Raw genomic sequence first — 72,089 nt, 5'->3', positions numbered from 1 at the left:
AAATAGAGCTTATCTTTAAGTCCCTATCTCTTGTTTATGCAGTTCTAATCTTGCTCTCTCGAGTCTAGAATCTAACCTAGCTCTCTCGAGTCTTAGGTTCTTTCTTTAGACTCTCTTTCGAGTAGCTCTAAAGGGGTATTTGGCACAGCATAACACAAGATAATCGCAAGCAATGAACTTCCTAGGTTATGTTAGCTTAGTTCTTCTCAACCCATTCGACTAGTTTAGCTACTCATGCGTACTAGAAGAGTGAATAGATATAGAATAAGAACTTCCATTTTATAAATGTAGAGATGAAGTACAAAACAACAATGCAATAATAGAATAAAGAGCTTGGTAGCAAATTCTTGTTGCCTAGGCTTTTACACTGTCTTTCTGCTCGTGTTCAAAACATAATCTCGCTCTCGCGAGAGTCGGCCTACTCTCTACTTCTACGCCTGAAGGTTCTCTCTCAAGTTTCCTTGAGCGATCTCCAACATTACCACTCTTCTCTTGCTCCGCCTTAAAATGAAAGGAAAACTATGAACAAAGACGAGCGATCCGAATGTATGAATTTTCAAACTAGTGGAACGGTGAACCCCTTTTCTGAAGGATGCCCTTGGTATTTATAGAACATCCAGGGTGAACGATGGCTTCTCTCTCATGATTGTACAGATGGGATGACTTTAATTTCTTGACTAATGCACCGAATATTTGTCACCGAAAAGCTTAATGTACTTGTTATCGTTAGCGGTTATCAACTTAATTCGGATTCGACTGTCATCAGTTTTCTGTCCCATCGAGATTAATTAGCCTTTCACCCAGATGCGCCCACCATGTTGCGCCGCAACTGCCGACCAAGTTGCGAAAATCCTTCTTGAGCAAATATTTGTGAACACCATCACCACAATTGTGGTGATGCTGCGCTCAACCAATGATTACCTATGATCGCAATTTTCGCTTTGCGTCATCGCATATTCTACACAAAAATACAAAAAATCAATTGTTCTAATGCGATGAACGCATGCAACCGCAATATTATGAATCTGCTGCTTTTTGGACGCAATTTAACATGTTTTATCAATGTAATCCAGCATTGTTTAAGAACTTAGCACTATGATAACGTGCATTTCTGCCCTTTATCAAATGCCAAACAAGGTAAATATAATTTACTAGCTTTGGAAACCTGTTTAGTAGAGAATGATGATTTGACCTCGATGATTGATTCAGAGGCCACTAGTCATGTTTGTTCTTTTTTTCAGGGAATTAGTTCCTGACAACAGCTCAAGACTGGTGAGATGACGACATGAGTTGGAATTGGGTAAATTGTCTCAACAGTAGCAGTGGGAGGCGTTAGATTACTTTTACAGAAATCATTTTCATTCTTCAACAATATTTATGTAGTTCTTGGTCTAAAGAGGAACTTGATTTCTGTAAAGTGTTTGCTTGAACTGTTAGAGTTAGATAACGTGCAACAGAAGTATCAAGGATCCATAAGTATTCAAATTCACTAATTTTGGCAAAAACTAAAGCATGCACTTCATACTTTTGAAGAACTCTCCAAGAATTTGATTGTACAGCAACAGTCTTCACCAAAGATCACCATGAACCACCTCAAGATCTTCTCCACTATCCTCTTGGAGCTTTAGACCGAGTTGTGGGACTCAAGAACAGCTTGAAACGATGAAGAACAGTGATACACTCACAACAGCTCACTTTGAAGAACACTTTCTTCTCACTAAAATTTTCTCTCAAAATTTCTGTGTTATGCATGCCCTCAACTCACTCCAATCTTCTTTATTTATTGTAGATGAACATGCAAAGAAGAGAAATGCATGGCTTTCAATTCATGCTTGGAGTATTAGTGAAGAGAGGGAAATGGGATTTGTGTGAGCATGAAGAAGATGATAATGGAAAATCAACATTTTCCATTTTAACCATGCAAACCGATTTTCCAATTTTCTTTTAAAATCAAAATTTGATTTCAAAAACCATTCTGATTTATAAAACTGAAAAATAATTTTTTAAAATTAATTTAATATCAAATATTAAATTAATTTTTTGCTCAATAATCATCTTCATATATTTAAATCATATTTAAATATATATTTTCCTATTCCGTTTAATTTGAACGTTTCAAATTAATTTCTCAAGCTACTCTAAAGTTTAACCATTTACGAGCTAGTAGGGGGACCTCGTGGACCTACAGATCATGGGCTTCAACGATTCGAGATTAATCGACTAAACTCATTAGTCTGATCTAACCCCCATTCGTTAGCTAAGGGGACACTCCACTATAGCCCATAGTTGAACTCCCCTCACTATAGATATATTATGTCCACTTTATAACCATAATCAGTAAGTTGATTCTTCAGAGGTTGTTCGTAATCACAGCTAGGTCAAAATTATCGTTTTACCCCTGTGAATACATCTTGTTTCTTAAGTTCCTACTGACCCTCTAATGAACAATTCTGATTCATAATCTTTATGAATCAAATCCTTTCTCTATCATAAGAAGGCAGGGCCCCGATTGTTCAAGACCTGGAATCAGTACTTAAGAGAACAACCTATCTGCTAACCCTAAATAGGGTAGGTGTGAATTCCATCTTACAAGGCTATGTCCCCAGCTATTCATCCGGTCTTATCTCCAAAATGGGAAGCGTATTGAGCAGTGCTGTTGGACTACTCTCACTGTTTGCAGATCAAAGGATAATCCCGAACAAGCAGAAGTTCATAGCTAGCTCAGGATTAAGATCGAGTTAACCTAGGTTATTTAATGAATGAAATAGTCAGTTGTAACAGTAAACGGTCGTTATAAAGAAAAGTGACTACTTTCGTGGTCCAGTCTATATGCAAACTCATTGCATAAGATGCCCCCACTCACATGACTCAACATGAATGATTTGTGGATCACATCGTTTGTAGCACCGTACAACTTCTTGTAATAACTACAAAGTGAACCGCATCCAATACTGTTACCAGGATGAGATACCCAATTTCATCCAAATACTTATTAGACCATTTAGGCTATTGTCAACTTGATCCTGTTTATGTTAGTACATAAAGTTACAATATTCAGACTATAACCAAGGATGCATTTATTGGATTTTCATAATAAGATGAAAAATCAACAAGTCATTATTATTAATAAATAGAATGTTTAACACGAACTGTGAGTTCTAGGACATTCCTAACATGAACAACATTATTCTATTATCTTTAATGTAGATAAAGTGTACATTTACAAGAATGGTGTTCAAATTTGTTCTACAAACTTAGTAAGTAATTTATTTGTGCTAAGCTCGTTAGCATAAAAAACGATATTAAATACTTAGATGTTCAAAGTTGCAACAACTCAGCATAAAAGAAAATGTTCAACTTTGGCACCTATGATTAGGTCACATGAATCTCAATAAGATTGAGAGGTTAGTTATGAGTGGACTTCTAAGTGAGTTATAAGAAGACTCTTTACCAATATATAAGTCATGCGTTGAAGGAAAAATGACAAAAAGATATTTTACTAAATAAGGTCATAGAGCCAAAGAACCCTTGGAACTTGTACATTCAGGCCTCTTGGTCTGATGAATGTTAAGGCAAGAGGAGAGTTTGAATATTTCCTCTCTTTTATAGATTATTATCAAGATATGGGTATGTTTACCTAATGCAACATAAGTCTGAAACTCTTGAAAAGTTCAAAGAGTATAAGGCTAAAGTTAAGAATTCAATAGATAAAACCATTAAAACACTTCAATCAGATCAAGGTAGAGAGTATATGGATTTAAGATTCCATGACTATATGATAGAACATGGAATCAAATCCCAACTCTCGGCACCTAGTATACCTCAGCATAATGGTTTATTAGAAAGAATAAATAGAACCTTGTTGGACATGGTTCGATCTATGATAAGTTATGCTCATTTACCTTATTTATTTTAGGGTTATGCAGTAATGACTGCTGGTCGGAGTGGATTTTGTCTCCCAAATCCGGACCAAATAATCTAACTGTATGCACCATAACAAACTACTAGTCTTAGTGGCAAGACTAAGTCGAGCACAGAGAGCTCCAGAATTTTTCAATTAAACGATAAAAAGCCCGAAGGTAACCAAAAGGGGGTGGTTTTGTGAATTGTTTTGTTGCAAAAGAAATTTAAATGCATAAAATAAAATAAAGTGTTGAAATTCAATTTGAGAAATCCTAGCTTGGGTTATTATGGAATTCTCCTATTTGATGCATTCGATCATAGAATTCTCATTACTAAAGTAAAATAATCGTCTATCCCTAGCAAAATTAATTGGAATAGTCAGTTAATTTGACCTAATCAACTAATTATCCCAATTTAAATCGATGAACAACATAAAAATTCAAGTTGGCCTAATTATATTAAAATCTAGAGTAAAGTTAGGTTGAATATCTAACAAAAATCCCCTTAATTAAATATTTGGTTGATTCGATTCTAGGTTGGTTAGAACAATACTTATCTAAATGATTTGCAAGTTAACCTAACCCATTGCTTCTAGTTCATTAACACAAGATTAAATGTCAATCAAAAGCAATAATTATAAAATTCCTAAGTATCCAATAATATAATCCTAAACATTTAAGAATAGAATCGAATCTGACAATTACAATAAACTAGTTCGCACAAATGCATCAAATAGGAAAAAAAAAATTTGAACCCAAGTTATAAACGAATACCTTAGCCTATAATATTCATGATAACTGCCTAGGAATTATTTTGATACATCGTACTGACCAAAAATAGCAGAAAAGATGAGAGGAATCGTGTGGAAGTTGTCTAGGTGGTAGAACTTTTGGCCTAATTCAGCAAAAATCCTATTTACAAAAGTGGCAGAGCATTGCAACGCTATGTTTTTCTTATCGTAGCGTAAGGCGTAGCATAACTACTCTAATGTGTTATGTTATTCATCGATCATGCGCTATTTTCTCCATCAAAATCTGTAGCATAATTACGCTATGATTAGCATTGTTACGCTCCAAGAAGTGGTGCTCTCGAGTCTTCAGCATAAAGCACGAGCATAAAGGTGGTGTCGTTATGTTGGATTGATCAGATGCAGTCTGCCTTTCAGTGTAGAGTTACGCTCGGTGGAGGGTAATGATGTTGGCTTTAGAGGCATTTTGGTAATTTATCTCCTTTGAAGCATGGATGCTCAAATTAACTCTAAATTGCTTTGAATTAACATCAAATGACTCCAACTGGATGATTCTACCTCTTTAGTGCTCAATACCTACAAAATAGCATAATAAACATATAAGATCCATAAACGAACCTAAATTAAGCTAAGGAAAATAGCACTTTTATGGTGCTATCAAACCCCAACTTAATTCTTGCTTGTCCCGAGCAAGGTAGAAATAAGCATAGAGTCACACAACAGATATGCTCACTCAAACTGCATGGTTCATTACTCGAGCCTCAATAGTCTCCTACGATTTAATTTGCAATAAAAAATGAAATTAATTCATAACCAGTCAATTAAGCACAATTTAAAACTGATTCTAGACTTATTCATGTAAGAGTGAGTTCAAATCCCTTTTAATTAAGTCCTAATACCCTAGAATTGTTTTAAATGGCCCTCAATTTGTTTTCCCCTGTGCTCATGCACCAACTATCAAGCACCTAAACAATCAAGACAGTAATATTTTAACTAAGGTGCCTGAAATTTAACTCTAGGGATCCCTAAACTTGCATTTATTATAGGAGCATTAGCTTTCACACAAGATTGCTGTGAACTATACTCATTCTTTTCTCACGAGTGTCCTAACTAATCACAACAAGGTAGCTCTTTCTACCCCTAGTTATGCATAACATTACAAGTTCATTTTTTTTCTCTTTTTCATGATATTTTCCTTTCAATGCAAACATATATCGGTTGATTTTTTAGCAGACATATAAATAATTTTTCTCCCTTAATATTACATTATAACCCATCATGCAAGACACTCTCTAATCAGTGGGGCCTATTGGAGTGAAAAGAAAAGTACAAACTAAGTAATACGATTCTATGCATGGAAGGCCTAATTTAGGTAGACAAAGAACTTAAGCGTGCATGAGAAGTAAGAATTTTTTAAGAAAAAAAAGGCTAAAAATCATGATTATTCATATCAAACATCATATCAAAAGAATTGAAAACTCAAGGGAGTGTGTCATAGATTAGTCATCATAACGAACCACTTAACATGAACAAACATATATATAAGCACAGAAACAAAATAGCCCAAGCTCAAATGCTTAAGGGTACCCCACCTTCAACTTAAAATCTAACATTATCCCCAATGTGAAAAAGAATAAAAACAATGACAAAATGAAAAGGGAAACAAAAAAAACTTCCCTAAAATTTGGCATACCGAATGGCAGTGATATCTGGCTCACAAAAAGTATAATTCTCTCTATCTTCTCAAAGACAACTAAAACCTAAATATCAAGAAACATAGAAAGAATTAAGCTCAACAAAAATAAAAATAAACAGAAAAGAAACCTAAACTAAGAAAGCAATAAATGTAAATCCTGGTTGCCTTAAAGTAGTGCAATTATTTAAGGTCATTATGCTTGACCCCACTTGACTTCCTCATCCAATTCCATAAAAAACCATAGACTCACCATCTTCCATCCCCAACTTGGGGGTTGGCAGTTGTCTTGAAAAATAATAGAACTAAAAAATGCAGGATAAGTAGCAAAAAGAGAATCAATCACACAAAAAAAAAAAAAAAAAAAAAAGCAACTTTATCTTCATGTCTAAGAGTTAAGGACCTCATATCAAGATCAATATAAGTCTTAGCAGTCTTCAAGAAGGGTTAACCTAACAACACAGATAACATAGAAGAATCATAATCAACATTCATATTTATGACATAAAAATTAGAATGGAAGGTAAGACCATTAACTCTGAAAAGCATATCTTTTGCCATACCAACTGGCCTAACAAGGGATTGATCAACTAACAGCATCAAAATATCTGTAGGGTGCAAGATGTGGGACTGAAAATCAGCTTACACATGAGCAAGTGTAATATTAATTATAGACCCTAGATCTAACATGGCCCATTCAAACTTCCTAGTACCTATCTGACAAGATACAGAAAACATACTCGGGTCTTCCTGCTTAAGAGTTAGATTACCTAGAAGGACTACATCTTGTTTGTTCTCTTCCTCTTGTTTCTTTCCTTCTGAAGAAACTTCCACTTCATTTTCCTTTGGGATCTCTACCCAAACCTTCTTCACCTTTCCAGATGGGCTCTAACCACCAGAGGACTGTACAAAATGTATATTCTCCTTGTGCCCAACTTCCTTTGCAATAGCTATCCTGCTAGGGAAAGAAGCAACATGCTTTTAAGAATTAAAATTCAGAAGTGGACTGAAACTTATACCTCGTCTCCTGGATGGGCTGGCAATCTGATTTTCAGCATCCTCAACGTCTACAACTTCAATTGGCTCAATCATTGGCTCTAATTAGGAGTCAAGGAGCTCTCCATGCAGCTCACAACAGAAATGGCATTAACAATATGCACATTGGACATAGGTTGGGAAAGTAGCTTCCCATACTGAGCGTCCAGTCGACTAACCGCATCGGCCAGCTGAGATATTTAAGTATCCATACTCTGGATGTGACTGGAAGTGGTCTACTAGAACTGCTCTTGGCTCTTTTGAATTTGCATGGTGGATTCAGCTAGGCTCTTCACCATGTCCTTCAATGGCATACTGGAACTCCTCGAACCCTGGTATCCCTGATTTCCCTAATGGGTGTTGTTGTACATCCAACCGCCTTGTTGATTTCTCATGTAGTTCACCTCAGCAACAGGCTGTTTAGCAGAGAAAGCTTGTTTCATAAGAGTAGAAAGATTAGCGAGTTCAGCTCTAAGTTCACTTACCTCTTGTGAAGATGTAGAAGAATAAGAAACGTAATCTCGCATCCAAGCTGCTGGTCTTTGGCTACCATGGTGGAGATGAGTGCTCTGGCCTTTAAAGGGGTCTTACTGAAAAAAGCTCCTTTTGCAGCTGCATCAATGGTACTTCTATCTTTAGAGACAAGCCCTTCATAGAAGTATTTTATTAGGAGCACATCAGAAATCTAATGATGTGAAAGCTGCCACACAGGCGCTTGAAGCGCCCCTAATACTCGTACAAGGACTCCCTTCCAAATTAGGTGATGCCATAAATCTCTTTCATGTTCCTTGCAACTCTGGAGGCAGGAAAGAATTTCTCCAAAAACTGCTTCTTCATTTCAGTCAGAAGGTCACTGGTCCAGCAAGAAGATAGAAAGGTCAATCCTAAGCTTCGTCCTTGATGGAGAATGGAAAAGCTCTCTGATTCATCTGCTCATCCGTAACACCATGAGGTCTCATACCATCGCACACAAATATGGAACTCTTTTAAGTGTTGTGTGGGTCCTCTCCTACCAAACCATAGAAAACAGGTAGTAAGTGAATTAATCCAGACTTCAGCTCAAAGTTACTTGTAGTCTCAAGATATGTGTTGCAGAGAGGATGTTGGGTCAAGTCTGGGTCTGAGAGGTCCTTAATTGTGCATTCAACAGGCTATGCCATTATCTCTCATTGATCAACTTCCTCTTCTGAATGCTCTTCTTCTATAGTGCTTTTGCACAAATTTGTCTTCCAATAGCTCTTCATTCTCTAACTTCTCTCATTCATCTCATTTCCTCCCTGCCAAGCTCTGGAAAATTATAACAAAGATCTATCCTAGAAGGATCATATCACACAAAGAAAGAGAAATAAATAAGAATAAACAAGAACTGTAAACCTTTTAAAGGAGAAATATCACGACTCCCCGGCAACAGTGTCAATTTGGTCGGAGTGAATTTCGTCGTTCAAGTCAATACCAAATAATTGAATTGTATCCACCAACAAACAACTAGTCTTAGTGGCAATACCGCGTCGAACACAGGGAACTCTAGAATTTCTCAATTAAACGATTTAAAGCCCAAGGGTAACCAGAAGGAGGGTGGTTTTATGAATCATTTTGAGGAAACCTAGTTTAGGTTATTATGGAATTCTCCTATTAGATGCATTCGATCATAGAGTTCTCATTACTAGAGTGAAACAATTGTCTATCCCTTACCAAATTAATTGCAACAACCAGTTAATTCGACCTAATCAACTAATTAGCCTAATTTAAATCGATGAACAACATGAAAATTCAAGTTAGCCTAATTGCATTAAAATCTAGGGCAAAGTTAGGTTGAATATCTAATAAGAACAACCTAATTAAATATTCGGTTGATTTGATTCAACGTTGGTTAGAATAATGGTATAATTAGTTAGAATATCTAACAAACTTTAGGTTGTATCCATTAAAACACTAAACGTATAATTGTATCAATTTAAACTCTGAACTTTCATGAGTGTATCAATTTACACTCTCCTTCAAATTTTGCTCCACCATAATATTGTGTGAAACTTAAAATTTGACTTAATTAAACTCCTAACTTTTCATAAGCCAATCAATTTTATAACCTTCATTATGATTACTTTTGAAAATCAACATGTGTAGATTTCTTCAAATATCGGTTTTACAAAATGGGCTATTAGAATAAAAGTATGAAAAAATCTCAAAACAAATTCTAAATAATAGTCTAATTTAATTAATTTATGAATTGTAAGTGTTTGATTGGTACAAGTATAAACACGAGATTTTTCTAAATAAAACTTGATGTAGGGTGTACATTGATACATTTATAAAAAAATTAGAGTTTAAATTGATACAATTATTAGTTCATGATTTAAATTAATACAATCCTAAAATTTAGAGATATAAATTTATATTTTTTCTAAACCTAACAAGCAAAATTTAAAAGGCCAATGTTGACATAAATGTCTATGTCTTAATTTTATACAAAAAAAATCAATGGAAATATCGATGTCAAGGGATATTTCTAAAAAGAATTATAAAAATCTAAAATTCAAAAACAATATTTAAATTAGTAAACAAACATTTTCTGATTTTTAAACAAGTTAACATGTTTATTATTTATATTACATTTACATTGGTGACATTTTGTTGATGAAGGATTTGAATCCTTCGCTAAAGCGAGTGATCGCCTTTGTGTCAGTGAATTCATTTTGGAAACAAATTTAAAAGACATAAAATAGATAATAACAACTAAGCCAATGATAGTTTATACAGGCTTATACAACAAGGCTTCTTCACGTTCTCCTTTCCCAAAAGATCACGAACATTGTTCTTCCTCACGAACATAGCAAGATAACATCTCCAACACAGGACACTACCACCAAAGCCTTCCTTGCTATTTTCAAGGAAAGAACCAATAAGGAGTTGTGGGCTCTTCTAAGAATTTTGGTGAGAGAATCTAAGTTTCTTTTCGAGAGAGAGTGAATTGCAGTGAAAACAAACGTTTTGTATCCCCTAGTGAAAAATATCTTGCAATGTTAAGTGAAAGAGAGGAGGGAGGACCACTAACACGATGGAATAACTTCTAGGGGAGTTATCCCTTCATTTAAATTAAAAAATAAAATTACATTAAAACTAATTTTAATGTAATTAAATTAAAATCTTTATATTAAAACAAATTTAATATAAATGTCACATATTTGAATCATATTCAAATAATAATCTATCATATAATCTATAGTTTTAATATGAATCATATGCACATTAAATTTTAAAATATAGTTTTATATCAATCTCATTTATATAAATAATATTTGAATAATATTTAAATATTTATTTCTCTCATCAAACTTTATATTATAATTTATCTATATACATTATGTAAATTGCATCTCATGCAATTAATTCCCTTAATTAATTTGAAAAATTCAAATTAATCTAAAATTAATTGATTCTTATTTTGAAGGAGTATGTGAATACCTACAGTAGAAAGATCATGTCCCAAAAAAAGCATTAATTCAAAGGATGGAAACAAAGATACAACATTGTTATTAAGCATGCTTACACAATAATTTAGAGAGGAAGATGGGACTAAAGGACTTGCCCTTGAAGTTGAGCCCAAATATAGATGTTTCAATTGTTGTAAAGAGCTACAAATGATCTGTTCCTAATCATTCATGTGGAGACATGTGAGCGAGGATATTCTATACAAAGGAGTTTGTATAAGACCAGACCAAGAAATGTTAACTTCATCATATAACGTTGTTCAGAATAGAAACTTACATTTCACCAGGATGACCATAGGTAACATGACCTGAATCCTGAGTGAGTTTTGAACTGTCTATGAAGGTAGTCCTTTAATTTGTATGGGTGAAAGTGGCCAAATCACTAACTCAACAAGCCTACCATTTTGGAGATTCGTCTAATTGGAGAGCTGGGAACACAACTACACAAGAAGAAATTCACTCCTTCCCCAATGTATGGGCAAGTAGATAAATTGCTCCCTTAAGGGTTGATTATGGGGCTTGAACAATATTGGCACCACACCCTCTCCTGGCCCGGGAGGGGTTTATCATATTTGGACGATGATTTATGTTTCATTAGACAGATCAGTTATACTTAAAGAGTTAGATGTAACTACATGGTCAAAACGGGTAATTTTGGCCCATTTGTACTTACGAGCAATTTTGTGAAGGAAATCATCAATACTATTGATTGGTTATATCAAATGGACACAAAAATATATCTATAGTGTGAAGAGTGTAGTTATTGGTCTTTAATAGAGTGTCTGACAATTAACGGATGGTGAATAATTTAATTAAAGAGTTTAATTAATTTATTCATGTACCATTAGAGCTTCAAGCTGTATGTAAAACCCGCACCTTACTCCCCCCCCCCCCCTCCCCCTCCCTTTAATTATGTTTGTTGTTTAAGTTAAGCAAAATTTGTGGGTTAAATATCTAAGTTAGATTGGATTTGTACATTCTGAGGTAAATGATGAGTTTGAAGAAGGAAAATGGTTAAGTATGGAAACTTAGCTCTCTGTACTTATTATTTTGGATTTACAAGTGAAATTCTGGCTAAGTGTTGATCGTGCTGAAGGGTGCTTGAGCATCGAGTGAGTGCAAGGCAAGCATCAAGTAAATGCTGCTAAGAATCAAGTATAAGTAATCGAGGAAGAGTCGAGCATCGAGTAAAGGCTGTCGAGTGTCGAGTATAAGTGATCGAGGAAGGGGTCAAGCATCAAGGGTGAGCGAAGAAAGGTCGCACATCAAGTACGAGTGATCGAGTAAGAAGTGTGCATCAAGAAGCTCCCAGAGTCGAGTTCCCCCATCGAGTATCGAGTATCGAATCCTTCCATCAAGTATTTGACAGAGAGTCATGAAATTCTCCATCGAGTAAGGGTCTTCCTCCATCGAGTTTTCCAGTGAGGATCGAGTTCCTCGAGATGCTCAGTTTTAAAATTCACTTTCAATTACCTGATAGATGGCTCAATCTCGGCTCTTAATCTCCACTAGTGGGTGAGGTGGCTTAAGAAGATTTCATGTAAAGGGTTGGATAGTAGTATAAAACAGAAGAAAACTTCAAGGGCTCGTTTTGGATGATTTGCTCGAGCAAACTAGACGAACTGGGTACCATTGGAAAGCTCTACGAGTCTAGTTTCTGAAATTGAGCCTTTGAAAGGGAGTTCTTGCCGGAAAGAGGGCCAGAGAAGGAAGAAATAGTTGAAGGTTCATTTTCGGGCATTTTTTGGCACTCGACGAAGAAACATAGATCTAGATTGAGCCACTTGAATTTTCAAGCTGAAACTTTAATGTATTATCGTGAACACCATTTCAAGTAAGTTTATAGAAGTAACCTTGGCAAAAAAAGGTCTAAGGTTCGAGTTGCATATTTTGGAAGTTAAACCTAGAATCTTTACTCAAGTAGGGAGTTGCAGTTAGGGTTGTCAGGAAAAATTTGAAGGCCCAGGTTAAACCACAAGTGGTTTGACACTAAAACCTTGAGATAACATTGTTAACAAAATTCCGAACAGGTTTGGAGAAGGAACTTTCTTAAAATAAGTCCTAGTTTTCAAGTTATTTACATTTGAACTTGAATCTGGAAAATGTTGGACGAAGGCAACCCTTTGCTAAGTATGAGCCTAGTTAAAAGAGTAGTCTCAAAAGAGAGGCCAAAGTAGCAACTAAACTCTGACTCTTTTATGTGTAGAAGCTACGTCCATTAGAAAGGCCTACAAAGCTTAGGAAGAACCAAGCCCAAGGATCCGTGAGTGACTAAATGTTTTCAAATATGTCCACAAAAGGGACATGCGTTCCAAATGAATTTCATGCTAACGTTCATGGGTTTTCCAAGAAACTAAAGTTTATCTTATGTTTTAAATGAGTTTTACTAATCCTAGCGTATTTTAAGAATGTATGAAAAAGTAATGCAACTACATGTTATTAATTGTGAAGTATGCATGTTGAATGGTAATGATGCTCTAAGGGCGAAGGCTAAGTAAGTGCTAAGCCTAAAGCTTATGTTGCTCAAATCTTCTATGATTGTTGCGTTTCTAATATACCGGGTACCGAAGGTATAGAAGGTATCCGAGGAAGTACCTAAGGTGTTGACGGTACTTAGTATACTCCATTTGCAAGCTCTTTATGAGAGGCCGAAGTATGGGTCTCCTAGCTACAGTCTTTATAATGGGACCGAAGTATGGGTCTCACGGCCATGAATGGACGTTGGGAGCTTGAGCTATGAATGCTCATTCTCAACTAAGGTTTGATAGCATGATTAATTATAACGCTATGATCAATGTATGATACTATGCAAGTTGCTTGAGATTATTTTTCAAACTGTTATTTATTTACATTAAAGCTTATGAAAGGTTTGAGAAGAAATGTATTTCTATGTGTCTCACTGGGCAACCAGCTCACAGTTTTCGAATGTTTTCCTTTCTCCCAGGAAGTGATCAGTTCCCTCTCGGTTGAATCCATCGCATCTTGCCACCCAAAGTTTGGTGACCTTAGGAAGAAGCTTAGGTTAAGCTTGTTTTGATGTACACACATTTGGATAGGAGTCAGGGACTTGTGAGACTTGTTTTGTTTTGGGACACATGTTTATTTTGGCCACCTTATTTCGTCGGACATATGTTTGTTTTTGGAACTGTAATTAAGACTTGCACTGTTTAGTTTCATGGATGTGTTTTTGCCAAGTCGTTTGCAAATTGAGGTTTCAAGCAAGTTCACTTAAGTTAAGCAGTAAGTGCTAGAATCTAGGTCAGTAACTGTTGGCGTCATATCATCTTTCAGTTTTAGAGGGTACGCTAGGAGGGGGTGTGACACTACAGGTCCATGAGGTCCCCTCGATAGCTCAGCGGGATTAAATGAGAATCATTTTTTGGATTAATTTGAATTGTTTAAATTAATTGAGTGAATTAATTATATATGATATAATTGATTAATTTTAATTATATATGCTATAATTACTATGTATTTGATACATTATATTATTTTTTAGAGGAAATAAGTATTTGAATATGATTCAAATATTGATTATACGAATTGGATTCATATTGTTAAATTTAATGTAAATGTGATTTATATTAAATGTCATTAGTGAGAGAAAAGAAATTATAAGTTATATTGTATATAATACAATATTAAAACTATAGATTATATGTTATATTTGATATAACAAATAGTTTAATATATATTATATGATAAATTAGTTGTCATATTAATATATATTAAATTAAAATAAAATAAAATTAGTTTATTAATTAAAAATTAATTAATTAAGGGAGGGAGTTGTAACTCCCTCCCCCCTCTATTCTATCCACTTCACGTAAGTGGGAAACTGGGTTTTCAAAATTGGCTTCATCTTCTTCCTGATAAAATCACACAGAAGAGGTATAGAGGGCTCTAAGGGTAGAATTCCCAGTGATCATCTCTTCCTTTCTCAATTCTCCCTTCGCTCTCCAAAATCACCAGGGCACCACACTCTCAATTCTCACTAGAGAATAACAAGTCTCTTTCTTGATAGTGCCCATTTGGAGTTGTTCGCGATTTGCATAGAGAAGTGGGATTACTTTTTGAAAAACGTTTTCAAAGGTATGGGTTTCTGAAACCCAAATTTATTTTTCTGCAATTTCTGTTTAAGCATGTTATAATTGTTGAATTAAATGCATGATTTATTTCTTGTTCTCTATAAAATTGTGAATTTTTTAAAATGGGATTTGGAACGTTCCGTTGCTTCCGCTCAAGGACCCTTAATTGGGATCCTTCAATTGGTATCAGAGCCTTTAGATTTTGATCCCAAATTCCATTTTTTTTATGAATTAATTTTACAGTTTTGGTAGATTTTAGAGTCTGCATTCTGTGATTATTTCATGTGATGAATTAACGTTGAATGTGTTGGGTTTTATGTCCTAAAACTCGTGGTATGTAAACAATGGAACTTATTCTGAAAAATTCAATAAAGGTGTCATTGAATAGATCTATTGCTCGATAAAAATTCAATAAACCTAAAAGTCCCTTGACTATTGGATGAGTACTTGAACTTTATGTGGAGACATAAAGGTGGATCAAGTTCGAGTAAATAGTCAAAATGATCTATAGTATATGAATAAGGTTGGGTACCTTATTCTGGTAACACTATTAGATGTGGCCTGCTCTGTTGTTACAAGGAGTTGTAAAGTGCTACAAATGAAGTGATCCTAATTTGTTATGTTGGACATGAGAAGTGGGGGTGTCCTTGTGCAAAAGGGTTTGTACAAGATCGGACCACGAAATGAGTCACTCTTATTTTCTAATGGTGTTTACTGTTTAAGATTGACTATTTCAAAGCGATGACCTAGGTAACTTGACCTTAATCCTGAGCTAACTTTGAACTCCTGTTTATTTAGGATTACCCTTAGATTTGCATAAATGAGGGTTGGCTCAATAAGACTCCCATTTCAAGGGTAAGATCGGATAGATAGCTGGGGACATAGGGTGCAAGAAGGAATTCATTCCTACCCGCTTTTAAAGATAGTAGAGAGGTTGTTCTCTTAAGGGTTGATTCTGGAGCTTGAACAAGGGATTCTACCCTCTCATTTGGCATGAAAGGGACTTGGTTTTGTGATTGGATCACAAAACAATTTTTTTATTAGGGGATCAGTGAGAACTTAAGGAACAAGAGGTAATTTTGGGGGTAAAACAGAGATTTGACCCAGTCGTTATTGCGAACAACTTGTGAAGGGTTAACTTACTAATCATGGTTATATCGAGTGAACATAATATATCTACAGTGGGGGAGTTCAACTATGGGCTTTAGTGGAGTGACCCATTAGTTAACGAATGGGGGTTAGATCGATCTAATGAGTTTAGCTGATTAATCTTGGATCGTTAGAGCCATTTGATCTGTTAGGTTCATGAGGTCCCCTACTAGCTCGAAATGGATTAGCTCTAGAGTAGCGTGATAAGTTAATTTGAAACATTCAAATTAGAATCAAACGAAATTGGAGAAAATATATTTAAATATGATTTAAATATATGAAGATGAATTTGTGTAAAAATTATTTAATATTGGATATTAAATTAATTAGAATTATTAATTGTTTAAATAATTATTTATAATTTTTTTAGAAAATTAATTTATGAAATTAATTTGTAAAACTAATAAATTTTGATTTTAGAAATAAATTTTGATTTTAAAATCAATTTTGGATTTTTGGAAATGGAATTACACAAAAAGGAAAAATGAGTTTTTCCATCATCTTCAACTAGCTCATTAGAAACCTACCACCTTTAAGCTTCAATAACGCCAAGCATGAGTTGCATCCCATGCAGGAAATCTCTTTGCATGATAGTCTGCAATATATTGAAGAGATTGGAGTGAAGTTGAGGTAGAGCAACTAATAGAGTTTTTCTGAAAAATTCTTGAGAAGAAAGGGTTCTTCAATGGGTTGATTTAGTGAGCTTTCTCCAAATTCCCTTTGATTCCAGCTTATTTTGAGTCCCACAACTCAATCTAGAGCATCAAGAGAATAGTATGGAAGATCTTGTGGTAGTCTATGCAAAGATTTAGAGGATTTTGCAGCTGGAAATCAAGATTTCAACGGTTCGGCCAAAGTATGTTCTTGAAACCCATTAAACTATGTTTAAGCATGTTTCTTTTCTGCCAAAATTAATAAATTAGAGTGCTTATGGGTCCTGAACTCTTCTGCTGTGTGCTGCTATCGATCCAACAATTGGTATCAGAGCATCATATAAGCATTCACTTCGGATTAATTTTGGTATTGTGAGTGTTTATATGAAAATATGAAATTGTTGTACTGATATGATTTTATGAGTTTTGGCCTTTAATTTCTCTTTAATTTATCATTTAAATTTGTAATTGGCTCTTGATTGATGAGCTTTTATGTCTTCTAAAGAGTCTGTAATTTATTTGGAATCATTAGAGTTGAAATTAAGTTGTAATTTGAAGAAACAAGCAAAGAGGCCGAGTTGCAGATTCTAGACGATTAGCATCTGTTCATATAGTCATTGAGCTCCAGTAGCTAAGCGATCGTTTAGCTTCATGCGTTAGACGATGCGAAGAGAAAACTAAACAATCGTGTAGCTTCAGGTAAGAGTTAAGCGATGCGACGAAGAGCTATACGATGGTGCTGAGCGATCGCTTACACGATCATTTACCTTTGATCGAGAGCTAAGCGACCGTTTACCTCCATGCGGTATCTAAGCAATGCATTGAAATGCTAAGCGATAGTATTAAACGATCATTTACCTATGCACGATAGCTAGGCGATGCGTTAAAATACTAATCGATAGCATTAAGTGATCGCTTACCTTTGAGCGGCAGCTGGGTGATGCGTCAAGAGCTATACGGTAGCATTAAGAGATCGCTTACCTCGGGCGTGTGCTAAACGATGGAGCTAAACGATCGTGTAGTAAATTGTTCGTGCTAAACGATTGAGTTACGCGATAGTGTTTGACACTAAGTGATGGTGTAGTGTTCTCCGGCACTAGACAATGACACTATACGATAGAAGGAAAACACTACACGATTGTGTAGCTTTGTTAAACGATAGGCGTTAGTTGTTAAATGATCAAGCAAACGCTAAACGATCAGGCAAACGCATGACGATGGTCGTCAATGCTAAACAATTAGTCTTAGGGAGATGTTGGGCGAGAGCAAAAGTTGCCGGTTCGACCAGTTCTTTTGAGGTCCGGTCCGGTTCAGCTTTAAATAGTTTGTGGCTGGTTCGGTTCAAGCGGTTTTGGAGCGGTTCGAGCAATGTTGAAGCTGTTTTTGTAAAATTAGGCTTTTGTTTGCTTGATTTTTGCCAAAACTAAAGTCATATCAGTCTGTTTTAATTATTTATGCATTGGATGTATGTTATAATTAAATAAATCTTGTATGTGCATACAGTATGCCATTTAGATTTAAAATCCCACCATAGGAAGCATGCAACATGCATTGAAAGTATATTATAATTTGTTATAATATATAGTATGCATGTTAGGGTTTCTTGTATTTAATATAAGTGTGATATTAGATATTGAATGCCTGTATGTTGTGGATGTTTAATCTGTCTATAGTTTTATAAGTTGTTATAAAATTGGGTTAGACATTTCAAATCCAAAACGAAGAACAACTGCATGCTCACATAGATTAATCACCTATTCTAATTAGTTAAAATAGGTCGTTAAACTTGTAAAACTAGGGTTACAAACTCAACCGGTATATAATCATATCGAAGGCTGGGGGTATTTAAGTTGACGGCCTACAGAACACCTCCTACCTGGGGATTATGGTCGATTAATTGAGCATTGATAACCAATTTTTTGAGTATTCGTGAGCGAGGTAATAAAAGGGTTTATCACCTAGACCATCATAGGTTTAAGTCCATTTATAAGTGTTATACTTGGATAAACCACATAGGCTTAAGGTTATTTTTATTAGCCGGAAAAGAACCTAAGTATATTTTTACCCAAAAATTTAGAACACTTCAGTGGTAGTGAATAACTTCTATATGATATAGTTAATAGAAAATTTCAACGGGAGACTAATAACCTACACGATATGTTATTCTTAGCTCTCGCGTCCCTAAGAGTTCACAGTCTTGATTTAAGCGGTACTTCGTGTCACCCTGGGAGTGACTTCCCTTCGGAAAGTATTTTTTAGCTTAAATTTAGACTCTGGTGAATAAGGGGAAGTTGTTCAAATAGAAATCTAGTGTACGATTTCAACTGCCACGTCTCCACATAGATCACACCGTGAGTTTCATATGACGCTTTGTGTCACCCTGGGAGTGACCTCCCTTCAAAAAGCGGATGTATGCGTCAATATCAAGGTGAACAGAGGAAATAGTTCATAGTAAATGGATGAAGGAAATGTGTCAACATATCCTACGGTCTTCTCCATTAGTCTGAACCATGAGATTCCTAAGTTGCGCCTGTTGGTTAGCTTTAAGTGGCCCTTTGCTAGTCGTTTAACGACGGCTATTCCTACGAAGGGTTATAACATAGGATTTGGAACAACCCAGGCTTCAGTAAAATAAGTAGGCTCTTATAGTTCCATCTTGGGTATTGTCTTCTATTTCGGAGGCATACTCATACCATTCTGTAAAATCCAAAAATGGCAGGTCTACACTTATAGAATTCTTAAGTGTTAATAATGTCTAACCAAAAGCGGTACCTAAATGACTATCGGAATATGAGTTTTTCTGGAGGTAGTATTTAGTCAACAATGTCTTGATGTAGTATCGTTGCAAAAGAATAATCTTGGGTACATTATTAAAATTGCTAAAACTTGAGATTTAAAATTTCAGAATGATGAGTTCAATAATACAAGTGTTGGCGTCGGATAAATTCGTCGGGGATATTTACATAAATTGGAAATCAAATTTGAACATGATACTTGTGATAGACGATTTACGGTTTGTCTTAATCGAGGATTTTCCCCACATTCCTAGCTCCAACACAAACTGAAATGTTTGGGATGTATATGACAAATGGGTCAAGGCTAATGATATAGCCCGTGCTTATATCCTTGCCAGCTTATCTGATATGTTGACAAAAGAAACATGAGGATATGAGTACTGCCAAAGAGATTAAGGAATCTCTACGAGGGATGTTTGGATAACCATCCTTCACCCTGAGGCATGATGCCATTAAGTACGTTTACAACAGTCGCATGAAAGTTGGGACCAATGTTCGTGAACATGTCCTAGACATGATGGTCCACTTTCATGTAGCAAAAGTTAATGGTGTTGTCATAGATGAGAGAAGTCAAGTTGTTTTTATTTTAGAATCTCTTCCGAAGAGTTTTCTGAAATTCTGTACGAATGCATTGAAGAATAAAATTGAATACAATTTGACTACTCTACTAAATGAGCTACAGGCTTACCAGACAATGTTGAGAACAAAGGGTCTAGAGTCAGAAGTAAATGTTACTACTGCCAAGAAGAAAGGAATGTCCTCCAAGCATGATATTGCCTCCTCTTCAAAGAATAAGAGTATTCCTATGAAGAAGGGTAAAGGAAAAGGGAAGAAAAAGCCTACTGGAAAGAAAGGCAAGTGTAACGCTGCAGATAAAGGGAAATGTTTCCACTGCAACGAAAAAGGGCACTAGAGGAGACACTGCCCTCAGTATCTTGTCATGAAGAGAGTAGAGAAAGGTAACCAGGCTAACTTGACCCTAGGACCATTTGCTTAGCTCATCAAGTGGGAGAAGTTGCTACTTGATTTTACTTGTTTCTAATCTTGTAAAGAACAAATTATATATATTTTTGTGATAAATGAAATGTTCATTTTTTTCTTCAAAAATTATATTTGTTCTAGCAACCTCTGTTAAGAATCAAACTGTTAAAAGCCATTTGTAAATATTCATATTTTTAAATGGCTACATCAAAGTATAGAAAGTTTAAAGATTTGCAGATCTGACTGTTAACAAAGAGTTGTTGAGACAGGTCAAATGCGAACAATCTGTGAAGGGTTAACTTACTAATCATGATTATATCGAGTGGACATAATATATCTACAGTGAGGGGAGTTCAACTATGGGCTTTAGTGGAGTGACCCATTAGTTAACGAATGGGAGTTAGATCGGTCAAATGAGTTTAGCCGATTAATCTCAGCTCATTGGAGCCCATGATCTGTATGTCCATGAGGTTCCCCTACTAGTTCGGAAATAGATTAGCTCTGGAGTAGTGTGATAAGTTAATTTGAAACGTTCAAATTAGAATCAAACGAAATTGGAGAAAATATATTTAAATATGATTTAAATATATAAAGATGAATTTGTGTAAAAATTAATTTAATATTGGATATTAAATTAATTAGAATTATCTAAATTATTTAAATAATTATTTATTAATTTTATTAGAAAATTAATTTATGAAATTAATTTGTAAAATTAATAAATTTTGATTTTAGAAATAAATTTTGATTTTAAAATCAATTTTGGATTTTTGTAAATGTAATTACACAAAAAGGAAAAATGAGTTTTTTCATCTTCATCTTCAACTAGCTCATTAGGAACCCACCACCTTCAAGCTTCAATAACTCCAAGCATGAGTTGCATCCCATGCAGCAAATCTCTTTGCATGATAGTCTACAATATATTGAAGAGATTGGAATGAAGTTGAGGTAGAGCAACCGATAGAATTTTCTGCAAAAATTCTTGAGAAGAAGGTGTTCTTCAATGGGTTGATTCAGTGAGCTTTCTCCAAATTCCCTTTGATTCCAGCTTATTTGAAGTCCCACAACTTAATCTAAAGCATCAAAAGAATAATAGAGAAGATCTTGTAGTGGTCTACATAAGGATTTGGAGGATTTTGCAGCTGGAAATCAAGATTTCAACAGTTCGGCCAAGGTATGTTCTTAAAACCCATTAAACTCTGTTTAAGCATGTTTCTTTTCTGCCAAAATTAATGAATTAGAGTGCTTATGGATCCTGAACTCTTCCGCTCCGTGCTACTACCGATCCAACAGAATGTGGTATTGCATTGATGGATGTTTTCAGGTTTAGACATTAGTTTTATGGCTTTCTCTATGATTTTGTTATCTTTAAAGGGCCATGTTTTGGGGCATTAATTGCTACTATCGAGTTTGTATTCTTTTGTTGGGTCGTTCGTGGTGCTCTTGTTCGTTTATTGAAGAAAACAAGGTGGATTTCGATGGGTTTTTCGAAGAAGATCGAAGCAATACAGTGAGCGACTGTGTTGTAGCGTCTCAACGCTATGCCCTAGCATTTCCATTATGTGATGTGTCAAACGGAAGGAAATTTTTGTAGCATCGCAACGTTGGGCATAGTGTTGCGACGCTCCAAAACGAAAGTTTCATGAACTTCAGCTCTGGTTTGTGTGTGGTTCGTGGTTTGTCAGTCCGATTCGGTTCATGGGTTATCCGTTTCGAGCGTTTTGGGTTCATCTGGACCGATTCCTAGTCTAGTTCGAGCGATTCAAGGCCGATTCACCTATTTTGACCCGGATGGCTTTTATTTATGTAATAGTTAGTTTTATTTTTCTTTTAGGTGTCCAATCCCAATCCATTAAATGCTTATTTAATGTACATGTGATGTATGTTTTATTCTTATATACATGTCATATTGTATGTCATATAGAATTAAAACCCATGATAGGTTATGCATTTATTTTCATGCATCATATAGTATAAATGTTATAATATATGCATGCATGCATTAATAGCATATTCATGCATCATTTATATTATAATTATTATAATATATGGTTTGATGTATGTATGGTAGTATGCTATTGTATGTTTCATTACTTTATTATACAAATGTTATATATATTAGTAACGAAATGAAATTGTATGAAGCATGACACTACTTTAGATTAATTTATAAATTTTATAATTTAATAAAGTATGTCAAAGCATGCAATGTATGGTTTTAATTTATTTCTTTTGTTTATAATTGATATAACAAAACGAAATTATAATTCAAATCAATAATTAAGAGTTGCATGCAAACCTTAGGTTAATAATCATTTTTTTAAATTATTTTAAAATATGATTCACATAGAACTAAGATCACTTTTCCAATGAGATTAGAAATTTAAGTTTAATCTATTAATCGATTTAATAGTATTAAATTGATCTTAATTAAAAGATTAATGATATAATAAATGTATCTATAAGAGACCTTTTGTCTAAGGCGAGTTCAGTCTAGGTTGGGGTATTTAAATTGACTAAAACGTAACACCCCAACCTGGGAACTTACCAAGAAAGGTGAATTAGATAGATTTGTTACATGCATGCAAGTTTGATTAAAGTTTATTAAAGAGTTTAATGAACCTTAGGTAAATGGGGTATATTACTTCATTTCATCCTCTTCATGTTTCTCCTTAAAATTCACACCATCAGATCTATACTCGGTCTCAAGGCACCATGGGTGTCCCCCCTACGAGTGGCATTTGAATAGATCAATATCAAGGTGAATGCGGAGAGTGTTTATAGTAAGTGAGAGCGGGATGCATGACAATTTCATGCATGGCCTCATGGCACCGTGGGTGTCCCCCCTAAAGGATGGCCTTTTTGCATGACATTTTATTCCAACTCCAGCAATGAATAGGGTTGCTTTAGTTTCATATCCCAATCGGTTTTTTCCTACGGTTGGCTCATTGAGGCGAAAATCTAGGACCTAAAATGAAGGGTTACACTTACAAGAATTCTTAAGCGAGTTTAACAAATTCTAGACCAAATAATGGTGACTGATAGTTACAGTAATAAGGTATTGTTCTGTCTGTTAGTTGAGAATGTCTCATTTCAGTGAAGGGGCACTTGATCACCCTACGGTGACTTTTGTCCTGCTTCACTGAAACATCATTGCAAAATAGATGTCACTTAGGGTACATTAGACTATTTCGTTAAAATTGATTAAATTTCTTGTTGGTTTAATGCAAATAAACTAATAATAAATAATTTGTATGGTTTCATCAATTTTATTTCAATATGACTTCCGTTACCTTAAATCTTCTCACCGCTGACAAATTAACGGGTGAAAACTATACTTCATGGGAAAATACGATCAAAACAATTCTTATAATCGATGACCTTTGTTTCATCTTGATAGAGGACTGCCCTCCCATTTAAGCTCCAAATGTTGCTTGAAATATTTGAGAAGCATACGAGCAACAGACACGAGCAAACGAAAAGGCATGAGTTTATATCTTGGCAAGTCTTTCCGAAGTCGTAGCCAAGAAGCATGAGCCCATGCTCGCAGCCAATGAGATCATGGAGTCCCTGAAGTGTATATCTTCAATGTTCGTATACAAGAAAGGGCATTTTTTTTAGAACATGTTCTCAACATGATGGTCAACTTCAACGTGGCGGAGATGAATGAATCTGTCATCAATGAAGCCAACCAAGTTAGCTTCATTTTGGAATATTTACCTAAAACTTTCCTACACTTCTGTAGCAATGCTATTTTGAACATGATTGACTATAACCTAACTACCTTCCTTAACGAGCTACAGACCTTCCAATCCTTGATGAAAAGCATGGTACTAAAGGGTGAAGCAAATGTTTCTTTATCCTCTAAGAAGTTCCATAGAGGTTCGACCTCTAGGACAAAGTTTGTACCTTCTTCCTCCAACACCAAAAAGTGGAAAAGGAAGAAAGGAGGAAAGGGGAAAGCTAACCCACTAGCAATTGCTCAGGAAAAAAAAAAAAAAAAAAAAAAAAGCCAAGGTTGCAAAGGGAATCTGATTCCATTGCAACCAAGAGGGACAATGGAAAAGGAACTGTCTCAAGTACTTGGCAGAAAAGAAGAAGGCAAAGCAAAATGAATGTGATTTGCTTGTCTTGGAAACATGTTTCGTGGATAATGATGATGTTGCTTGGATTATAGATTCTAGCACCAGTAACCATATTTGTTCTCCATTTCAGGGATTTAATTCCTGGCAATAAGTTGATGTTGGTGAGATGACAATGCAGGTTGGAATTGGGCATGTCGTCTCGGCTGTGGCAGTGGGAGGTCTCCAATTAACTTTACGGAATAAATATATTTTGTTAGAAAATGTATGTAGTTCCTGGTTTGAAAAGGAACTTAATTTCTGTAAAGTGTTTACTTGAACAAAAATATTGTATAAATTTCTTTGTAAATAAAGTGTTTATTTCAAAGAATGGTGTCAATATTTATTCGGCTAAACTGGAAAATAATTTATATGTGCTAAGGTCGTTAGCAACAAAATCCCTCCATAACACCAAAATGTTCAAAACTACAGTAACTCAACATAAAAGGCTTAAAATTTCTCCTAATAAAAATGCCCAATTTTGGCACCTGAGGTGAGGACACATCAATCTCAATAGGATTGAGAGGTTGGTGAAGAATGGACTTCTAAGCGAGTTAGAAGAAAATTCTTTACCTATGTGTGAATCATGCCTTAAAGACAAAATGACTAAAAGACCTTTTACTGGAAAAGGTCACAGGGCCAAAGAACCTCTAGAGCTAATACATTTAGACCACTGTGGTTCGATGAATGGTAAAGCAAGGGGAGGTTTTGAATATTTCATTACTTTTAATGATGATTATTCAAGATATGTGTATGTTTATTTAATGCAACACAAGTCTGAGTTTTTTGAAAAGTTCAAAGAATTCAAGGCTGAAGTTGAAAATGCATTAAATAGAATAATTAAGACATTTCGATCTGATCGAGGTGGAGAGTTTTGGTGTTGGGGTTGATGCCCTAAACTCTCGTAGGGTCCTGTAGTTTGTAAACACCTATATGAACAAACGCTTGTGATGCAATAATATAAGATATTTTCTTCACTGTTGTCTATGACATATGAGATATTTTAGTTGCATTTACCACAAACCAATAAACTAAGATCCCTGGTTGTCGTTGTAACTTAAGCATGTATGTGAAGACATACAAGTGAATCATGCCTTAAGTGATAACCTAAATGGTCTATAGTATATAGATAAAGGAGGTAAACGTTATCCTAGTGACACTACGGATACAGCTCGCTTTGTAGATGTTACAAAAGTTGTAAAGTGCTACAGATGGTCTGTTCCTGATCATTCATGTAGAGACATGTGAGCAGGGGTGTCCTATGAAAGGAGTTTGTATAAGACCGAACCACGAAGTGTTTAGTCTCGTTATATTACACCTTTCATTTCACTAAGATAACCCTAGGTAACATGACCTTAATCCTGAGTGAGTTAGGAACTCCTGCCTATGAGGGCAATCCTTTGATTTGCATGGGTGCGAGTGGCCAGGTTGCCAACTCAAACCTACCACTTTGGGGATTCGTCTGATTAGGGAGCTTTGAACTTAGCTACACAAGATGGAATTCACTCCTTCTCCGAAGCAGGGGTAAGTAGATAGATTGCTCCCTTATGGGCTGATTCCAGGGCTTGAGCGATGTGACGCCACACACCTTCTCTTGGCTTGAGAGGTGTCCACTCATAGTAGGACTATGATGTATTGTTCATTAGAGGAATCAGTGGTACTTAAGGAGTTAGATGTAAGGAGTTGGACACAGAAATATATCTGTAGTGAGAAGAGTGCACCTGTCAGTCTTTAATGGAGTCTTTAATGGATGGTGGATCTCGTGATTAAAGAGTTTAGTCAGCTATTCACGTACCGTTAGAGCTTCAAGCTACAGGTCCATAAGGTCTCCTTTGTAGCTCAATGGATTCAAGTTGAGAATAAGCTTTTGGGTCAGTTTGAAGTGTTCAAATTGACAAGAGAGAGTTTGATTATATATGATATAATTAAACTAGTTCAATTATATGTGATATAGTTGATATGATGTATGAGATACATTAATTGGAGGAATTTGATATAAATATGATTTATATTGAATAAAAGAGAAAGGAACTATGGTTTAAATGCTACATATGATATGATATTAAAACTATAGGTTATAAATATAATATGATAAGTTAGTTATTATATTTATTTATAATCAAAACAATTATACGATAATTTTGGGTTGTTTTCTCCTTTAACTTGCATAAAAGTGGGAGATTATGATCAATTTTCATAACTGAAGGATAAAATGAAAAATGTTTTCATTTTGTGAAGAATCACTTCATTAAGAAAGTTGCTAATCGTTTTGCTTTAAGTGAGAGACAACACGATAGCCCTCAACGAGATACTAAACGATAGCGAGAGATTTCTAAACGATCGTGTGATAGAGAAATTTCTAAACAATAATGTAAAATATCTAGCGAGATTTCTAAACAATCGTGTGATAGCGAGAGATTTACTAAACGATCATGTAAACAATCTGAAAGACAGACTAAGCGATCGTGTAGACGATTCTCAAGAGAGCTAGATTACTAAAAGATCAAGTATCTTTTGTGTTTATGTGATAGACCTTCTCCCATTTACTTAATCGTTTAGTTCGGTCGTTGGATTCCAACTTCCCTCTACCAAATTCACATAGATCCCACACCTCCTGGATTCTCACTCCGAGAATACCAAGGTAGGCAAGTGGTTGTGTCGAAATGTTCTTGTTCGAGGAGTAGTTTGTTCGTGATCTAAGCGACAGCAAGAGATTAGCTAGGCAATCAGAGTGACAATGAGAGGTTATTATTCCAGTGATCACGAGAGCAACAGATTCACAAACAAAGGTTTCTTCAAAGGTATATCTCTCGTTCCTTTTGTGTTTAAAGAAGAAAGCATGTTGTAATTTTTCTAAGGTGCATAACTATTCTATATGTTTGTAAATTCATAGAATTCTGTCACAATGGACTTGGAAAGATCTTGCTTTCGCTCATAGTTCTCTTGTTTAGAGTTCCTTTAATTGGTATTAGAGTCAGGTTCTAATATTCCAAATCCATTGATGTATAGAATTGCATTACATTCTTGGTGGGTGTTAAGCAAGTCTGCATTCTGTTTAAGTGTTAAATAAGTTTATGGATGTGGATTAATGGAGTTTTTTGGGATGGTTGCCTCTAGTTATTGAATTCTTTTACTTTTTCAAAGTTAATTGTAAGGGCCCCTATGTTTTTGGGCATATTAACGTGCAATCGAGTCTGTAATTCAAAGTGTTTGAGTTAGTGTCAGTCACTCATGATGAAGCTTCAAGGCATGGAGATGCGCATTGCTTCGAGGAAGAAGAAGACCAAGCGTTTCGTGTAAACGATGGGGGTAAGCGATCGTAGAGTATGGGATACTCGAATGCAAGGTAGACGCACGTGCACTAAATGATTGTGTAGCTCAGCATGCTTCATTGCATAGTCACTGACTACACAATCGTGGGGTAAATGTTACTTAGCGCTTGTTCTATGATCATCTAGACGATCATGCTTCACAGCATTGTTGTCGTCTACACGATCGTTTAGACTTGCATTTAATATTAGTGAGTTAAACGATTGAGTGGCCTCATGCTTCATTGCATAGTTAAAGGCACTCAATCATTTCTAAGTGATAACGGGCAGAAATGCACGTTATTATAATACTAAGTTATTAAACAATGAAGGTTTTCATTGATAAAATATGTTAGATTGCGTCCATAAAGTATTAAGTTCATAACATTGCGGTCACATGTATTCATCACATAAGAACAGTTAACTTTGGTATTTTTGTGCAGAATATGCGTTAACGTAGGGTAGAAAGCGCGATCACAAAAAATCAATGGTCGAGCGCAGCATTACCACAAGGCTTTGCGGTGATTTGTGCTCGCAAACATCTGCTTAAGAAGGATTTCCGCATAGAACCAGCGCAACTTGGTGGGCGCATCTAGGTTAAAAGCATAATTAATCACGATCGGACAGAAAGCTGATGACGATCGAATCCAAATTAAGTTGACAAGCCGCTAACGATAACAAATACACTCAGATTTTCGGTGACAAATATTCAGTGCATCAGTCAGAGAATTAAAGTCATCCCATCTGCGCAATCAAAAGAGAGAAACCGCTTTTCACCCCGAAGCTCTATAAATATCGAAGGCATCCTTCAAAAAAGGGGTTCAGCAAGTTCGAAGACTTAGATAATTTTCCTTTAAATAGTTTAGCCTTGTTCTTAGATTTTCTTTTATTTTAAGGTGGAAGCGAGAGAAGGAGGTTGTGTCAATAGATCGTTCCGGTGAGCATGGGAGAGTGCCGGAAGCTTCAAGATCAGAGAGAGGGTCAGCTTTTGCAGAAGCAAGAATATCTTTTGAACCGAAATAGAGTTGCCAGTGTAAAAGCCTTGGGCAACAAGGGATTGCTACCAGGCTCTCTACCTTTATCTTCCATTGTTATTTTGTATTCAAACTCATATATAAAAATGGAATTCACTTCTCTATATCTGTTCACTCTCTGTTTATCATGCATGAGTAGCTAAATCTGTCGAATGGGTTGAAAAGTATTTAGTTAGTTTAACTGGGGATATTCATTCTATGTGATTATCTTGTATTATGTATGCTTCATTCGTCCATTAGAGATACTTGAGAGGGTCGTCTAAGGACAGGATCTAAGCTTGAAAAGGTTAGGTTAGAATCTAGGCTCGGGAGAGTAAGGTTAGAATGCATAATCAAGAGATGGGAGCTAGGAATAAGCACTGTCTACTATTAATGCATCGCATGCATCCTAGAGATAGGATATGATTGTGTGCAGTCACCTTGTCTCTGTGTGCAACTTGCATCATCGCATAGGAAAAGAGTAGAGACTTAGGAATAAGCTCTATGGACATTTTTGCATTCAACACATGCGTCCTAGACTTAGGAGCACCTCATTTGCATTAGAAAATGATGTTGTTGCATGAGTGTAACATGATCGCATAGTCTTACGCATTCCCAGGAAACGCTAGCTAAAGACCTTCTCAACCCGTTCCATCGGATACTCAGTGCATCTATCACATAATCAACCTTTTCTCAAATCCGCCGCATTTATTCATTTTAATATCGCAACCAACAACTCCAAACAACTATTTGAGTTACTTGTTACCGCAAAGTTTTCCTGAAAGTTACCACTGCAAACTGCTTTCCCTAGTCCCTGAGTTCGACCCTGGACTTACCAGGAAACTCAGTGGGTTTACACTTGGATTCCACTGAGAAAACTTGATTGCTCAACGCATTTTCATCATCGCATTTCATACCACATTTCCACCTCATAAAACAACGCATCACTAAGCGATCATGGTTACTCTCTTAATTTACTAAACGGTCAGGAAGAAGTCTTCGCCTCGGCGGTTCAAGACACAGTTCGCTTGTGAACCGGTTTTCTCGATGGTTGTATGTAATAGATAGAATTAATTTCTGATTTTTTAGGCTAATCATCCCGGTCCATTAATTTTGTGAATACACATAAGATGTATGCTTTATTCTATGTCATATAGTATGTCATATAGTTAAAATCCCACCATAGGTTATGCATTGGTCATGCATCATCTCTATATTGTAAGAGTTATGATATAGTAGTTTGCATGATTAAATTATTTAGGAGCATGCTCATGCATCATATAATATAAGAGTTATATTTATGCATACATTTAAGCATATTCATGCATCATCTTTATATTATAAGTGTTATAGTATAAAGGTGTTTGGAAGCTTGTATGCTTAGTTCATTACCAAGTATATAAGAGTTATATATAGTAATGAATGGACATTGCATGAAGCATGACACATAGGTTAAATTTATAAGAGTTATAAATACCTAGTTTTTCTTAGCAATGTGAACAGTTTTGGTTATTTCTTTTATAAGAGTGATAATGGAAATTAGAACTAAAATCAATAAGAAAGACATGCATATGAACTTAGGCTTGAATCATGTTTTCAAAGAGTTTTAAAATTTAATGGAGATAGACCTAAGATCACGATTCTAATGAGATTAGAAACCTAAGGTTTAATCATTTAATCAGTTTAATAGGATTTAATTGACTAATAAAACATTAAATATGTACCAAATCTATCTATAAGGGACCTTTTGTCTAAGGCGGGTTCTGTCTAGACTAGGGTACTTAAACTGACGAAAACGGAACACCCCTACCTGGGAACCTACCTGGAAAGGTGAATTAGATAGATTTGATGCATGCATGCAATTTTGATGATAGTTCGTTAAAGAGTTTAATGGGACTTGATTTGAACGTGTTTAATATCAAAGACAAGAGTTGTTTTTGAGTAAATTAAACAAACTTAGATAAAATTAGTAGTCAAGTTGTCTAAGTTAAAGAACCCCTAGGTAGAACATTCAATGGGGAGGTACTTGGGGTATATGATACTTCACTCAAACCTCTTCACGTTTCTCCTATATGTTCACACCGTGAGATCTATCCTCGGCTTTGAGGCACCCTGGGAATGTCCCCCTAAAGGATGGTGTTTGGGTAGGTCAATACATAGGTAAATGGAGAGAATGTTCATAATAAGTGGGACTAGGACGTGTGACAACATATCTCACGGTCTCTCATTAGGTTGGATAATGTTTCTGTGCATCGCCTCGAGGCACCCTAGGAGTGTCCCCTCTAAAAGATGGCAGTTTTGCACAACTCTTTATCTGATCTCCTGTATAGGATAAGGTTGTTTTAGTCTCTTGTCCTAATCTGCTTTTTTCCTACAGTGGGCACATTAGGGCGGGACTCTAGGGCCGAAAATGAGGGGTTACACTTACACAGAATTGTTAAAGGTTAACAGTTCTGGACCAAAAACATGGTGACTGTTAGAGTCAGTTACAAGAGTTGTTTCTGTTTAATGGTTGAGAATGTCTCATCCTAGTGAAGGGGCATTTGATCACCCACCGATGACTTTTGTCCTGCCTCACTGGGGCATCATTGTGAAATAGATGTCTTTTCACTTAGGGTACATGGAAACTATTTTTCTAAAACTAAAATTGGTGTTAAAAGTGGTAATGCATAGACTTATTAAGTTTGTTCATTTTTTTCAACAACATAAAAATGGCTACAGCCACATTAGCTCTTTTATGTTTCGATAAGTTAACTGGCGAGAATTACGCTAGTTGGAATCACACGATAACTACAATATTGATCATCGATGACCTGAGGTTCGTCCTTATGGAGGAATGTCCTTCTATTCCAACTCAGAATGCAACTCGAAATGTTCGAGAGGATTATGAGAGATGGACAAGGGCGAACAAAAAGGCCCGATCTTATATCTTGAACTCCAAAATGGAAGAAGGCACATCTGTTCGTGAACATGTTCTGAACATGATGGTCCACTTCAATATGGCGGAGATGAATGGGTAACGCATCGATGAGGGCAGCTAGGTTAGCATAATTTTTCACTCGTTGCCAGATAGTTTCTTGCACTTTGTCAGTAATGCTATACTAAGAAAAATTGACTATACCCTTACAACTCTCCTCAACGAGTTACAAACATTCCAATCCTTACTGAAAAGTAAGGAGAAAAAGGTTGGTGAGGAAAATGTTGCTTCATCATCAAAGAAGTTCAATCGGAGTTCAACCTCAGGGACTAAGTCTGCGCCTTTTACATCTAACACTTCCAAGTGGAAAAAGAAGAAGGGTGGTAAAGGCAAGGGGAAGGCGCCTACTAACCCACAACCCATCACTCAGCGGGGAAGGCAACCAATGTCGATTGACAAAGGAAAGTGTTTCCATTGCAACCAGGATGGGCACTGGAAGTGAAACTGTCCTCGTTGGTTGAAGGAAAAGAAGAAGGCTAAGGTCAAGGCAAATAAGGTAAATATGATTTACTAGTTTTGGAAACTTGTTTAGTGAAGAATGATGATTCTGTTGGGATTGGTGTCCTAATTCTCTCGACGTCTCGTTGTTTGTAATGATACACATTTTTTTATGAATAAAATAATTGTTATTTCATTCTGGCATTTACTCATATCCAATAAACAAAGCTCCTTGGTTTTCTTATGTGAACTTAAGCATGTATTTGTGATATACAAGTGGATCATGCCTTAAGTGATAACCTAAATAGGTATGTAGTATAAGGATTAAGGTTGGATACCTGATCCTCGTGACACTACGGATACGGCCCGCTTTGTAGAGGTTTGCAAGTGTTGTAAACTACTACATATAATAGATCCTGACCATTCATGTGGAGACTTGTGAGCGAGGGTGTCCTATACAAAGAGTTTGTATAAGATTGGACCACGAGATGATTAGACTCTACATATAACGCCATTGATACTAGAGACTTACATCTCACCTAAACGACCATAGGTGACACGACCTCAATCCTGAGTGTTTTTGGAACTCCTGCCTTTGAGGGTGGTCCTTTGATTAGTATGGGTGAGAGTGGCCAGATTGCCAACTACACATGCCTACCTTTTTGGGGACTTGTCTGATCTGGGAGTTGGGAACTCAATCCACAAGATGGATTCACTCCTTTCCCAAAGTAGGGATAAGTAGAGAGATTGCTCCCTTAAGGGTTGATTCCGGGGCTTGAACATAGTGGCCACAACTTCTCTTTGGAAGAGAGGACTCAGTCATAGTAGGACTATGACTTATGTTCATTAGAGAGATAGGTGGTACTTAAGAAGTTAGATGCATAACGGTTATTGGTCGAGCTGTACTTACGAGCGATCTGTGAAGGGTTATCACACTGCTGATTGGTTAAGATTGACACATAATATATCTATGGTAAGGAGAGTTCAGCTATCGGTCTTTAATGGAGTGTCTAGAAGTTAACGGATGGTGGATCCCGTTACTAAAGAGTTCAGTCAGTTATTCACATACCGTTGGAGCTTTGAGCTATAGGTCCATAAGGTCCCCTTGGTAGCTCAATGAATACAGTTGAGGATCAGTTCTTGGTGTTGATTTCAAATGTTCAAATTGACAAGAGGTAATTTGATTATATATGATATGATCGGTATGGTGCATGAGATACATCTAGTGGAGGATTGATGTAAATGAGATTTACATTAAATACAATGGAATAGAAAAAGAGCTATAGTTTATATGTTTCATGAGATGAAATATTAAAACTATAGGTTGTAAATATAGTATGATATGTTGGTTATCATTTATATTTATAATAATATTGATTATTGGATAATTAATTCTTTTTCCCTAATAACCAATTGAGTAGGAGGTTATTGGTGGTTTCATGGTAACCATGAGATAAAAGGAAAATTGTTTTCCTAATTTTAGTAAGTTTTTACAAATATTGAAAAAGTGTTTTTGAGATTTTTTCTCTTGAAATCTCACAGAACGGAAGTTGTCAAGTAAATGGGATTTACTAAGCAACAACTTGGAGCAAGCTAAATAATCGTGTAATGTTTGTAGGCGACAGGCAGCTAAGCAATGAGCTAAACAATCGCTTAGCTTTTGCTAAACGATTGGGCATCGACCTATATGATAAGTTCAGCCTTCTCCCACTTGCTCAACCATTTACACGATTGTTGTATCCTCGTCTTTTGCCTCAAATCAAGTCCACACAGAGCCCACTCTCTCGATTCTCACACCAAGAATACCAAGGTAGCCTTCTTAGTGGTGTCATACTCAACTCAACACCATTGAGGTTCTGTGGAGGTCGTTCATGCTATTGGGGTGTTCGTGATCGAGGCGATCGCTGAGTTTGAGTGCACGGTGTTCGTACAGTGTAGTGATCATGTTGGACGAGTGTTCAAGGTTGCTGTGCTCGAGCATTCGTGATCAAGGAGCATCGACAATGAGTCTACAAATGTGTGTAGATTTCTCCTTGATTATTTGTCGTATCATGTTGTAATTTCTGTAATGAATGCATAACTGCTTGTTTCTGTTTATGACTGTAACTTGTAAAGTTCATATATGATTGTAATTTGGAATGATCTTTCTGTTGCTCATGGAAATCCTCGTGATCGATTTCCTTCAAATTTTGCCTAGATTATTGACTCTGGGGCCACAAATCATGTTTGTTCTTCTTTTCAGGGGATTAGATCCTGGCGGAAGCTTGAGGCTGGAGAGATGAAAATGTGAGTAGGCACCGGGCACGTTGTCCTAGTTGTGGCAGTAGGAGGACTCCAGTTGACTTTATAGAATAAATTTATCATTTTGAATGATGTGTATGTTGTTCCCAAGTTAAAGCAAAACTTAATTTCTGTAAAGTGTTTAATTGAATGTAAATATATTGTTCACTTTTCGGTAAATAAAGTGTTTATTCTAAAAGATATATTGAGATTTGTTCAGCAACACAGGAAAATAATTTGTATGTGCTAAGGCTGTTAGCAAAAAATTCCCTCCATAACATAGAGATGTTTAAAACTATCGTAACTCAAAATAAACGATTTAAGGTTTCTCCTAAAGAAAATGCCCAACTCTGGCACCTTCGATTAGGGTACATCAATCTCAATAGGATTGAGCGGTTGGTGAAGAATGGGCTTCTAAGCGAGTTAGAGGAAAATTCTTTACCTGTGTGCAAGTCATGCCTTTAAGGCAAAATGACTAAAATACCTTTTACTGGAAAGGTTATTGAGCCAAAGAGCCTCTAGAGTTAGTGCATTCAAATCTTTGTGGTCTGATGAATGTGCGAGCCAGGGAAGGCTATGAGTATTTCATCACTTTTACTAATGATTACTCGCAGTATGGGTATGTTTATTTGATACAATGGAAGTTTGAATCTTTTGAATAGTTGAAAAAGTTCGAGGCTAAAGTTGAAAACGCATTGGATAAATGGATTAAAACACTTCGATCAAATCGGGGTGGAGAGTTTTTGGATTCTGAGTTCCAGAACTATATGATAGAACATGGAATCGTTTTCCAACTCTCAATGTCGGGTACACCTCAGCAGAATGGTGTATCAGAGAGGAGAAATAAAATCTTATTGGACATGGTTCGACCGATGATGAGTTACACTTCCTTATCGGACTCGTTTTGGGGTTTTGTAGTGGAGACTGCAGCTTATATCCTTAACTGTGTTCCTTCCAAGAGTATTGCCATAACACCTTTGGAGTTGTGGAACGAACGTAAAGCTAGTTTGCGTCACTTCCGCATATAGGGTTGCCCAGCACATGTGCTTGAGGCTAATCCTAAGAAACTGGAACCACGTTCGAGGCCGTGCCTATTTGTAGGATACCCCAAAGGTACACGAGGGGGTTACTTTTATGATCCTAAGGAAAACAAAGTTTTTGCGTCAACGAACGCTACCTTCCTAGAGGAGGATCATATGCGGGAGCACAATCCACGTAGTAAGATCGTGTTGCGTGAACTTTCCAACGAAACTACTGAAGCTTCAACAAGAGTTGTTGAAGGGCTTGCCCATCAACAAGAGTTATTGATGGAAGTTCATCTGGTAGGTCTAATACACCTCAAGAGTTTAGGAAACTTCGACGTAGTGGAGGGTTGTGAACCCACCTATTCGCTATATGAGTTTCACTGAAATCCCGACTATGGTAGCCGATGGTGAGGTTGAGGATCCGTTGTCTTATCAAAAGGCAATAGAAGATGTTGACCATTATGAATGAGTCAAAGCCATGGATCTCGAGATGGAGTCTATGTACTTCAACTCAATATGGGATCTTGTAGATCAACCTGATGGGGTAAAACCTATAGGTTGTAAATGGATCTACAAGAGAAAATAGGGTGCTGATGGGAAGGTGAAAACCTTCAAGGCTAGACTTGTGGCAAAGGGTTATACCCAGGTAGAGAGAGTTGACTATGAGGAGACTTTCTCATTTGTTGCCATGTTAAAGTCTATCCGCATCCTTCTGTCCATTGCCTCATATTATGCCTATGAGATATGGCAAATGAATGTCAAGACTGCCTTTCTGAATGGTAATCTTGAGAAGACCATTTATATGGTACAGCCCGAGGGATTCATAGCCCAAGGTCAAGAACAAAAAGTTTACAAACTGAATCGATCCATTTATGGGCTGAAACAAGCGTCTCAATCTTGGAACATTTCGTTTGATTCTATGATCAAATCGTACGGCTTTGACCAAAACATTGATGAGCCTTGTATCTACAAGAAAATCATCTAGTTAAGTAGTTTTTCTAGTATTGTATGTAGACAATATCCTATTCATTGGGAATGATGTAGGTTTACTGACTTCAGTTAAGAATTGGCTAGCGACCCAATTCCAAATGAAAGATTTGGGAGAGGCTCAGTTTGTTCTTAGTATTCAGATCCTTTTGGATCGGAAAAACAAAGTGTTAGCACTGTATCCGAAATCATACATCGATAAGATGTTGCTCAAGTACTCGATGCAGAATTCCAAAAGGGGCCTACTGTCTTTTCGGCATGGAGTTACAGTGTCTAAGGAATAGTGTCCTAAGACACCTCAAGAGATTGAGGAGTTTAGACGAGTCTCCTATGCATCTGTCTTTGGCAGTTTGATGTATGCGATATTGTGTGCTAGACCGAACATCTGCTACGCTATGAGAATAGTCAGTAGATATTAGACTAATCCAGGACATGGTCATTGGACTGCAGTCAAGAACATCCTCAAGTATCTTCGGAGAACAAGGGACTACATGCTCATGTATGGATCTAAGGATTTAATCCTTACTGGATACATAGATTCTGACTTTCAGACTAATAAGGATTCTCAAAAATCCACTTCAAGCTCAGTGTTCACTCTTAACGAAGGAGTTGTAGTATGGCGAAGCACTAAGCAAAGATGTATCGCTGACTCTACAATGGAGGTCGAGTATGTAGCGGCTTGTGAAGCTGCTAAGGAGGTCGTTTGGCTCAAAAACTTACAGACTGATCTGGAAGTTGTTCCAGACATGTCTAGGCCCATCACTCTTTATTGTGATAATAGTGGTGCTGTGGCGAACTCCAGGGAGCCTAGGAGTCAAAAACGGGGCAAACATAAGAGCGGAAGTATCATCTCCTCTGCGAGATAGTGTATCGAGCGGACGTGATAGTCACGAAGATCGCTTCAGAGCACAACGTTGCTGACCTGTTTATGAAGGCTCTCACGGCTACAATTTTTTAGGATCACCTTCAGAGCATGGGTCTACGGGACTGCCCGCAGCTAGACTAGGACAAGTGGGAGATTTTTTGTACTGGACCTTAGTGCCCTAGTTTATTGTTTTGTACTTTTTGTTATCTTGTGCACCCACTCGCTTTAAGACAAGTGGGGATTATTGGGGTTGATGCCTTAAACTTTCATAGGGTTCTATAGTTTGTAAACATTTGTATAAACAAACGCTTGTGATGTAATAATATGAGATATTTTCTTCACTATTGTCTATGAAATATGATATATTTTAGTTTCATTTACCACAAACCAATAAACTAAGATCCCTAGTTGTCATTGTAACTTAAACATGTATGTGGAGACTGAAGGAAATCGACACTCGAGATTTTTGTGAGCAGCGGAAGCAAGACTATTCCAAATTACAATCATGAATCAACAAATCATTTACAGTCGACTTCAGTACAAGCGGTGATACAATTTATAGAGAAATTACAGCATGAAACAACAAATGTACAGAGGAAGAAATTGTACTAACAATGGCAGAAGCATCCCCACGCTGTTATGCACACTCTGATCGAACAACAGCAACCACGAGCGCTCGATCTACACGACCGCAACACCGCATGAACACAGCACGAACACTTCACACTCGTCATCAACGATCTCCTCAGTCACGAACTCCTCTACAACCGTGAACGGCCTCCGCAGCACCACGAACGGCCTCCGGAAAACCTCTACGGTGTCGATTTGAGTCTGACACCACCAACAAGGTGACCTTGGTATTTTAGGTGTGAGAATCCAGAGGGTGGGCTCTGTTCAGACTTGGTGTGAGGCAAACGAACGGAGGAAACAACGATCGCGTATACGACTAGGCAAGTGGGAGAAGTTGGAGACCTATCGTATTGGTCAATGCCCAATCGTTTATCTTCAACTAAGGCAATATTGTTCAGTTCTTATCCTAAATTTTTCGTTGATTGGTTGCTCCGAATACTCCACCTATACACCATTACTTAACAATGCAATTTCCTTCTATCCTTTAATAATTCATAAACATGCCCTACTTTATTCTTTTATACAACAAATCTCTACTCAAAAATTCCTTTCTTGTTTTGAAAAGAATGTTTACCTCTTCTTGCAAAAATAACTTGGTGCATCTGTATGCGATGGTCTAGTTTGCGTCATTTTATTAGAGACTGTTGATCATGGTTACACCTTTCGTTTTGGCTTGTTCCCACGGGTGTCATGCGAACATCCAACTACGGTTGTATGCCAATCTCAACTTCAACTCTTGATTTTCAACTAAGTTTAACTTTCGCTGGTCAGAGGAGTTGTCTCTTATATTTTTATTATTTTTTCTCTTGTTTTTCTCTTTTCATATTGCATCATTCTTGGAAACCCACCTTCTTTTCATTTTTTTTTTTTTTTGACAATGAACTCATTTTCTAATGATAACCGCATTCGCTTGATCGCATCTGCTCAGACCTTCTCCACACCCAAATTTAGAGATGTGCAAGGTCCTCATTGCATTGTTTTGGACATAATAGACAAAACACTTAGTCAAAATCTTGAAAAGAAGGTTTGAGCATAGTTTTGAAGGATAAAAGGTAAAGCAGTGTTATTGTTACGAATTATCTAAGTGTTAGTCAGAAAATACAAAGTGTGGGAAATGTTGTTAAGGGTATACACATAACTCATCATGGCAGCGCAATGAATAACGCAAAATAAAAGATAAAGAACATCGCAATAATTGACAAAGGATGATAAATAAGAGGCTAACGCATACGGAAAGAATTGTTACTTAGTTGTATTAAAAATTAACCAAGTATACAAAGAATTACAAATAACGCAATACAAAATTTTAGCATGTACCAGGAATCAAGAAATAGCTTCAAAGTGCAGATGTTGCTGTAAATACAGAGGCACTATGGGACCATGTAGATAGGCTGTCAAAAAGTTGAAGTACTCATGGTTGCGCTCTGCCACTTGTCTTTGTTCAGGTGGATCGTGTAGATATTGCGTTGAATGTTGATCAGCACCTGCCTTGTCATCGCAACACTGCGTTGCAACTCTTCTTGTCGCTCGTGTAACTCCGTTATTTGTTGGTAGAAAAAGTCATGTTGATGAGAGAGAAGAGAACGCATATCAGCAAGGTCAGCAGCTAGGGTGGCAATGGTGGGTTGCGCCTGCGATGTTTCACCATCAATGTTTTGGGGTTGGGCAGAAGTGCCTTCACCCAAATCATGTGGGTCGTTAACATGTGGCGGTGGAGGAAAAAATTGTAGTGAAGATGAAGGGGAGGAGGGTGTTGCTGGATATGTGTTGGGTGAAGCAAGAGTGAGGAGGAGGTTAGTAAAATGTTCAGGGAGTGGGGAAAGGGGTTTTGTAGGAGGGCTTGGAGGGCGAATCACCAAAGGTAAGGGGTCCAAGGGTTCTTGACCTTGCAGTGATGGCTCTTGGACTTTTTCCTTGCCTTTTTCAACCTTGCACTGTTTCTTGGGCTTTGGTTGCTGCAGTGCATTTAAATCGATGATGGGCCTTTTCAATGGAAGCTCGGGGCAATGGGGGGAATTTTTTAGGAGCATTCTCAAAATCTTGATGTTGATGAGGCCATGGACTTCTGGCATTGGTTCTTCCTCAATACCTACACCCAATGAGAGGCATAAGCTTGAAACTGTCCAAGGGAAGAAATAATGGCCTCTTATACGCCCCACAAAACCTCGAATTTGCCTTGAGATCAATTGGCCCACATCTATTGGAATGTCGCGTGCCATGCAGTATGCGGCCATGACTCTATCCCTCGAAACTTTTTTGTCATGAGAAGTCGGGATGAGTCACCGTTTCATTAAATACACCCAAAGTCGTGCCTCTGGAAGCAGTTTATTGGATGCAAGGGTTCTGATGCCTTTCATAGATACTGACCACTGCGTGCCCAGTTGCGTTAATATCTTCAGTGCATCTTCCATTTGTTCTTCTGTGGGATCATCAATGATTTTATTACCCGGTGCCTCTAGGATGTTCTTCATCTGATATTGATGTCCTTTGCACTGAAAGGCACTACTTCCCCTTTCATGATCACCACATCTTTGGTGCCATGAAGTCGTCCATTATAGAAAGCTCGCACTACAGTTGGGATTACAATAGATGGGCACTGGCAGAATTTTTCCCATCCATGTTCCAGAACAACACTTGTCATTAAGTCCGGTAGTGGCGTTGGCGTAGGGAAGAACCTCATCTCCATCATCATGTCATCATTCTCTTTCTTCTTGGATGGGTGTCCTTTGGCCAATGCAGGCTCACTGCTTTCCACTTTTTCTTTGCCCTTTTATTTTGCCAACGCAAGGCGGGATCTTTGTTTTTGTTTCCTTTCCCTTTCCTTGCGCTGTTCTTCTTTCTCCCACTCCGCAATTTCTTTGCTTTTCTTTTCTCGAATGCGCTGAACATTTTCTCTGTGCCTCTTTTCCTTCTCTTCCTTCTTCTTCTTTTCTTCCTCTATTTCCTCTCTCATTTCCCTTTCAAATTGCTCTGAGGCCAGCAAAATGCGATGTTCTTCCTTGAGCCTTATTCTCTCTTCTTCTGTCGAGATTGCGTTGTTGCGGTGCACTTTTTCATCATGTAATTTTCTTCTCAAATCACCTTCTGCGATGATTTTTTGTGCCCACAACATCTTTTCTTGTTTTTCTTCCTCCTCTCTTCTTCTCCTTTCCTTCTCTTCTACTGCACTTTGCAAAATTGGTGGGTCGATTGTTAACCCTTGCGGTGCATTCTCCTTGCGACGCCGCATAAGAGGGGTGATGTCTAAATCCTCTCCATCGTCAGTCTCAACCGTTCTTATTGGCATTATTTCCTCTTTAGGTTGCATTGATCCTCTTTGTTGCATTGACACCCCCTCATCCACCCTAGCGGTGGTTGATTCTCCGTCGACTTCTGGGCTCTCAGTTCTCTTTCTCTTCTCTTCCTTCTTCTTCAGGTGCTTCTCTTCCCACTTGCGTTCCTTCTTTTCACTCGTTTTTCTTTCTTTCTTCTTTTTCCTTGGTTGGGCTTCTTTATCATCTTCTGCCCTCTTCTCCTTGTTCTTCTTCTTCTTCTTCTCAACCATTTTAGGCTGCTTCTCCGCCACCACTTCCTCCAAAGCAACTGTAGTGGGTCCCTCATAAGATTCTGTGTGAACCGTTTCCTTAGGATCCGAAACTGCCAGAGCGCTCCTTCTCAAAGCTTCCTCCATCTCTTCCTCCGAAGGTAATGGCTGATTAACAACTCTCGCTTCGGGCAGCCCCCCCTCCTTCTCCATATTACTTAGTATGCTTCTGAACACTTATCTGTCGTCTTTTCTCTTCTTCTCGCTTTCAGAAGATAGTGTTGGGAGTGGGGCACTCTTCGTGCTCTGCCCCTCTCGTATTTGGAGTGGTCTGGTTGCTAAAGGCTTTCGCCGAGGTTTTTCGGCGATTCGTGGGATGGGTTTTGGCTGGGTGGCGAGGTGGTGGCTTGCTACGAGGAATACCGCCTCTTTTTTAGTGATTTGGGCTGGTGACAGTGATGAGGGTAAAGAGGATGAATGGGAAGACTGATCGGCCATGGTTGTACTGAGTGAAAGAGCTGGGCAGGTTCTTAGGGTTTTAGGAAGAAAGTTTGAAGTCTGGGTATGCAAAGGATCTGCTAGGGTTTCGTTTTTGCAAAAGACACAAATAGACGACCTAAGAAGGGGGAGGCATCAAGGTTGGGCCTTGATGAGCCCAACGCAAATTCTACAGTGGCAGGCCTCAAGGTACTCAAAAAGCCTGCCGCCACGCTCCTCACATTTATGAATTAGCAGAGAAGTACTTCCTTTCATCTGCTAAATCATCATTTCGTTGGAAGCCTAAACGATTAGACTACTCTATTTGCAAAAAGAATTTATCTTTTGTGTTTTATTCGGATGGGTACAAGGTTAAGGTTAACGCAATGCCTTCATTAATGCAAATGCACATTTGCAGAGGACGGGCAACAACGCATGTATCAGCGCAACATACCACCCAACTCAACGACATAGTGTATTTCTACTGGCGCAACAGTACCTCGACATAGTACATTTTTGCTAAGGAGGGCGAAAAATACATACGAGCGCAACACACCCCTCAGCGCAATGCATTTGGGTAGGATGGATGCAAAGTGTATCTTGTTAGCACAAGATGCACCCATCATCACAATGCATACCGGGTGTTGATTGTTATATTATTTTCTTTATTATTTTTTGTTATTATTATTATTTTTTTCATCAATGCAAGTCGCTAGGATTTTGCGGTATTCATTTTCTGCTTATTAGTCATTCACGAAAATTAAGAATAACGCAATTAATACAGAAAAGTAAGGGAATTAAACAAAGCACTGAAATTGACGCAATTGAATTAAATGAAAAGTAAATTCATAATGCAATAAAAGCTAGTTTAAGGAAACAATAAATGAAGAAATTCATGAAGCAATAAAGGAAGCAATTAAGAAAGCAATTAAACATAGATTTTAGAAATGCAAATTGAAAGACAATTTTTACTGCAATCCACACCTCTGTAGGCGGTCAAGCCTACCTGCGCAATGTTATCAAGGACATTGTTCCTTCCCATGAGATCTCGGGGCTTCGGAATTACTTGACAGCGTTCCCAGTGTTCTGTTGCGAAGCTCGACTACCAGTTACCCAACTTGGATCTCCAAGTTCATGATTGAAGACGCCTGCGACTGCATGATAACATCGTCTTTCTCAATATACTGCTTCAGCAGGGACTCCAATGATGATGAATTTCCAGAGGTGTTTGAGGAGGACGGTTGGTTTTACGGTTGTCTCTGATGAACCTGCTTCTGATTCTGATGAAAAGATGGAGGATTTCCTCGATTCCCAGAATTTTTGCTCTGATAGTTACTCGGCCCCCCTTGCTTGTGATCTCTTCCCCAACTGAAGTTAGGGTGATTTCGCCAACCGAGATTGTAAGTGTTGCTGTATGGGTTATTCTGGATAGCAAACACTTGTTGTGGGTTTGATGGGCACATCTCTAAAGCATGGCCCCCTCCACATTGGACGCAACTTATTACAGCCACTTGTGCCATCGCATTGGATTGCGTTAAACTTTGAGAGAGGGCACCTTGATTAAGTGCCATCATTTGTAGAAGAGAGGTCACACCGCCATTTGTGCGGCCAAAGTTGTCATTGTATCCGCTGGTACAATGGCATTATCATTCCTTCTTCTCTTGGAGCCTCTACCCATGTACCCGTCATCCACCCAGTCATCCGTGTTCTGCGAAATGTGATCAAGGATGACCTTGGCTTCTGTGTAGGTCTTATCCATGAATCCTCCCACTACGGAGGCATCAGCAACAGCTTGCATTGATCTATTCAGGCCGTTATAAAATGTTTCCATCAGAACGCAATCGGGAATCCCGATATGTGGATAATTTTTCACCAACCTTCTAAACCGCACCCAAGTGGTGCTCAAAGTCTCGTTATCCATTTTCTCGAAGTTCAGCACATCCTTTCGTCTTCTTACGTTGACTGCTGGAGGGAAGAACTTTTTCATGAACTATTCCACCAACTGGTCCCATGATGTGATTTTGTTTGGCTCCAAAGAATGAGCCCACCTCTTCGCCTCATCCCTCAGTGTATATGGGAAGAGGTAAAGTCTAATACCTTCTGGGGTGACGCTCGGGATGGAGAAAGTACTGCACATCTCCACAAAGCTGGTAAGATGGGCATGCGGGTCCTCACCTTGTAAACCTCTAAATTGCCCCGTGTTTTGTATCATTTGGAGCATGACTGGCTTTATTTCAAAACACGTGTTCTCCTCAACCATAGGTCGTGAAATTCTAGGCGAGAAGTCATAGAGATTGGGCGCCGCATAATTTCTCATGGGGATATTGCGGTCAGCAGAAAGAAATATAGCGTGTTGCATTGGCCGCTTTGCCCCTTGATTTCCTTCAACCCCATCGTTATTGTTGTCGGCCATATTGATTCTTCTCCGCTTCACTCTGTTTTGGCGTGCCCTTGCGTGAAAAGTACGCCCGATCTCTGGGTCAGCTTCAAATTCTGGATCAGTTCCAGTACTCATAAACCATCAACCTGTTCTTTGGGTTAAACAGACAGTACAAAGAGATCTATCCTGCAAAATACCACAAAAGTACTCAACACTAACCGTTACCAATCCCCGGCAACGGCGCCATAAACTTGTAACTATACGAGTGGAATGTTATGTTGTGTTATGTTATGTATCGTTTATACACACTACTGATGATGAAAATGATTCAAGTTCATGTTACCATAAACTTGATGACATAAATTTAATCTCTTTATCTACTCTAACGCATGGCTAATGAATGAAACGAATGATGTGCTAACTATACGCTCAAGTGCTTGCGATAAAGAGAATTTCTATGCGATACTACATCTAAATATATGTGTTGTTAATGATATGCTCGTAGTATGCGATGAAGTAGTGTGTGTCTCAAGTTTCCTTGCGTTGAAACGAAGTATAATTCCAATACAAATTTCTCAGAATGATCCGAGGTTGAACACAGGGATTGTTTTCGTTAACGCGTTACTGATGTGATACATGCGATCAGTTTTAACAATAAATAAAGAATGTGGGTTTATACAGAAATATAAATTGCGATGAAAGTAAAAATGCATTAATAAAATAAATCCTAAACTAATATGATACACGATACAAGATACATGATACATGATACTGAGGTCGAGAACTGACTGTGAAGTTGTACAAAGAATCGATGTATACGATGGCAAGTCTTTATGAATGAAGCAGAAAGAGTGCATTTCTGCCCGTTATCAGTAGGTCTTTAGTGGAGTGTCTAGCAGTTAACGAATGGTGGATCTTGTGATTAAAGATTTTAGTCAGCTATTCACATACCATTGGAGCTTCAAGCTACAGGTCCATAAGGTCCCCTTGGTAACTCAATGGATTCAAGTTGAGAATCAGTTTTTGGGTCAGTTTGAAGTGTTCAAATAGACAAGAGGGGGTTTGATTATATATGATATAATTAAACTAGTTCAATTATATGTGATATAGTTGATATGATGTATGGGATACATTAATTGGAGGAATTTGCTATAAATATGATTTATATTGAATAAAGGAGAAAGGAACTATGGTTTAAATGTTACACATGATGTGATACAAAAACTATAGGTTATAAATATAATATGATAAGTTAGTTATTATATTTATTTATAATTAAAACAATTATATGATAATTATGGGTAGTTTTCTCCTTTAACCGTGCATGAAAGTGGGAGGTTATGATCAGTTTTCATAACTAAAGAATAAAATGAAAAATGTTTTCATTTTGTGAAGAATCGCTTCATTAAGAAAATTTCTAATCATTTTGCTTTAAGTGAGAGACTACGTGATAGCCCTCAGCGAGATATTTCTAAATGATCATGTGATAGCAAGATTTCTAAACGATCGTGTAAACGATCTAGTGAGATTTCTGAACGATCATGTGATAGCAAAGATTTACTTAATGATCGTGTAAACGTTCTGAGCGAGAGACTAAGCAGTCGTGTAGACGATTCTCACGAGAGCGAGATTTACTAAACGATCAAGTATCTTCTGTGTCTATGCGATAAACCTTTTCCCACTTACTTAATCATTTAGTTCGGTCGTTGGATTTCGCCTTCCCTCTACCAAATTCAACAGAGCCCACACCTCTTGGATTCTCACTCTGAGTATACCAAGGTAGCCAAGTGGTTGTGTCGAAAGGTTCTTGTTCGAGAAGCAGTTTTGTTCGTGATCTAAACGACAGCGAGAGATTGGCTAGGCAATCTGAGCGACAACGAGAGGCTGTTGTTCCAATGATCACGAGAGCGAGAGATTCATAGACAAAGGTTTCTTCAAAGGTATATCTCTCGTTCCTTTTGTATTTAACGAAGAAAGCATGTTGTAATTATTCTAAGATGCATAACTATTCTGTATGTTTGTGAATGCTTTGAATTCTGTCACAATGGGCTTAGAAAGATCTTGCTTCTGCTCATGGTTCTCTTGTTTAGAGTTCCTTCATTTGAATCTAACGTTCCATAACTATTTGATAGAACATAGAATTGTATCCCAACTCTCAGCACCTGGTACACCTCAGCAGAATGGTGTATCAGAAAGGAGAAATCGAACTCTGTTGGACATGGTTCGGTCTATGATGAGTTATGCTTCCTTACCTGACCCGTTTTGGGGTTATGCAGTAGAGACTGCACCGTATATTTTGAACTGCGTTCCATCCAAGAGTGTTACGAGAACACCTTTGGAGTTATGGAATGGTCATAAAGCTAGTTTACGTCATTTCAAAATTTGGGGTTGCCCAGCACTTGTGCTTGAGCCTAATCCTAAGAAGTTGGAATCTCGTTCAAAATTGTGCCTATTTGTAGGCTACCTCAAAGGAACGAGAGGTGGTTACTTCTTCGACCCAAAATAAAACAAAGTGTTTGTATCGACAAACACTATTTTTCTTGAAGATGACCACATAAGGGAGCACAAGCCCCACAGTAAAATTGTGTTGAATGAACTTTCTAAAGAAACCATTGAACCTTCAAAAAGAGTTGTTGAAGAACCCAACACCTCAACAAAAGTTGTTGAAGTTGGATCATCTAGTAAGTCAAATGCACCTCAAATATTGAAGGAACCTCGACGCAGTGGGGAGAGGGGGTTGCAAACCCACTTATCCATTACATGGGTTTAACAGAAATCATTGCTATGGTAACTGACAAAGATGTTGAGGATCCATTGTCTTACAAGAAGACAATGGAAGATGTTGACAAAGATGAGTGGATCAAAACTACAAATCTCGAAATGGAGTCAATGTACTTCAATTCAGTATGGAATCTTGTAGATCAACCTAATGGGGTAGAACCTATAGGTTGCGAATGGATCTACAAAAGAAAATGGAGTGCTGATGGGAAGGTGAAAGCATTCAAAGCTAGACTGGTGGCAAACGGTTATACCTAGGTTGAGGGGGTCAACTATGAGGAGACTTTCTCACTTGTTGCCATCTAAAGTCTATTTGGGTCCTCCTATCCATTGCCTTATATTATGACTATGAGATTTAACAAATGGACATCAAGATTTCCTTTTTGAATGGCAATCTTGAGGAGACGATCTAAATTGAACAGCTTGAGGGATTCATAACCCAAGGTCAAGAGCGAAAGGTTTGCTGGCTCAATCGATCCATTTATGGACTGAAGCAAGCTTCTTAGTTTTGGAATATAAGGATTGATACTGCGATCAAATCTTATGATTTTGATCAAAATGTTGATCAACCTTATGCATACAAGAGGATCATCAACTGTTCAGTAGCTTTCTTAGTATTATATGTAAACGATATCGTACTCATTGGGAATTATGTAAGTCTACTGACTAAAGTTAAGAACTGACTAGCGTCTCAATTCCAAATGAAAGTTTTGGGAGAGGCTTAGTTTGTTCTGAGAATTCAGATCTTTAGAGATCGAAAGAACAAAACGCTGGCTTTGTCTCAAGCATCATACATTGATAAAATGTTTGTCAAGTATTCGATGCATAACTCCAAGAGAGGTTGACTACCTTTCAGGCATTGAGTGATATTGTCTAAGGAACAGTGTCCTAAGACATGTCAAGAGGTTGAGGAATGAAACGGATCCCCTATGCATCGGCTGTTGGCAGCCTGATGTATGCGACGTTGTGTACAAAACCTAACATCTGCTACGCGGTGGGGATAATTAGTAGATATCAGCCTAATCCAGGATATGATCACTGGACCGTCATTAAGAACATCCTCAAGTATCTATGGAGAACGAGGGACTACGTGCTCGTGTATGGTTCTAAGGATCTTATTCTTACTGGATACACGGACTCTAATTTTCAAACTAATAAGGATTCTAGGAAATTCACATCAGGATCAGTGTTCACTCTTAACAGAGAGCAGTAGTCTAGAGGAGCATCAAGCAAGGGTGCCTCCACTATGGAGGTCGAGTATGTAGCAGTTTGTGAAGCTGCTAAAGATACCTTATCCTAGTGATACTACGAGTATGACCCATTTTGTAGATGTTTTAATTGTTGTAGTGCTACAAATGATCTGATCCTGATAATTCATGTGGAGACATGTAAGCGGGGATATTCTATACAAAGGAGTTTGTGTAAGACCAGACCACAAAATCCTCATTCATAATAAAGACTTACATATTTCATCAGGATGACCATAGGTAACATGACCTGAATCCTGAGTGAGTTATGAACTCTTGCCTATTAAGGCGGTTCTTTGATTTATATGGGTAAGAGTGGCCAGATCACCGATTCAACAAACCTACCATTTTGAGGGTTCATCTGATTAGGGAGTTAGGAACACAACTATACAAGAAGGAATTCACTCCTTCCTCAATGTTGGGGTAAGTAGATAAATTGCTCCCTTAAGGGCTAATCTCGGGGCTTGAACAACGTAGTACACACCCTCTTCTGACCCGAGAGGGATTTGATCATAGTTGGACTATGATTTTTTTTTCATTAGAGGGATCAGTGGTACTTAAGGAGTTATATGAAATTATAGTGGCAAAATGGTAATTTTGACCCAACTGTACTTACAAGCAATTTGTAAAGAGTCATCATACTATTGATTGGTTATATTCAATGGACATAGAAATATATCTGTAATGCGAAAAGTGCAACTGACGATCTTTAGTGGAGTGCTCAACAGTTAACAGATGGTGAATAATTTAATTAAAGAGTTTAATTAATTATTCATGTAGCGTTGGAACTTCAAGCTACAGACCCATGATGTCCCCTCGGTAGCTCAACGGGATTAAATAAGAATCAATTTTTGGATTAATTTGAATTGTTCAAATTAATTGAGAGAATTAATTATATATGATATAATTGATTAATTTTAATTATATATGATTTAATTACTATAATGTATTTGATACATTATATTATTTGTGAGAGGAAATAAGTATTTGAATATGATTCAAATATTGATTATATGAATTGAATTCATATTGTTAAATTTAATGTAAATGTGATTTATATTAAATGTCATTGGTGAGAGAAAAGAAACAATGGGTTATCTTGTATATGATACAATATTAAAACTATAGGTTATATGTTATATTTGATATAACATTTAGTTTAATATGATAAATTAGTTACCATATTAATATATATTAAATTAAAATAAAATAAAATAATTTTATTAATTTAAAATTAATTAATTAAGGGAATGAGTTGTAACTCCCTCTCCCCTCTTTTCTCTCCACTTTATATAAGTGGGAAAATGGGTTTTCAAAGTTGGTCTCATCTTCTTCCTGAAAAAATTACACAGAAGAGGTACAGGAGGCTCTAAGGGTAGAATTCCTAGTGATCATCTCTTCCTTTCTCAATTCTCCCTTCCCTCTCCAAAATCTCTAGAGCACCATACCTCTTGGATTCTCACTAGAGAATACCAAGGTCTTTTTCTTGGTAGTGCCCATTTGGAGTTGTTCATGATTTGCGTAGAGAAGTGGGATTACTTTTTGAAGAACATCTTCAAAGGTAAAGGTTTCTAAAACCCAAATTTATTTTTCTACAATTTATGTTTAAGCATGTTGTAATTGTTGAATTAAATGCTTGATCTATTTCCTGTTCTCTATAAAATTGTGAATTCTAGAAAATGGAATTTGGGACGTTCTATTGCTCCTGCTCAAGAACCCTTAATTGGGATCCTTCAATATTTACGTTGGATAGTTTAACAACGTTAATTTATGTTCATTAAACACTTTTATAAATATTAATCACTTGTTGCATGTTTATAACAAATTTATCTCATTCACCTTCAAGATCAGCTCCCATGTAGGGTGTTTCGTTTTCGTCAACTTAAATACCCCAGTCTATGCAGAACTATCCTAAGACAAAGGTTTCTTATAGATAAATTCTTTATAAATGTAATCTTTTAACTAAAACCAATTTAATCCTATTAAAGTGAAATAAAAGATTAAACCTATTTCTAATCATATTATAAATTTATTAGCATAGGTCTAATGGTAAAATCAATTTTAAACTATTTAAAAAAATTAATTTACCTATGTTTGCATGCAACTCTGTATTATAGATTTTAATTCTAATTTCATTTAACTTATTTCAATTATAAAGTTTAATGAAACAATTAAAACCTATACATGCATCTAATGACATACTTTAGAATTATAACATATATAATTTACTAAAATGGTGTCATTGCATCATGCATTTTCATTTTTCATTACTACATACATAACATTTATATAATAAAGTAATGAAAATAAAATAACATGCTTCCATTCATCCATATAACATTTATAATACAAAATGATGCATGAACATATTATTAATGCATGCATTCATATTTTATAATACTTATAGAATATGATGCATGAGCATGCTTAAAGAATCATGCAACTTTGTAATATAACAATTAAATTAAGATGATGTATGAATAAATGTTTATCCTATGGTGAGATTTTTCTATATGACATATAATAAAAAAAAAAAAAAAAAAAAAAAAAAAAAAAAAAAACAACCATACATCACATGTATAATTAAAGGCAACATTTGGATTGAGATTGACTTTCTAAAACATCAATTAAATTAGTATCACATTTTATATTAATTCAATTAATGAAAATACAAAAAAAAAAACTTAATTATTACAAATAATAATTAAGAAACTGAAGAAAACCGTTGCTTAAACTGCTTGAAAGGCTCGAACTGACGGTCTGGATCGATCCTCACCGTGCACCTCACATCCAGAGCATCGCAACGCTCTATGTCGAGGTTGCAACGTGAGCATTCAAATCTCCATAGTACAGCGCTATGCTTCTCACAACGCCACGGTGCTTCGCGCAGATGTTGCAAAGTTACGGTGGAGGCATTTGGACGCTAAGCCCTCTGCCTTATAGCGTAAGGTGAGCATTGCAACTCTCTAGCCTTACGCTCTAAGACAAAATGTCTGCTTTGCTTCACCCGTTCAACCAAATTTTACTGTTCTTGCTCTGTTTTTCACCAAATTGAAGCAATAACTTGGTCGCGAGTAATCCGAACATGAATTATAGACTCGATTGTAATAAAAATATGCCTAAAAACATCAGGCCCTTACCAACCGCATCAAAATAAAGCAGCATAAAACTAAAAGTCAATCTAAAAAATATCCAATTGTGCAGAACCACATTTAACATTCAACAATGCATAATTAATACCCATCATAACTCTTATTAGACTTCAAAAAATTTAAAAAAAAAAAAAAAAAAACGGGACTTAACTAGTGCACTGATACCAATTGAAGAAGTTTGTGAATACCCACAGTGGAAAGACTGTGTCCGAATTCTTTTATTTTACAGAACACCATTAATTAAAAGGACGAAAACAGAGATACAACATTCTTATTAGTCATGTTTACACAATAATTTAGAGAGAAAGAAGGGATTAATGGACTTACCCTTGAAGACCGATAACCTACACGAATCTCCTCCAATGTATTACTCGAAACAATTCGATCTTAATTTATTGGTTTTTTGGTTAATGCAACTAAATGTCAAATAAAATACCTCTTATTTTATTACATAAATAAATTATTTGTACAAATACAATTACAAACTACAAGACCACAAAATTTAGGGCATCAAACCCGAACATATTTAACCCTAGTTGAGCTAGCAAGTAGACCTTATGGACCTACAGATTAGAAACTTCAATGATTCCAGATTAATTTACTAATTAGATTGGTCAACATTCATTAACAGTCGGTCACTCCATTAAAGACCGATAGTTGCACTCTTTGCACTGTGGTATATTTCTATATCTATGGATATAACCAATCAATAGTTAGTTAACCCTTCACAAATTGTTCGTAACTACAACTAGGTCAAAGTGAAAGAGTGGATGACACTTTGTGCGGAAAGGGTCAATATTCGAATTTTATTTTACAGAACATATAATCAAACAGAAAACAAAAACGTAAATGTTTGATATAATTCAACATGGCACCACATAGAAAATGAAGAGGGAGAGGAGATTAGAATATCACTCACCTTTGAAGACTAAAACTTTTCACGTTCCTCCCAAAGTCACGAACTCTTCGAATTCCCTTCAAAATCTCGAACAACCAGAAGAATGCACAACAACAAATCTCCAAATCCCGAACACAACAACATGGCTACCTCGGTATTCTCAAAGGGTAGAGAATCGGTGAAAGTTTTGTGGGCTTCAAGATTAACTTGTAAGGGATCAAATTCTGCAAATTGAGAGAGCAACTCACACCTATTTATACTAGAATGCAATGGGAAGATGAAAGATTCAACCATTTCCACTTCCATATGTTAGTTAATGAGAGAATAATGGAGAGAGGGAAAAAGTTATCAAATAACTCCCTTCCGTAATGACTAAATTATTTAATTAAACAAAATTAATTTTTCTTAAATAAATAAGTGTGTGTGTGTGTGTGTGTGTACACATACATATGTACGTATCTATATACACATACATATGTATGTGTCAGTATGTATGTGTATATACATACAGATGACCTATAGTTTATACTATATCACATATATTATAACCTATAGTTTAATATTCTCTCATTCAACCTATAATATCTAATATGAATCAAATTCAATTAATTTTAATATGTGAATCACATTCAAATATTCATTTTCTCTCAAAGAAAACTTTATATTATTATGTCTCATATAAATCATTTTATATTAATTGTATATTATATAATTAATTCTCTTTATTAATTTGAACAATTCAAATTAATCCAAATTAATTCGATTTTCTTTAATCTCAATTGTGCTAACGAGGAGACCTTATCGACCTATAGATTGAAGCTCCAATGATACTTGATTAATTAACTAAACTCTTTAATTGAATTAATCAACCTCCATTAACTGTCGGGTGCTCCACTAAAGACCAACAACTACATTATTCACACTACAGATAAATTTATGTATCCATTGGATATAACCAATCAATAGTGTGTGACCCTTCACAAATTGCTCGTAAGTACAGTTGGACCAAAATTATCGTTTTGCCTCTGTAGTTACATATAACTCCTTAAGTACCATTGATTCTTCTAATGAACAATAAATTATAATCCAACTATAACTGAAACCCTCTCGAGCCAAGAGTGGGTATGACACAGTATTGTTCAAGCCCCAAAATCAGCCCTTAAGAGAACAATTTTTCTACTTATCCTAACGGTAGGGAGGAGTGAATTCCCTTTTGTGTAGCTATGTTCCCAACTCTCAATAAGACGAACCCCCAAAATGGTAGGCATGTTGAGTCGTCGAAATTGGCCACTCTCACCCAAACAAATCAAAGGACCGGCTTCATAAGCAGGAATTCACGACTCACTCAGGATTCAAGTCAAGTCACCTATGGTCATCCTGATGAAATATAAGTCTCTTCTAGCAACACTGCTATAAAGAGAGACTATTCATTTTGTGGTATAGTCTTATACAAACTCTTTGTATAAAATATCCCTACTCACATGTCTCCATATGAATGATCAGGATTGGATCATTTGTAGTACTTTACAAATAACAACTATAAAGCAGGTCATATTCGTAGTGTCACCAAGATAAGGTACCTAATCTTATCCATCTACTACAGACCATTTAGGAAAACTCTATATCTTAGTTTATTAGTTTTTATGAGTTAATGCAATTAAAAATCAAATAAAATACCTCATATTTTATTAGATAAATAAAAAGTTTGTACAATACAACTACAAGACCACAAGATTTAGGGCATCAACCCTAACACAAAGTTTTTCCCTTGTAGTTACATCTAACTTCTAAATACCACTAATCCCTCTAATAAACAATTAGTCACCATTATTCGGTCAAGAAATTATGAACTTGCTTAAAATTTCTTGTAAGTGTAACCCTTCATTTTAGACTAGAGTTCCGTCCTAATAAGCCAACCAAAGGGAAAAATTTATTGGGACAAAAATTAAAGAAATCTTATCCATTGCTAGAGTTTGTGATCAATTTCATTCAAACACTTTCTGAAGGGGGACACAAGCAAAGGTGCCACGAAACCAAGCATGAAACTTCACAACAAACTAAATGAAAGAGATCGCAGGATGCCACGTCCCTCTCTATTAGATCTTTAAAAGATATATATTTCCTATGTTAATTTCCTCAAAATTGTGTTGTTTGTTTGCTTTTAATGTTCACTTTGTAGGTAGAACGGTCCTGGGAGAAATTAGGAGTCATTCCGAGAAATTGAGCTAAAAAGGATAAAAAAAAATGACCAAGAAAGTCAACAAAGTTGAAGAGAATCGAGGAAATTACCAAAATGCCATCAATCTCAGCATCACGACCCTCCCAAAAACATCGAGCAACACTTGAAGGCAAAAAACATCTATTTGCTGCAAAATAGGGCAGCGTTGCAACACTCCCAACAACGTTGTAACGCTCCAGATTTTGATGGGATTGTCCGTGCACGCATGCCTTGCCCAACCCAGCGTCAAAGGCAGCGTCACGTCTCAAGCCCAATGTTTCTTGGCCTTTTTACGATTTAGCATTGCAACGCTAACCTAAGCGCCGCGACGTTACCATGCGAATATAAATACTTTTTCTTTCATTTTTGCAAAGGAGGAAGCACGATTCTCATGGAGGTTGGGATTTCTCTTTGTATCATTTCGTCTCTTTGGTAATTTTGTTTCCCATTTAGATTAGATTTTGATTTCTTTTTGGATTGTAAGCAATATTTTTGTAATTCTTCGTGAATTTGTCTATGAGTTTGTGAAGTAGTTATTAAATCTTGTTTCTAATTTCAAGAGTTCTTGTAATTCTTTTATGTTTTCTCTTTTTCTTTATCATTTGCAATCTGAATCTAGCATTCTTGAATATGTTTAGTTCTTGAAGCATGTTGAATGATCTATATCTTGAACATGTATAGCCTAAACGCTTGATTTTGTCATAGTCATGATTGAATATGTTGCTTTTAATGTGTTTAATAGAATGTCTAGCCAAGTTCTACAAGAGGCAATAGTAATTGTGTGTTCTATGCTACTGCTAGGATGCATTAATTACTAGATTTGAAGAAAAATTGGTTAATTGCGTAAGTTGATTCTTTTTTATGTTACTGATTTAGAGCATAAAAATTGGTTAATTGTGTGTTCTATGTTAATTGGCAATAGTAATTGTGTGTTCTATGCATGACTACGAAACTCATGAGATTTAGAGCATCAACTCAAATAGTTAATTCTTTTTTATGTTACTGATTTTTCAATAATACAAAAAAAATATTGATTCAACCTTTATGTCGATGTCAAAACTATGAAAATGTAAAAAATTGGACGAAATTTAATACCATACTAACAAGTTAGTTTTATGTTTTAAAAAGAGAAAGTTGGTTTTAAGAGAAAGGAAATTGTCGAGAATTTTAATAAATTAATAAAATGGAAAACTTTAAAGGTTGAGGACAGAGAAATCCCTTAAAAACGATTACGAAACATAAATAAAGAAAATTTTAGAATGGAACGACGGAGTCCAAAGAGATGACGGAATTAATTATAAATAAATAAAGGAAATACCTACGAGGGCAAAAGGGTAATTCCGCTGGTAGCAAAATTTCAGGAAAATTGAACCCGACGTGAATCGAACACGCAACCTTCTGATCTGGAGTCAGACGCGCTACCATTGCGCCACGGATCCCTAGATGTTATCTAAACGTATATTTTTTTGTATTTATTTACCGATTGTTAAATTATTTTAATTCGGAAAGTTTCTTTTCTTTTCTACGTTTTAACATGTATTTCCCAATCTGAAGATTTTCAATAATTATTAAATTTGATTATTAAGAATTAGTCTCAAAATCTTTTTAAGTTTATGTTAATTGAATCTTTAAACTTTTAAATTTAAAAAGAGAAAAAATCTTAAGTTTAATTTATATTATCTTTTTATGCCTAATTTTAATTCATTTCATTTTCTTTTTCTTATATTTGATTTCTAACTTTTCATATTACTTTTTATTTTTTCACTCCCTTATTTTATCTTCTTAACCGATTTCTTCATTATTTTCATTTAATGCAAACAAACAGAAAGTAGATTTTATTTATTTGTCCCTAACAACCCATGCATTCATTTTTATCTAACCCATATAATAATTTTTTAACCTTTATTTTCAACTAATTTCAATACTTCCCATCTCTGTTCCTAGTTTTATTTGTTTTTTACTATTATTTTAATTTATTTTGTGTACTTTTAAAATAAGACAAGAAAATAAATGATTTATTTCAAATTAACTATTATATTTATCTTATATTTATAATTATACTTATCAATTATGATATTTTTTATTTGTAACTTTATATTTGAATAATTAAATATTTTTTTCACAAACTAAATCAACAATTCATTAAAAATAGACTTTAATGTGCAAATAATAAATTCTTAATCCCAAACAACCTAGATTAAATCTTATCTTATTCTATCTTATTTTATCTTGATTTTTAGCATTATTCTGATAGCCTAAAATTCACTCCTTAACATAAAGAATGAATGATGTAAATAGTTGGAATGCAAACCTTCAAACAAGGATGATGAAGTATGAAATTGTGTTAAAAATTGATGAAGAGACTAAGGAAGATGAAGGTGAGAGTGTGAAATTATTAAAATGAAATGAAAATAAGAAATTGGTAAAGAAGATAAAAATAAGGGAGTGAGAAAAGAAAAGAAAAATAAAAATAAAAGGAAATGTGAAGAGTTATAAATCAAATATAAGAGAGAGAAAATGAAATAAATTAAAATTGGGCCTATAACAAAATAATATAAATTAAAGATGGAGAGTGAAAGTTGTTAGTTAAAGAAAAAGACGCAAATACGATTGTTTAGAACTAAAGGTGACGTCCATGTCAAAAGTTAATAGTATAATGGTGGCACATGTCACTCATGGAGAGGGAGAGATATGGAAGAGTCCATACTACCATAAAAACTAGTTTTTTTTTTCCGTTTAAATAACTCTAATTTTATGTATTAAGTTTCTAAAGTGTCTGATAGATCATTAAACTTACAACTTTATATTTAATAGATCACTCAAAATTTTTAATATTATATCTAATTGATCAATGACTCATTGGACATATGTTTTTTAAATTTATGTATCTACTACATCAAAAATGATAAAATTTAATCTTCATCAAATAGATCATTTATCAATTTATATTTTTTAAAAGAAATGAATATATCATTCCTTATTAAACATAAAATTGAAAATTTAGAAACTTATTAGACATATAAGGACCAAAGAAATATACTAAATTTGTAATTTAATTGCAATTTTAATACCATTTTATGTTTGATTAAATTATAATTATTTGAATTGAGGCCCAATTTCTAAATCTATTAGCGAACGTCAGGAAAAAAATACATTTATGCACTGTAATCGTAAAAAAAAAAAAAAAAAAAAAAAATACAACATTCACAAATTCCAAATATCCAAACTTGAAAGAATTATAAGATTCATAAATTTTTTTAAAAAATAATAATAATCCACTTTCTAAAAATCGTGTCAATCTCAGGAATTTTGTGACGAATTGATTATAAATTTGGTTTCTTTAGTGAACTACCCTCTAGTTGAGACGTTTATGAGAATTTCATCAAACTACAAGTACTAAACTCTGACTTTCTCCAATCTACAGAGACCAAATTTGTTACTTAACCACAAATCGTAAACCTCAAATGTATCTTTTAGCATACCAAAACTAATTAAACTTCTGCATTTTGATTCAGACGAAATAGAGTAACTTTCATAAATAATCACACACGTTCGGAGCTGGACAAGAAGATTCAAAGCTACAAAGTCAAAAGATCAATGAAAGAATATGGTACAATAACTCTACAAATGGAGTAAGAACCTACTTTTAATCAATTAAAAATCGGTGAAAAATTATAATGAACACAATTCTACAACAGCAGCAGAATTCATCAATCATGGTTTAAATAAAGCTGCTTTCCTTCATAAATTTGAAGTTGGATTGGAGAATAAATAGGCCTCAATCAATGAATCACAATAAGGTTGGATACTTTGCATCAAGAAAATCTCTGAGAGTTCGAGCAGCTTGCTGACCACCCATTAATAATGCAAGCTTCTCAATGGGAAGAAGGGAGAGTTCTGCTAAGCTTTTGCATCCATCCATTATTGCCCTGTAATTTGAATCCGTTACACCCGGAAGCCGCCTCAGAAACTCCACGGCTGACGTGTTGTAATTTTCCGCTCTGAAAGGGGGACGACACCAAACAATTTAGCTGGATGTGATAATAGGTTGTTTTATAAATCATATCATATTACTTGACTAATATTATGTTCGACTCTTCCCCATTAAAGCGAGATGAAGAGGGATATAAGGACAGACCATGAATCTGATAGAATCCAAATATATTGGAGTGTAATTGATAACGAAATTACAAGATAAACCAAGTAATTCGAGGTATTTAAACCCTCCCAATCTCGTGAGATCACTCTCCAACCCTAACTCACTCATAAAAATACTTCCCCCTTCCTCCTTTCATACTCACTTTTTTTGTAACCAAACTTCCCTAATAAACTACTTCATTAATTACTAATATTCCCTTAATATCCCTCTAATACCACTCCTATCAGAATCTAACCATCTTACCTCACATCGTTTTCGACAATGCCCTCCTCAGAAGGAACCCCAACTCTAACAGCCTTGGTTTCATCAGGTTCGTCTTGGTTTGCCTTCAGAGATGCAAATATTTCAGCAGTCGCATGGAGACTGCGAGACCAAAGTATTCGAAGACGAGGAAAATGAAGAACGAGAAGGGAAAGCTTAGACATGACATTTGTTGGTGTCACATCATCGCCAATATCACTAGCAGACTGCAAAGGGAAACAAAAATTTGTTGGTCAAAACCATCACTGTGAAACCGAAACTTGGCCCGTCTTGGTGCACATACTCAAATTACCTGAAATGAGAAGCTTTTGTCCTGTGAGAACTCAATCAGGAGAACAGGTATTCTGTAATACCGCACCATTGTCTCGACTTGATGATAAAGGCGCCCAGAAGCAAAGCTCATGAAGAGATCCTGAATACTCTTTCTCTCAACGCATATATGGGGTGAAAGAATATAATCCCCAACTTCTAATGTTACAGGAATTATGCGCATGCCTTTCTGGTGGAGCACATTTGGAAGGCTACTCATGAACTCCCTCATGTCCACTATAACCTAAGTACAAAGTGATCAAAGGAGAAGTTATAGAAGAAATGGAAGAAAGCAAAATAGATAAAGCGACATCACACACCTGCATTTCTTTCTCCACATCCTTTCTTCCACCAGCTTTTCTGGTTGAGTTCTGTGTTGTAGGCTGTGGTTCTACAGAAGAATTTAATCCTAAGCAATACCCATTCTGCGTTGGACAAAATGATATTAATGAGATACCAAACAGAATAAAGAATGGAATTTGACATTTTAAAAGACAACCCTGTAAAATAATCCATCCTGGGCGATATGAAATAGAAACTAGACAGAGAATTGGATGTCTAATAAGGCCACAAATTACTTCTAAAAATCAAAATAAAATTGCCTTTCTAAATATAGGAAGAACATTTTATTTCATGGGCAATTATGCATTTAGAAATAGCATATTGCTGCAGCAAGTACCATCATAGTTTACCACCTCCCTTGAAACAATTCGAATATCCAAAAATTTGCACCCAAGTAGGACTAGACAAGTAGAGCACCATCCATGTCATTGAAGAGAACCCCGAATGTATACGAAAAACACCACAGCAGATTAACTTGATGTAGATAAAACACATTACTCATCATAGTCATGCCTGTATTCTACCACGCAAGGTTTTGATAAACTAAAGCTTAGAGCGAACGAACACATATGGATATATATGAAATAAAACTGCGTGCCCATACACATGAAGAGAAGACAGAACCATAAAATAACAATAAATAATTGGAGATTGGGAAAAAATAAAAAGGGCGGGTTACTTCCCCTTCTAAAGAGGTTCATTAAAAAATCCTTCACAGTAAGAGTCAATTTGATTTTCAGTAACAGACGATAAACTCTGAATGAGAAATATAAATTTCGCTAATAAATTCAAGAAATGTAAATTGAAAGATGACTTTATGAAAAATAACCTGATCAACTGGGATCATCATCAGTGACTTTTGTCTAATCAAAGATTCAAATGCGCTATTCTCTCTCCGGATGCTTGCCTGAAATTTTTGTACCTCAGTAGAATCATCGTAGAAAAGAAAATACACCTTCAAATGCTTGGTTGGATTCTCAGCTTTATAGACTTCTATCTGCCTCACAAAAGTTACATCTGGATGGTACACAATAACAATGGAAGGGTCCAACGTGTCTAGGATAGGTTGATCACTTTCAAGAGCATAAAATTGCACTGGAGGTAGTAGCTTTGTCTGTTCTCCCTGCTTCCTTTCCCCTGGCTCTGAAGGTGCAGCTGAGCAAGTAGCTACAGAAAAGCCATCCAAAGCCACTGGATTTTCCTCATTCATCTGATCTTCACAACCCAATACACATGCTTCAACTTCATCATTTATTGATGCTTTCTGATTGCCAACATTCTTATCCTTAGAATCATTAGAATCACCAACATCTGCTGAATCTTTTTTACTCCGTAGTTTTCTCTTTCCCTTTGCATGTCCTCTATTATCATCATCAGGCTGGTGACCATCAATTGCTACCTTCTGATTATCAACAGGTTTTCTATCCACAGAATTATTAGTCTTGGAAACACCTTTTCTACTCCTTCCTTTCCTCTTTCCGGTTGCCTGTTCTGTACCATCTATGTCATTTTGTGGATCCTCCTCAACAGCAGAATCATTTTTTGCTCGATTTCTTATTTCTGATGCCACAGCTAATAGTGCATTACGTTCTTGTTTGTTTAAGCTGCTAGCTTCAACATTTTGTGCAGGTGTTATGGGAACAACTCCATCAAGAACCCCAAAACCTTTGGGATGCTTGTGCTTCTTTTTATTCTGTGGTTTCATGTCACGAAGCTGTATTTTGTTCAGTAAGTAATTTTCCCATTCTCCTCGTAGGACCTTCATAAGAAAATACATTGTCATCCTACTTATTCAATAACATTTACGATTGAGAATGTATCGAGGATGTAAGCATTTATAGTTCATTTGTTACATTTATATGCCAGAATAAACTATGGAGCATACTGCATGACCAAAAAAAAATGCATCATGGAAGTAGAAGTAAATATATTTCAACTGACAAGAAATAAAGAATTTGAAACTATTAAAGAGTCAAATGACCTTCTGCGGGCTGTTCATAATGCATTCTTCTAGCTGCATGCATGAGCGCTCATCTTTGCATGCCACTAGAACGATGCCACTGCTGTCCTTATCACTTTCTAGCAGATTCTCTTCTCCTTCAAATAGCCTCTTCCGTCTTTCCTCTTCTATTTCTTCGAGAATCTCCTGTAAATTATAAGAAGAATTAACTTTGAAAATCATAGAGAGCTTAATCTCTTGTTCCGTATCATAAAACCATAAAAGTTTAAAGAATGTTGACTTCTGAAGGGAATTGGTTCAAAGATCACAAATTTTTAACCAAGAGTTAAAACCGTCGAACAGAAAATGTTGCACAGAAACTGGAACTCACTCACTCACACGTAAGACCTTCCACTTTGGAGCCTCTTCCAAAACTTCATTCAAAACTATTCTACCAGTCGTACCTGGTGAGAATTAGCAAACATCTATCAGAAGAAAGGAAAAATATTAAATTAAAATTTAATGGAATGGATCCCAATTCAACTTTATTCTATGTCCAAGAATTGAAGTCATGGGATAGATGCAGGGACAATAAATAAAATAAATTCATTAAACTTATGCCCTCACCCTCTTCCTCAGTATCGTCATCTCCTTTCGATTTTCGCCTTTTGCCCGCCACACCTTTAGCCTGCTCAATTATTTTTGAACCATCAGCTCTAACAAATCGATATACCCGTTTCTTGGCATAGTCAAAGATCTTGTAGCTCGATTCTGCAAATATCCAAACAGATCTAAAGCTCTCAGACACCCTCAGAGTATCCAGATACTTCAAGAAAGTCACTGCATCGTACCTATCCAAACAACATTTCAAAACAATAGCATTTTATTGCTAGCATTTAAATATATGGAGAAATTCGTCCATTATTCACCATCGATGCAATGTTAAACTTTTCATTACAACAAAATTTTAATTTCGAAACAAAGTTAGCTATTGAATTATTTCACACGCAGACACAGACACACATATACATAGATATGGATATAACAACAAAATAAATACAGGAAGGTAAAAGATAATAATAACAAAACTGAATTCAGACAAACCTAACGAGATAATCCAATAATTTCCTCAAAGTTTTCAAGTCTGACACGAGCTGCTTCGTCCTCTTCCCTAACGTATGCCAAATTGGATCCAATTGCCGCCTCACAATTTCATCAAATGATTTGAATAACCCATTCTCCACAGTCAAATCCTCAACATCAACTTTATTAGTCTTCCTCATCTCCTTCAAGCAGGCATCCATAACCTCAATTATAGCTTTTTGTATCCCCACCATGTACTTCGTCATTGGCACTCTAATATCCACCACCTCTGGTGGATTCCTCTCCAATTCCTCCGAAACATAAACTTGAAACCTCGGCCACAAATGCAACCTCCGAACATACAAGCATTTCATGATCCGCTCCGCCTTGGCAAACCCAGAAACCATCGCGTGTGGCTTATCAGAAAAAACTCGAACATAAGCATTCCGGTTATGGGAACGGATGATTCGGACAATGAAAGCTTCGGTGGACGTTTCCGATAGAGAATGCGCATTGAGAATAATAAGCCCAGCAATATTAGAGGTGGGAAGCTTGTGCGTAAGAAGATCAACGATAAGAATACGAGGAGTGACGAAAAATGCAGAGCCCGAGGAGTAGAGAGAAAGACGGTGGTGGGCAGGGAGATCGGCAGAGATTTCAGAGGGTAAAGTTAGGGGATCGGATTGATGACGGTTGAGGTAGAAAAGAATTTGGGATTTAAGGGAAAGTTGGGAGTGAGAAGAGGGAGAGACCAGAAGGAGAGTGCCTTGAGAGGGAGAGTGAAGGAAAAGGAGAGAGGAAACGAGTTTTGCGAGATTAAGACCTGAAGAGATGATTACTAAGCCTCCATTAGAGTCCTCGAGAAGCTCTGTGATTATATGCTCATGAAATTGAACCATGGGATTGGATTGAAGCTCCGTCAATGGCGATTTTGCTAGGGTTTACTGAAGGTGGCGGGAAAATGGGGGCGCGGGGAAGAAGGTTGACAGTTGAGAGGTTTGGAAGAGGAAGAGAATAGCAATACGACGTCGTGTTGGCCAAAAACCCGCTTATTAGAAGACCATCCCGTAGTAGTATTGGGCCCATTGAAGAGCCCAACATATAGAAGCATATGGGCTTTTGTTAAACTCAACGGTAGACAATAAAATAGCTAGCTATGCTTCACAAATATCTAAAACGAAGTTTTATTGTAAAGATACTTAAATCTATATTTTTAGAGGATTTATTAGATTTATTGCGATGAAAATTGTAAGAGCGAAGACTATCCCCTCTTGAACTCGAGCATTACATGTTCACGAGTTTTCACCTTGATTCGTCCCTGAACCACATCTTACTAAGAAAAATTTTGCTCTAATATAACTTTCAGTGTGCTTTGTTCTCACTCACATGGTTCCTAGGAAAATTTCTAAGAGGTCGACCAGTATAGGATTACTCTAAACTAAGCTAAGCACGCTTAGTTTTGGAATTCCTATGTTGAGTCATCATAAAGAAAGATGCACCTTATTAGTATTACATGTAATAGCTATCAATTCTTGTAAGTCTTTCTTAACCATGTTTTCATAACCTCAAGATCTCTCTCATATGGATGTTATCTTGGTTAATTCATGTATCCCCTCCCGAACTTGCATTACAGTAAGGGATTAAATTGAAACCAAACTCAAAACTTATAGACTAAAAGTGTAACGTTTTGAAATCTACTAAAAAGTAAACTCAAAACCTAGAGACCAAAACGACATTTTTATCTAAAAAAAAATCTAAATAAGTATAAAATAAAATCATTAGAATATTATTTAAATATACTATCTATTAAAATATAATATTTTAATATACTTGGTAGATTTCCTTGGTTGCTTGGTTGAACCATAAGATACCCTCTCTAATCCCTTTGTGGAATGAGTTGCTAGTTATTTTTGCTGAAAGTTCAAACCTCTAGCTATCTCATAAGTATAATATATTTTTGGTTAAATTATCAAAAAAATATATATAAATTATGTTGTGGTTCAATCCTACCCTCAAATTTTTAAAAGATTATTCATTTTAATCTTTGAAATTTGATGTTTGTTTCAAGTTAACCCTTGTATGTTTTTTTCTTTAAATTTATAGATGAAGAAAGATTGTGCTCCTTTATTTAAGCAAATCTAAACAATACATAGAAAAATTAAGGTACATATAGAACATCTCTTAACCATATAATTGTTGTCATCTTCCATCTTTCAATCTCGTCCCTCCAATTATTTATTCTTTCCTTTGGCATTTTTTTACTTATATTAACTCTCACACACTTAATTATTGTGTGTATTTAGAGTCGTTCACCTAAATAACACAAAAGCAAACACAATCTTGTCCGTTCAAGTTTTTTTTTTTTTTTTTTTTTTTTTTTTTTTTTTTTGTTAAAAGGAAAGAAAGTAAGTTTCAACCTTCAAAGATTAAAATAAATTTTTTTCAAAACTTGAACTATAATAGAAACAGTTCATAAATATTTGTGATAATTTAACCAAAGGGAAAAAAAATTTATTGTCTATCTAAATACTTTGTACATATATTTACACAAAGCCCTTGAAACCTAATTTTAATTGACCCATATAGTAGTTTTTGTTGTGAATTTGAGGAGCACAACGGGAACACAGATATCAATAAAATATAATATTAATAAATATAATATAATACAATATAATAATAAAAATAAATAAATTAAACATAATATATAAATATATGAAATAAATAAATAGCAAAAGTAAATAAAATAAAAAAGACGAATTTCTCCATTTTCTCCAATCTTTTTGGATTTTGTCCAACGTGTGTATTCCAAAACCCACTAAATGTCATTATTTAATTTATAGGCAATTTAGTAAATAGGAGATGGATTACATGGACATTAATAATATGTAATGCTGAGACACATAGACAACACTTTAAAAAATGAAGGCACGACACATAGGCAATGAACACACTAAGCATAAACATCTAATAGGTATCTATTATCATAATATTTATAATACTCTCCCTGAGATGTCCATTATATATATGAATATGTCTCGTTAAAACCTTATTAGAAAAAACCCCATTGGAAAAAAAATCCTATTGAAGGAAAAAAATACATATTTCATATAATCTAATACTCTTAAAAAGAATAAAGTATATTTACTCCCCTCATTAAAACATCACTTGAGATCTCTGAGTCACCACATTCCAATATTATGCAACAATTTCTCAAAGGTTGCAGTTGGTAATGATTTTGTAAATAAGTCTGCTAAATTATCCTTTGAACAAATTTTTTGTACATTGATATCACCATTTTCTTCAAGATCATGAGTGTGGAAAAGCTTTGGAGAAATATATTTTATTCTATCTCTTTGATTTGGGATATGCGTCATGTTGTGTTGTCTTCATATATTATTGAAAGATTTTTACCATAAGACAAACCACATGTTCGACGAAGGTACTGAGTCATTGATCTTAGTCTTACACATTCTCGACTAGCCTCGTGAATGAGGAATTAGCCATATGGTTTGTTTCACTGATCGTCAATATGATATAAAAATTCTTCTCATGTACTAAAGTAATCTATTTAAGATCTAACTTGTATGGGTTAGATAACCAACATGCATCTTCACAACCAACTAGATCATAATTAGATTTATTAAAATAAAATAAATCAACGTAAACTAATTCTCAAATAAAACATATCATATGTTTAATTCTAACTCCAGTATCATCCTTTTGGAGGAATATCATATATATGTAACAATATTACTAAAAAATACTACAAAATACAATGTATAAATTAGTCAAGCTATATAAGTGCACTTATTTCTCAAAATTTATGGTTCTTCAGGACCTAACATTCTTCATATCTTTCTGAGACCAAATGATATATCTTTTTCACATCGAGTGAATGAACCACCATAGGAGTATTCAATGATGTACATAATCCACAAAAGATCTTTAATGTATAAATTGATGCAATTCCATTTGCTCTATGCTTTATTTGCAAGCTAAGACAAAATTTTTCATCTCAATTTCTTTCTTCAGAAATTCGATTGTCTTTAAAATCTCTTCAGGAGTTTATGCTCAAATCATCATCATATAGTAAACTCAGGTTGTGATTTCTTTATAAAAGGATATGGACAAATAGGATTATTTTTATACCCTCATACCAACAAATATTGAATAAGATGATTATATCACCTTCGTCTGGAATATTTTATAAGAATCTCTATGATATATATATGATTCTCTAATATTTGAATTATAAGATTATGGTACCTTTAATTCTTCAGGAATTTTCATAAACAAATATCATTGTTAAAAGATTCATATAAATGTAATATGACTGCATCCATAAGATGTATATTAAACTTTTCATACACAATTAGATAAATTGAATATCATGGTATTGTATATCGACCAATAGAGAATATGTTTTCTCATAATTAATACCAGTTTATAGCAAGAATTATCGTGGGATTTATCTCACTTTATATCTTGTAATTTCACTCTATTTGTTTTACAAATACTCCATTTGTATCTTACATGTTTGAAATTCTCTGATGTCTGGACTACTAGTCCTCACGATTTGAAAAATGAGTTTATTTATATTGGATCATTTTTTTCTACATAAGTCAATCATTTCTATGTCGATTTTTTCATACTCACTTTCATAAATAATATCGTGAGTATCATTGTATGCAAAAATGTTATCAACTTATATGATTCTGTAATTTATTGAGATCTCATTATTATCCTCATTTACTTCAATATCCTTATAAGTACTCATATCTAGGATTTCTTTTAGAACATCCATATTCTTAACCGAGTTATTTATTGACTATTTCTTTTTCGAGCATTTTTACCTTTGGAGCCGAATGGTCTATCACGCTTCTGGCGTGTCCCAGACTCATTAGTGACAACTTAGTGCATTTATTGGAGATTTGCAGTTGGTATATGTCACTTAGTCACTTTCTTGGTATGTATCTGGTAACTGATTTACTATATTTGCAAAATTATTTTCTGAACTTCAGGTTCACATTGATTTATACGGAATCTAAATGAGACAATAACGATGCATTCCATGTAATTTCTTTTTCTAATTTCTTATTTTCTCCCCCTAATGTTGGAAAATTCGTCTCATTAAAATAAAAATCAGCAAATCATGTAGTAAATACATCATTCGTTAGGGGTTCAAGATATTTAATAATTTATGGGAATCATATCCAACATATATTCCTAACCTCCTTTGAGGACCCATCTTAGTACGTTGGTGGAGCAATTAGAACATATACTGAACATTTAAAAATTTTCAGATGGAAAATATTTGGCTCATGGCCATAAGCTAATTGTAATGGCGAGTATTTATGATAAGCTATTTGCCTAATGCGTACAAGTGACGTCGCATGCAAAATAGCATGTCTCATATGGAAACTTAGCTCTTATAAACAATGGTCTAGCAATTAACTGCAAATGTTTTATGAATGATTCTGCTAAACCATCTTGTGTATGAACATGAGCTAGGGGATGTTCAACACTTATCCCAATTGACATAAAAAATTATCAAAAGCTTGGGATGTAAATTCACCAACATTATCAAAACGAATGGTCTTAAATGTATAATGAGGAAATTGTGCTCTTAACTTAATTATTTGAGCAAGTAATCTCGCGAATGCAAGATTTCAACTTGATAATAAGCACGTGTGTGACCATCTGTTGGATGCGTTCATTAATACCAAAAAATATCTAAATAGTCCACTTGATGGATTAATAGGTCCACATATATCACCATGAAGTCGTTCTAAAAATGTAGGTGATTTAGTCTCCATTTTAGTTGGTGATGGTCTAATTATCAATTTTCTTTAAGAACAAGCATCACGTGATAATTCATTAGATTGAAGAATATTATGGTCTTCAATAGGTGTCCATTTCTTCTCATCATTATAGACCCTCGGTGACCTAATCTATCATGCCAAGTTGTAAATATGTCTGGATTCATGAACTTCAGGTTCATTGTTGCATATGTTTCAATTACTTATATATGAGGTAATATAATCCAGAAGATAAAAGCAGACAACTCTTTCAATATACATTTTTCATATGAGACAGTAGATATGATATAAACATACTCCATATTATTCTTTCTATTAGTCTCAATATGATAACCATTGCAACGTATATCTTTAAAACTAAATAGATTTCTCTTTGATTGACTAGAATAGTGTATTGTCAATTGTAAATTTTGTTTCTCTAGGTAAATTAATATTTGGTTTTCCAAAGCCTTCAATCAGGTTTACATAGCCTGATATCGTATTGACTTTTGCTTCCAACATTATCAGTTTGGAAAAATATTTTCTACTTGTAAGTATTGTATGTGTAGTTATACTATCTACCAGACATAGATCTTCTTTAATCATTTTTTAGTCACTCAACATATGAAAATGATTTAGGTTTCTTCATTAAAAGAAATTAATTACAATAAGAAAAACAACATTTTGAATATACAAAGATTAACATCTACAAAGAGAAGAAAAAAACATGGAGATGAATAAAAAAAAATAACATTAAGTCAATATCAATTCTGTCGATTTTCTCTTCGTGAGATTCAAAGAAGTTAGCCACATCCAAATTTTTCATATGGGATGGGTCAAATATGTCATCATCCTGGTATGCAAAATTTGATAGAGATCAACTAATTATTTTGAAGTACGACGGGTACGTGAAATGCTCAATCATTTCGCATCGGAACCATTTATTTTCAACACTTTTTGAATTCTTATCTTGTGGAGTTTTTCCTTTGTGATAATCATTTTGTGAGGTTCTTTTAAATTTTGAATGATGAGAATGATCACCACGAAAATAATAATTATTTCTTCCTCTATCATGGTCATGACCACGATCGTGACCACGACCTCCACCACAATTATTAACATTCACAACATTTACTTTAGGGAATGGTGTTATTCCAGTTGGTCAAGATTCATGATTTTTCATTAATAACTAGTTATTTTGTTCGACCACAAGAAGACATGAAATAGTTCAAAATACTGTTTAAAACCTTTCTTTCAATATGTCACTACAAGAGCATATCCGAAATAAGAAAAATGTCTTCTCTAACATATTGATTTAAAATTTTGAAGTCTCAAGTGCATTCATTTATGACGAGCTTTAGGAAGAAAAATTGTTTTCCGATAATCATATTTTTATGGCATCCAAGTGTATTTTGGCATCAAGCACTAGTGACAAATAATTATTACCATTAATATCAAATGCTACAAATTCTAATTTTATGATACTTTCATAGTAACACTATAACAAAATATTATTTTTATATTAGAAATTTAATAGATGTTAAATATGCAAAATAACGTTAAATTTATTATTATAACGAAAAGGGAAAAAGCGGCATACTTTTAGGACCTATCTTTAGTGAGAAAAATGATAGGAGCTCGTATTGATAACGTGTTGTGAACTTGAGGAGCACAACGGGAACATAAATACCAATAAAATATAATATTAAAATTAATATAATATAATATAATAATAAAATAAATTAAACATAATATATAATTATATAAACTAAATAAAGTAAAAAAGTAAAAAGGTTGGATTTCTCCACTTTCTCCAATCTTTTTGGATTTTGCTCAGTGTGTTCCAAAACTCACCAACTGCTACTATTCATAGGCAATTTGGCAAGTAGGAAGTGAATTATATGGACACTAATAATGTGTAATGTTTAACACATGGATAACACTTTAGGATTTAGAGAACATGACACATAGTCAATAGACACTAAATATGAGTATCTAATAGACATCTATTATCATAAAATTTATAATAATTTTCATTATTATAAAAGTCTATTAGAATTCAAGATTGTAGACTTTAGGGGAAGGAACCAAATAAAGCCAAGGGAACTCGTCAACATAAACTTAAAAGGTATATTCTTTTATATACCTATTACAAATTTATAATTTTTTGACTTCTTTTCCCCACGTTTTTTTCAAACATTAGTGTATATATATATATATATATCTATATCTACATATATAATCTTTGAAAAATTGAAATACTATATTGTAATGATATTAACCAAACTTTTTTTTAAAATATAATTATTAAAAAAAATTCAAAGTACGAATCGAAATGAATAACCTTCTTAAAATGTATATGATATCTTAACAACCAAGTTATGTTATGCTCCATTGACGATCAAACTCATATTTATTCTTGATTCAATAAAAGTAAGGTATAAATTCGAACCTATCATTAATATTAGATGCACATCAATTCAAATTTACAAAGAAGTATATATCTTAACAACTAAGTTATCTTTCCATTAATAACTCATATGCTATTTTGATCGTTGTATTTTAGATTTTATTCCATCCGTATTCGTACTTTCAATTGTCAAATCTTAATGTACGTAGTTTCAATTAATAAATCTTAAAATTAGTCCACAAAATTAGTTTCTCGTTAATGGTTTCCCATACAATTTAGCCTCTATTAGTATTATCTTGTAAAATTGTGAAAATATATTGATATGGTGTATTTTCTTATATAAACAATATTAACCAATTTTAATTTTTTAAAAAATAACTCTAGATGACTAAATTTAAGATTTATTCAAAGTAAATAGACTCTAAAGTAATTGACTAAAATGGTATTTTACTCACAAATATGTTTAGTGAGTGTATAATTTAAAATATCCTTTATTAATCTTTTTTAAAGAAAGAAAACGTACTCCTAATGTTAAACCGTGTGTGTTTGGCCTAAGGAATTGTGAAGTAGGAGTTGTAAATTCCACTCCTTATTTGGTTCAAGGAGTTGGTAGATCCCATTACTATAAACATCAATTTTATATCTTATCAACTTCTTACGCTGTAACCTCCAAGAGTTTACAACTCCCTAGACTTCATAACTCTTTACTCTTCGTTATTCCACTTCTTATCCCAAACATCCCAAAAGAAAAACCAATTAAACTTGAAGATATGTTTTTGGAAAACTATTTTAAATAAAAAAACTGTTGAGAATATTTACAAACAATAGCAAAATATCATAGTCTAGCTGCGATAGGCCGTAATAAACTACTATCTATGTCTATCGCGGTCTTCACTGATAGACAGTGAAATTTTGTTATTTTTATAAATATTTTAATT

At 35.4% G+C, this 72,089-nt stretch overlaps 1 protein-coding gene and 1 non-coding gene across 2 annotated transcripts; both read right to left on the bottom strand.

Moving 5' to 3' along the window:
• Positions 1 to 56,217: 56,217 nt before the first annotated feature.
• On the bottom strand, positions 56,218 to 56,289 carry TRNAW-CCA. Its single transcript has one exon. It is a non-coding gene; the product is annotated as a tRNA-Trp (tRNA).
• A 2,065-nt stretch (positions 56,290 to 58,354) lies between these two features.
• LOC120078237 (DNA repair endonuclease UVH1) lies at positions 58,355 to 63,948 on the bottom strand. The gene is made up of 9 exons (XM_039032460.1): positions 62,965 to 63,948; positions 62,488 to 62,711; positions 62,260 to 62,324; positions 61,903 to 62,067; positions 60,751 to 61,680; positions 59,900 to 60,004; positions 59,563 to 59,823; positions 59,253 to 59,476; positions 58,355 to 58,851 (listed from the first exon to the last, which is right to left on the bottom strand). The coding sequence occupies exons 1-9, from the start codon at positions 63,840 to 63,842 to the stop codon at positions 58,641 to 58,643; spliced, it is 3,063 nt and encodes a 1,020-aa protein (XP_038888388.1). The 5' UTR covers positions 63,843 to 63,948; the 3' UTR covers positions 58,355 to 58,640.
• Between the last annotated feature and the right edge of the window lie 8,141 nt (positions 63,949 to 72,089).

This window comes from Benincasa hispida, chromosome 5 (assembly GCF_009727055.1).
Source record: "Benincasa hispida cultivar B227 chromosome 5, ASM972705v1, whole genome shotgun sequence".
NCBI lineage: Eukaryota > Viridiplantae > Streptophyta > Magnoliopsida > Cucurbitales > Cucurbitaceae > Benincasa > Benincasa hispida.
Note: the sequence above shows the minus strand (reverse complement) of the source record. Positions and strands in the feature narration are given on the sequence as shown.

What these genes read in the sequence shown, in the direction of transcription:
- LOC120078237 (XM_039032460.1), bottom strand. Translation starts at nt 63,842, where the DNA reads ATGGTTCAATTTCATGAGCATATAATCACAGAGCTTCTCGAGGACTCT. An exon ending in TTATTGGATTATCTCGTTAG is followed by an intron (nt 62,712 to 62,964) that starts GTTTGTCTGAAT and finishes TTGTTTGGATAG; the next exon opens with GTACGATGCAGTGACTTTCT. An exon ending in ATGTGGAGAAAGAAATGCAG is followed by an intron (nt 59,824 to 59,899) that starts GTGTGTGATGTC and finishes CTTTGTACTTAG; the next exon opens with GTTATAGTGGACATGAGGGA.